This window comes from Rhineura floridana, chromosome 18, assembly GCF_030035675.1.
Source record: "Rhineura floridana isolate rRhiFlo1 chromosome 18, rRhiFlo1.hap2, whole genome shotgun sequence".
Classification (NCBI taxonomy): Eukaryota; Metazoa; Chordata; class Lepidosauria; order Squamata; family Rhineuridae; genus Rhineura; species Rhineura floridana.
Genome location: NC_084497.1, coordinates 4,507,948 through 4,578,497, shown reverse-complemented (window position 1 = coordinate 4,578,497; position 70,550 = coordinate 4,507,948). Strand labels below are relative to the sequence as shown.

General features: G+C 49.4%; 1 protein-coding gene across 2 annotated transcripts; it reads left to right on the top strand.

Moving 5' to 3' along the window:
• The first annotated feature begins 23,563 nt into the window (after positions 1 to 23,563).
• MIDN (midnolin) lies at positions 23,564 to 67,101 on the top strand. 2 transcript variants are annotated; one of them, XM_061601095.1, is made up of 8 exons: positions 23,564 to 23,926; positions 36,158 to 36,383; positions 39,345 to 39,432; positions 40,327 to 40,389; positions 51,080 to 51,487; positions 52,980 to 53,112; positions 54,268 to 54,564; positions 65,557 to 67,101. In XM_061601095.1, the coding sequence occupies exons 2-8, from the start codon at positions 36,166 to 36,168 to the stop codon at positions 65,817 to 65,819; spliced, it is 1,470 nt and encodes a 489-aa protein (XP_061457079.1). In that variant the 5' UTR covers positions 23,564 to 23,926; positions 36,158 to 36,165; the 3' UTR covers positions 65,820 to 67,101. The 2 variants fall into 2 exon arrangements, with proteins under 2 accessions (XP_061457079.1, XP_061457078.1); XM_061601094.1 differs by lacking the exon at positions 23,564 to 23,926 and adding an exon at positions 35,559 to 35,717.
• The last annotated feature ends 3,449 nt before the right edge of the window (positions 67,102 to 70,550 follow it).

The window sequence follows — 70,550 nt, the reverse complement described above, 5'->3', positions numbered from 1 at the left end:
CCCCTCCCAAACGTGTGTGTCCACGCGCACAGAGCCCACCCCGGTGCCATTCTGGGGCTCGCCACATCTCCTAGCCCCCCCTTGCGGCCTCCCCCAGGCCCCTCCCACCTGCCAGGCCAACGGGTTCAGGCGGGTTCCTGTCCTATCCCCAGGCAGAATGCCAAGGCTGTTCCTTCTGCAGCTGGGCCTTTTTCCTTCTGCCCCTTTTTGGTGATCCGTGAAAGGCGACACCGGGGTGGAAAAGAGGGGGGGCAGCTCAGGGAAGTGGAATTTAACCGATTAAAGGAGCAGGGGGCTGGGGGGGAGCTTCCTTGTGCTTCAAAACTCTCCCCTCCCCATTCTGAGCTGGTATAAATAGAGAACCGCAAAGCCTGCAGGGCACTCCATGCTTGACCTTGCCTTTCCCCCACCCTGGGTTCCCCCTCTTGGTGGTGGGGGTCCTTGAAAGGGGTCTTTGTGCGTGCGACGTGAGCCCTTGAGGGTCTGCTCCTTGCCCAGCCCAACTCACCCCACAGCTGCGTTCTCTCGCGCTCTCTTTTGCCGTATTCCCCACCCCCCAAAAATAACCTCTGCTGCGTTCTCTTTAAAGCGCATGCAACCAGACGCTTGTCGCGGCCAATGGCCGTCTTCTCCCTTTGCTCCAAGCGCAGTTTTTTTTCAACAAGTGACAAAGGCAGTTGAGAACCAGGCCCTCTTGGTCTTGGGGTAGGGTGCCATGGGTCATGTGCAGAGTGCCTTCTGTTCATATACCACTGAGTAACTTCACTTCTGCCGTTATTTCACTCTTTCATCTCTACCGTTAGGGGTCAAGACAGCTGGAGCCACAGATATGGGAGCTCAGGTCCCTACTCAGCCCTACTCCCCCCCCCCTGGCCTCTCTTCTAGCCTAGCCTACCTCACAGGGTGGTTGTTTCTTTTCCATGTTTATTTATTTATTGCTATTTATTTACATCCCACCTTTCCTGCAAAAGAGCTCAAGGTAGCACACGTGGCTTTTTCCCCATCCTCATTTTTCTCCTTGCAACTACCCTGCGAATGAGGTTAGGCTGAGAGACGGTGACTGGGCCCCCAAAGGTCACCCAGTGAGCTTCGTAGCGGAGGGGGGTAGGGATCTGAACCCTGATCTTTTGGTACAACACTTGAACCTCTACACCGCAATGAGGTGTATGCAACAGTCACGAAGGCAGTCAGGGGTGGTCTCTCATGCGCTCACTCCCAGCTTGTGCACACATGCTGAGGTTCCAGCACAAATGCCCTCTCTTGCTCATTTCCACACCAAAACCCTTCCCTTGTGCATATATGTGTGTGTGTGTGTGTGTATGCCCATGTCCTGTGTCTGTGCCTTTCCATGCGCGTTGAATCTCATGCGCACAGAACCTGAGACATTCTTGTGCCAATCGCAGGCAATATTCAAATGACACACACACACCCCTTTGGCTAAATTTAAAACCTTGCACAATGCGTGGACACGCTGAGAAACATCAGAAGAGCCCTGCAGTGCTGGATCAGGCCCATCAAGTCCAGCATCCTGTTCTCACAGTAGCCAACCAGATGTCCCAACAGGAAGCCCACAAGCCTGAGCGCAACAACAACAGCAGCTCTCCCCCGCTTGGGATCCCCAGAAACAGGTTCACTGCCTCCGGCTGTGGATGTAGAACTTTAGCCATTGTGGCTAGCGGTCCTTGAGAGCCTTCTCCTCTTCCATGGATCTGTCTGATCTGATCCCCTTTTGTAGCCTTCCATGTTGGTGAGCATCACTGCCTGCAATGGAGCGAACTCCATAGTTGAACTGTGTTATATTGGTACATCACTCTGGTACATAAGTGGAAGCCAATGACAATAATTGTCATCATCATTATCATCAGAACACTGGATCTTTATTGGGAATTGGAGGGGGAGGTACGAGAGCGTTGCTATTTTCATCTGAGCAACATCGGGAGGGTGCAAGGACAGGGGCCGGGAATCCATGTGCACGCACAAACATTTTAACAAAGCAAAACAGTGACATGCTTTGGCCAAGCACAAGAGAATGTATAAATTGAGATGCACACGCGCGTTCTCCCGCTGCCCAGCCCCCGCCCAGTGTTTACTCTAGAGAAGTCCCCTCCAACCAGTTCTTCCTGCCAGGAATCCATGGCGGACCGGCCCAGGAGGAACGCTTTCCGGATAGACGCATCCTGCTCTCCCCCACAGGATGTCCCGCCATTGTTTCTGTCCTCCTGCTCCATTGCCGCTGGCAGATGGACCGGGGAGGGGTGGCGCATCCATGGTGGAGGCATGGCTCAGGGCTAGGAAGCTGTCTCAGGCCACCAGGAGGTCAAGGCACTTCTGCCAGGATGGGAAGAGATGGCTTTGTAAGGCCCGTGACTGTCCCTTTGATTTTGAGGGCGCCTGTGATGCTTCATTTCCAAATGAGCCAGTGCTTCCGATGCAAAGCACAACTGGGCAGCGTGGGTCTCTTCCCTCCCTCTCTCAGCTGCACCTCCCTCACAGGGTTGTTGCGAAGATGAAACCGGAGTGAGAGAGCTCCTCGGAGTTAAGGCAGGTGGGAAGAAAGGGCCGGCACTCTGGACATGCTCAGTGAGACCACATGGGTATTTCAACGGCCGGACTCGTCCAAAACACAATCCCAAGGCTGGGCCTTTTTGCACCTGACCTCAGCGGCCTGCAACACTGGGGTGATGCCCCAGCATGTCAGATTTCAGATAAGGGTTGCAGAGTGTCCCTGAATCTTAACTTCTGTGGGTTTACAAATATTGGCGGATGTGCACGCAAAGGGGAAAGGGCTGTGTGTTGACTTTTGAATTGCCTGCGGAAAATGCTCCCGAGGAGAGAATTTTGCGCAAGTGTGCAAACACACACACCTTTTTTCTGTTCATCTTGCCCAAATGAGCCTTGCATTATTCTTGCTAGCCAGCTGAGTCCCCTCCCTCCCTGTCATCTCCCCACATTTCCCTCCCTCTTGCGCTCTCTTCAAGGGTACATGTTCCAGCAAGTTTTTACATTGTGAAGACCAGCTCCACCTACCCCACTAAGCTCTGGGGTGAGGCTGATTGGAGGGGTGAGGGAGAGAGGTGGATGTTGCAAAATGTTCAGTTTATCCAACACACACACACCTTTTTTGCTTTATAAAGCCTTTTTTGCTAAATAAAGCACGTGTGCTTTATTTTCGAGAAAAAAACCCCAAACCAATCAAAGAACAAATCAAGAGCACAAGGGCTTTGTTATCACATAACAACAATGGAATGCAAAGGCACAATTTTCCACCTTTCCTTCACCCCTCCTTCCCCATGCCTTATTCCCCCCCACCCCATTTTTCACAATCCATGAATCACTGACTTGCGTTCCTCTGCATGGTCAGAGGGAAAGTCCACCACCACCACCCTTTCCCCTTCCAAAAAAATCTCCAGAGGGTTTTCCACCCCTGCGTTCCCAAGTTGAAAGCCTGTTTGTTCATCATGATCATAATTTCTTGGTATGCCGCCTTTCCATCATTAAACCATGCTCCATCGTTAAAACCATAGTTAAACCATGCTGTATGGTTCAACCATGCTCAGTTGTTAAAACCATAGTTAAGGTGCTGGACTACGACCTGGAAGACCAGGGTTTGAATCCCCATGCAGCTATGAAGCTCACTGAGTGACTTTGGGCCAGTCACTGCCTCTCAGCCTCAGAGGAAGGCAATGGTAAACCCCCTCTGAATACCGCTTACCATGAAAACCCCATTCATAGTGTTGCCATAAGTCGGAATTGACTTAAAGGCAGTCCATTTCCATTTTTCATAGCTAAACCATGCTCCGTTGTTAAAACCATAGTTAAACCCTGCTCTATGGTTCAACCATGCTCCATCGCTAAAACCATGGTTAAGCCATGCTCTATGGTTCAACCATGCTCCATCATTAAACGGTGTTCAAAGCAGTTTATGACATCAAAAGCATGTACACAATTCAGTCTAACAGTTCCCACCCAATTTTTTTTAATACTTCCACACCAGCAGACATCAATAGCATTTGTTTGGGGAGATGGGCTGTGTACACACCACAAATTTAAAGCAATGTTTGTTTGATTGATTGATTGACTGATTGATATCCTGCCCTTCCTCCCAGCAGGAGCCCAGTGCAGCGAACAGAAGCACTAAAAACACTTTAAAACATCATAAAAACAGACTTTAAAATACCTTAAAACAAAACATTAAAAACATTTTTAAAGCTTTCGAAACATCTTTTTTTGAACAAAGTTAAGAACATTTTTTTAAAACAGGTTTAAAAACATTAAAAGCAATTCCAACACAGATGCAGACTGGGATGTTTTCCCCCAGATACTCCTGGGAACTGTAGTTTACCCCTCGCAGAGCTAGATTTCCAAGCACCCGTGACATACTACAGGTCCTAGGATCCCTTGTGGGGGGAAGGAATGTGCTTTAAAGGTGCTTTCGGTGTGAGACGTGTGCGCAGCGCAATGGGACATCCTAGCCCAATGAGTCATTCCAGTTGACGGAGCTGCCAGCAGTGACCCGGGGTCTCACAGCCAGGATGAAGAAGAGGAGGGGAGTGGCTGTTGTGCATGCCCTGTCACACCTGCGTTATTCAGCAACAGGGAAAGGCCACAACCCCCAGGTGAGGCCTGACTCTGGGGTGCACCTGGAGCTGCCGTAACTGAGCCAGTCACTAGAACAAAAGGCCGCCAGGAGGGCAAAGAAGGAATGCATGTGGGGCCGTAGTTCGGTGCCGGAGCATTTGCTGTGGATGAAGAAAGTCCCTGGTTCAACCCCTAATGGCGTCTCCAGGCAGGGCTGGGAGAGATTGCCTGCCTGAAACCCTGGACAGCCGCTGCCGGTCAGCTTAGACAGTACTGAGCTAGATGGAACAATGGTCTGACTCCGTATAAGGCAGCTTCCCGTTTAACTCAGCCCTTTGCTTACAGTCATGAGGGCTAGCATCTTGTTTTGTGTTTAGAGAAAGGCCATCGCTCAGTGGTGGAGCCCCTGCCTTGCATGAAGAGTTCAATCCCTGGCATCTTCGCATGGGGCTGGGAGAGGCTCCTGTCTGAATCCTCGGAGAGGCGCTGCCAGTCAGTGCAGACAGTCCTGAGCTTTATGGGCCACTGGTTTGACTTCGGCATAAAGCAAATTCTGGTGTTTTGATTTGAAGAAGCCCTTTATTCAGAGCCATGAGGACTGGAATCTTACTTGATTTTTAGGTGGTTAAACAGCTGAGAATGCCATTTGCCTGGAACCCTAGGGAGCTGCTGCCAGCCTGTGTACAGCTAAAAGGGGCCAACAGTCTGATTCCATGCAAGGCAGATTCCTGTCTCTCTGCTGGCCCCTCGGGTCTCCAGAGAGGAACATGGCCAAACGCTCAAAGCAAACCACTCTCAAGAATGTGAGGACATTGTGTTTTTTCCTGCCAGACACTACTTTAGACGCTCACGGAACAATGGCAACAGCCATCCTGCCTTGCTTTTGTCTCTCATTCCCCACCCATGGTTGTTTCTCCGATAGACTGCCCTTGTACATGCATGTTCCACTGGGTGGATTATCGTAGCTCAGAGCTGCAGCTGCTGCTGCTGCTGCTGATTTGGATCTTGATTATCCTCTGGAAATGCATCTAATAAGCCTTCTTGGGCGAATGTGGCCCATCCATCGCCGCGCTTGTGTGGGCTGAGCATTCCAAGACTAGGCAGGGACGGCGAGTTTAATCGTTCAAGTGAGCAGCACCTTCAGTTTGAACGGGTGCCCGGATGCGCAGGCGGGGGAGTGAGGGTTGCAAAGTTCACCTGGTCCCAGGGCGGACAAACCTTAGCCGCCCTGTATCTTAAGAATCGCTGCCTGGCTGGCTAGTTCCATTAGATCAGCCTTGGCCTCATGCTGCTCCCATCAGCCAAAATGTCTGGAGGGCACCAGGTTGGCAAAGGCTGCATTTGACACATCCACACAGGATAAGGCGCATCGGCAGCTGTCCGGCTCACAGGCCACCACACTGGAGGTCCTCCAAAGACCTCGTGGAAATTCATCAGGTTTCTCCTAATATGCACATTTTGGTATGCAATTTCCCCCCTAATGTACACGGTTTTGCAAAACCGTTTCCCCAAATATCAGGGTTTTGTTGTGTGTGATTTTCAGTGACATTCGCATTTCTTCGTTTATTTATACATTTTATCTCCTGCTGTTCCTCCAAGGAGCTCAAGGGGGAGTACAAACACAGTTCTGCCTTTCCCAATTTCATCCTCATAACAACCCTGTGAAGTAGGCTAGGCTGAGAGCCAGCGGATATGCACACTTTACCCATGGCATACGCCATTTGGGACACACGAGTCTGAGAACTGCGTTGCAAAAATCCGGAGATGTGGGTTTTGACGGCTGGTTGCGTTTCGCATACGGTTAGGCCCGTTCGCCTTTTGTTACGAATGGAATCGGATTTCTCTCCCCCCCCCCCGTAGGCAAAATAGGCTAGATTAGGAATTGCCAATGTGGAGTCCTCCAGATGTTGCTGGACCATGGCTCCTATCATCCTTAGACTGTTGGCCCTGCTGGGATTGAAACCCCGTGCTAGATGGACCAGCAGTCTGAATGAGTGTAAAGCAACATCATACTTTTCTTAAAAAATTAATGGATGGCTGTGAAAGGGAATTAGACAAGTGCATGGAGGTTAAGGCTATCCATGACTACTAGCCACAATGGCTATACTCTGACCTCCATGGTCAGGCCATATACCTCTGAGTGCCAATTGTTGGGAGGCGCGGGAGGGGAGGGTTGCTCTTGCGCTCCAGTCTTGCTTGCGGACTTCCCGTAATGGGCATCTGGTCAGCCACTGTGAGAACAGGATGCTAGCCTAGTTGGGCCACTGGGCTGATCCAGCAGGCTGTTCTGATGTTCATGTCTTATGCAGCAGCACCCATCACTCCGTGGCATAAAGCATATTTATTTGTGAAAAGGCCCCAGTTCAATCCCCAACTCCCCCATTTAAACAACCCTGGAGGGCCGTTGTCAGTCAAAGTACCACACACACCCTTGCCCTCTCCCCCACGCCAGACGCATCTGTGATTCGACTCAGAGTCAGCATAAAGCAGTCTTTGACGCTGATGAGCTCTGCGGCGGTAAGAATATTTTAAAATGCGCCCTCTCACCAGGCCCAGCCAGCGTTCACATTTTCGGCTGCCATAGGAAGCTCTCTCGGGAACACCAAGGCCAAACTTGCCACTCTGCATATGCTCAGAGGCATCTCTCCCACCCAACCCAATTGCCATTAAAGGGAATTCCCTGGCTCTCGTTCAAGGTGCAGTCTATAAAACAACCTCGTCGTGTGGGTCCATGGAGCTCAGTACATGACAGCACCGTTCCAGAGTTTTGGGATATTCCCAGCCCGACCTGAAGATGTCGGGACTTCAACCTGAGGCCTTCTGAACGCAAAGCCAGCACTCTACCACTGAGCTACGGCCCGTCCCCAGAGCACACTGCTTCCTAGCACTGCGTGTGAATTGTGGCGCATCAAAGTTGATAGTAATCTGCATCGCAGGAGGAGGCGCCAGCCTTATCCAATCATCTAATCCTTTGGGAAGGAGGTGGTGAAATCTAGCTACAGGAAATGCCCTGAGGAAGTAAGTTCCAGAGATTAATTGCTCAGTTTTTAAAATATATATATATGGGAGAAGTCGGTTTGTTTTTTCCTTCCTTTGCCACTGGTAGAAACCACCTTATTATGACTCACCCCTACACGTGTCCTCCATTTGGTAAATGTTCTTAATGACAGAAACACAATCCACTTCCTGGTGTTTCATGCACTCTGCCCCTGTCCATCTCCGGCTTTGGGGAGTATATCGGACAGGAAAACAAAGTTGTTGACTCTGAGATTGCTGTGAAGCAAAGTCCTTGCCAGGAGGGAGCAGCTGAGGTTTCGCAATGTGTATGCCTTTGTCCTGAGCTAGCAGCTGATGTTTTGTGAAGCTTTATGTATTTTGTTTTGTTGAGTTTTCACTTTACTGATTACCTCTACCCCGCTTTTCTATTAAAATAATAACCCAAACGGCTTTCAGTGAAAAGCAGATACAGTAAAGCAATACCTGATTAAAAGAGAACGGTTGTAAGACCTCGGTTGTAAAACAGAGACCGCAGAACTTCAGCGGATTATTGGTTAAATTAAGCTAGCGTAATTTTTTTAATGAAATGTTTTGCTGGTCATGGCAAAAAATGGAAGAAAGGGAACTTGATGAATGTGTGCTGGGAGGGAGTTCCACAATCATGGCACCACCCCCAAGAAGGCCCTTGTTCTGCAAAGCTTATACCTTTCTCCTGAGCTAACAGCTGATGTTGTGCAAAGTTTATTTTTTCTTAAAATTGCCATGGAGCCAAAGAGTCTTGAAAAAGGCTCCAGGAACTCATTCCAAGCAGTAACTGCAGCTGCGGCAGCTGGCATGTCTGCCCGTGAGCTTCATACCCAAAAGAATGAATGACCCCTGTGGCCAGCTAACGGACAGGGTGAGCCTCCTTGGTGAGGTGTTATCAATGTGACTAGCTAAGCAGAGCTGCCCAAGCGGGAAGAGGGAGATGTGGAAATAGGTGAGTCTTATGCAGCTGTTGACTGCAGGCTGTACGGCACACTCCGGGACTCATCGCAGCGACCCGGGTGACTCAGACTTCAGCAGCACAGGCAGCTGGGGACAAGAGTCCTGCAAAATGAGGCATGGCGTGACAAACTGTCAAAAATATGACAGTGAATAACCAATCGCAAGTTCATTAATTGCAAAGAGAACTGCTATGGTGTTTTTTGGTTCTTGCTTTTTTGGCGGCATGGAATCTCAGATAGCATCTGTTCATCTGGGCAAGCCCACCAGTACGCGTCTTAAGCTGTCAGGCAAGCAGGGCCTTTGCTTTGGCAGGCCCCCACAACTGCCTCTCCCCAGTTCTCCTGCACTGTTCCCTCCCACCTCCTCCTTCCCTTCCAAATCCAATGCTACACCCTCTTTTTTAAAAAATATTCTCGGTGCATTTAGACCAGGGGTTGCCAATGTGCCTCTGTGGGGCAATGGTTTGTTACCATCTGCTGTGCCCATGGGCTTCTGGGAAAGATGTAATTCCTGTCTTGCCATTTAATCCGCCGCTGCCACTACCTCAATCCTCCTTGCATTCCCCCCGGCATAGAATTGAGCTTTATTTTTGCTATGACAAGGGAAAATTTAACAGCCGGGCAACGCCAACCATAAGAAGAATCTTGCTGGTTCAGAACAAAAGGTCTCTCCAGTCCATCATCTTGATTTCCATAGTGGCCAATCAGATGTCTCTAGGAAGCCCACAGGCAGGGCAGGCGAGCAACCGCCCCTCCTCATTTCCCCCTCCCCCTCAATATTCAGAAATATATAGCCAGCATAGCTGTATCATGAGGGATTTATTTATAAATCTATTTGTATACCGCCGTTTCGTTTGAAAGCTCAAAGTGGCTTGCCACAAGTTAAAAAACGAACGCCACACAATGAAAACATTAAAAATACAATAAAGCAAAAGGTGAGCAATTGCAAAAAGGCGTCGTCTTAATTGCCTGCATCCGCCTGGCGGAACAGAAAGGTTTTCAGCAGGCATTTAAAGGTAAAAACAGAAGGCACTTGCTGGATCCCTGTCAGCAGAGCTTTCCAGAGAACTGGGCCGACGACACTGAAAGCTCGATTTTGTGTCGAATGAGCCTCGCCAACTCGGGGAACGACCAAAGCCGCTCCTGCAGATGATCTCAGTGATTGAGCTGGGGTATAAGGGTTCAGACGGTCCCTATGATCCCCTGGACCTAAGTTGTTCAGGGCTTTGTAGATTAATATGAGGACCTCGAACCTGGCTAGGTAGTGGACAGTTGTGCCGGTTGGGGCTGAATGGGCACTGTGGTCCAAAAACACCCCAAGGGCACCAGGCTGGCAAAAAGACAGGCTACATATTTTTAAATAACCACAAGGCACCAATTTTACCTGCAATGACTCCCAGGCACACACACCTTCCAAAGGAAACCAGACACTAGGTGAACTCCACCACTAGAACATCTCCCCACTTGAACATCAAAAGCATCAGAAGAGCCTGATGGGCCAACGGGGGCCCATCTAGTCCAGCCACCTGTTCTCACAGGGGCCAACCATTAGGCACCAAGCCACAACGTTTCTCCCAGGGATTCGCTGCTTAACTTTAGATGGCTTTTGAATTGCTTCTGTTGCGTGGCCTTCCTAAGCGAACTATGTACTGGTGTTTTTTTTTTTCACTTTTGATAAACTTTTAATCTTTTACTTTACTTTTTATTTTAATTTTTGATGAAACGTAAGTCGCTTTGAGTGCGCGTATGTGTGTAGAAAAGCGACCGAGGCTGCAAGCCAATGCACACTTACTTGGGAGCAAGTCCCATTGAGCCCAGTGGCGCTCACTGAGTGGACATGTGTCGGACTGCAGCCTTACAAATTTAATAAATAAATAAAATCCTCTTTTAAAGCCATCCAAATGGGCATCCATCGCTGCCTCTTGTGGGAGCGCATCACATAGGTTGACTCTGTGCTGTGAAAAGGACTTTCGTTTGTCCTGAATCTTCCAACACTTTGAGAAGTGGGGTGCCCGTAACAGGATTATGATTATGGGGTTTGCAGCTATTGGTCTACTCAGGGCAGACTCATTAAAATTAATGGACATGACGAACGTAGGCTCATTAATTTCAATGGGTCTCCTCTAACTAAAACATTGTTGGATCCAAACCATCATCAACATCATCAAGTAATTTTATGTGGCTGATAAATTGCCACCTTTAATATTTTTACAGAAAGGCAACATAAATAAATCGGACGGCCACCCCTAAGGTCTGACACAGAGTCCCAAATGTCTGGTCTGTTTATTCAGTGGCAGCGCCAGGCGCGTTTAACCCTCGTCATCTATCTATTGAATTTGCTTCTGTATGTTTCTTAATTAAATAAACAAAATCCATAATAATAAAATATTATTTATTGTGTTATATAATAAAATATAAACGAGTAAAAAATTCCTAGAGCGGTTCACAAATCCTACAGTCAAAAACAGAGTGGAACGAAACCAAGCCTGGCAAACATCTTCGGCCTCGCTATTAACTTTTATTTGCAAATTTAACAACAGCAACATTTGAACTGGTGGGGCGGAAGGCAAGGAGCCCAACCACCGGTGGAGTCAATCAGAAGCAGAGCCAATAAAGTATAGTTTTGTCCCCATCCTCCTCCCTGCTGAGTTTTACGAGGGCAGCGCTGAGACAAAGAGGGAGGAGGACTCTGGCAGGCAGGGCCACCCCCTGGATTGGTTGTCAGTATGAAGGCAATAATGCTTGCAAAAACAGAAGGGAGTAGAAAAAGAGGAAGGCCAAAAAAGCGATGGATTGATTCCATAAAGGAGCCACAGACCTGAACTTACAAGATCTGAACAGGGTGGTTCATGACAGATGCTCTTGGAGGTCACTGATTCATAGGTCGCCATAAGTCATAATCGACTTGGAGGCACATAACAACAACAACAATGAAGGCAAGCAGGTGGGGGCTGGCTAGGGGCTGACTGAGCCTGGTGGGGCAATGCCCTGTGTACCCTAAGAGGCCAGCCTCTACTGCTTTTGTTTGTCCCGAATCTTCCAATGTGCAGCTTCACTCGGCTCCTTTGGGAAGGAAGGGCGGGGTGTGACTTTGAATTCATTCATTAATTAAACTTGGATGCCCCCGAGTTCTAGGATTAGAGGTGCGCCCTTCGCCCTATGACGGAACTGGAATAGAGATGGTGGCTGGCAGAGATTCAGAGACCTTCACCCTTGCAAAATAATCTCTCTCACACACACACAGTTGGGCTGCTTATGGGTCCCTGTCTTCCCCCCACCAGGCACCCGCTTTGGAGCCTAAGGCAGCAATCCTGCGCCTCTGTGAGTCAGCCCCATTCAGCGCTGTGGGGCACCCTTCGGAGTAGACCTGCTTGAGGCTTCTGTTACGCAAGGCACACAAGTCTGAATCACTTCCCCGCCCGCCGTCCCCCCAGGTTCCTGGCCTCGTTCCCCTGTTTGTACAATGGGAGCGGCGATGACCCATCCCGCCTCCCCATCGCCGGGCACCCAGGAAGTGTAACCTAGTGGTTAAAGGAATCTCAGCCGCCCGGTTGCTATTCTTGGGCCCAGTGTTGACGCTGACGGGTGCTTTCAGGAATCTTTTCCTGCTTTTCTAATTGAAACTGAGATAATGAGGGCCATTAATTTGGAGAACAGGGGGGTGGGAGGGAAAGATTGTGATGTCTCCAGTCATGGGAAAGATACAGGGGACAGGATGCCGAGGCGTGGGGCATGGTGGGGGGAGAGGAGTGCAGACAGGCAGGCTGCAAAGCAACTCATTGCCAGAAATGTTATGGGAAGGAGAGGCCTCATGCGCTGACGCCCACTCATCCTAAATCAAGGTGCAACTGCACACTCTCATGTTTAAAGTTACTGAGTCTGCAACCCTACCTTTTATGCCCCACCTTGAGATCCTCAGATGCGGCACACTTCTGGCCTTTCCTAAGGGCCGAGCCTCGGACGTGGCAGGCCCTGCGCCGGCGGAACTCCCTGCCAGTAGAAGCTTGGCAGGAATCATCGCTGCCTTCTTGTAGATATCTCCTAACAATGGGGTGGTTTAGACAGGCCTTTGAAATGTGGCTTTCCTTTTACCAACCAGTATCTATTTATTTATTTGTATGATATTGTCAATTGGTATGTTGCAAACCGCCTTGCTGTGTTTTGACGCCAGTGCCGTCTCTCACTATTGAAATAAACAAACGCCCAGCCGGGTTCTGCTGGAGCCCGATCCTTTGCACATTTACTCAGAGGTAAGCCCCGCTGGTTCCAAAAGGACACCAAGGTACCTGTGTGCAAGTTGCGGCATTTAGACCTACTACAAGCCATCCAGTTCGGGATTGGCTGCGCAGACTGCCAGACTCTCCAGGATTTCAGACAGAGGGGATCTCAGCCAGCCGTACACCAGAGATCCTGTGGATTGAACCTGGGGCCTTCTAAGCCAGGGGGTCTACCACTCCACTACAGTCCTTCCCCTAAACATAAACTAAGATGCCAGTCCTCATGATTCTGAATAAAGGGCTGATTTCAGCAGGAGATGCCTTGTACTAAGTCAGACCGACGGTCCACCGAGTTGCAGTGTTGCATCCGTCCAAAGTTACAGATCAGGAATCTTTCCCAGCCCGACCCAGAGACGGCAGGGATTGGGCCTGGGGCCTTGCGCAGATGTTCTGCCATGGCATTCCAAACAGGTGCACAGAATACCACCTTATATGAAGTCACACCGTTGGTCTCTTTTCTCTCAGTGGTGTCAAGCCTGAGTGGCGGTGCTTCTCCAGGGTTTCGGTCGGGTGCGGGGGGGACAGTCCCAAGCCCACCTGAAGATGCCGTTTGTTTTCTGGCTGCTAGCCACGATGTTGCCTGCCTTCTGTGTCCACTGCCGGAAGCAGTGTGCCTCATAAGAGGCATCCGGTTGGCCACTGTGAGAACAGGATTCTGGACTTGATGGGCCCCCTTTGGCCTAATTCTGGATGGAGGCCTGGTGGATTCCTGGAGAGGGGTCTGGGACCGCCGCAGGGTCTCCTGTGGATGCAGACCTTTATGGAGAAGGGGGGAACCCCTGAAGGGTTGGGACAAATCTAGAAGAATGCAAGACTTCCTGTGTTTATTATTTTGCAAAAAGTTACGTCTCAATCGCCTTTCTGCCCCCAAAGATATGCAGTCCTTGAAAATGGGGACGCCAATCAAGGGAGAACAACAAAAGACGGCCGTTATTTGAAACAAGAAAACGGGGATGGAATTTGAACTCCCATCTGAAAAGCCAAGGGGGAAAACAAAACCTTTTCTTTTAATAGTTTGCCTAAAGCGAGGCAAGGCTGGTGCTTTAAGGAAGGGAGCAGGGGGCCATTCACTGCTTCATCCCCCCCAGACACACACACACACACACAAAACAGGAATTCTAAATATGAGCCGGAAAAGCAAGAGGCATGCTTAGAGGTCAAGGGGGCATTTCAGCCAGGCAAGAACACTCAAGGTGGGAAGCAAGGCCAGCGAAGGGGGTGCGACCTGGGAGCATTCGAAAGGCCAGGAAGAGAGGCCTGGAAGGCCACATTTGGCCCCGAGCCTGAGCTAAATTGCCACCCCTGCAATGAGCAAACAGAGCATCCCATGCCCCCAGCGTCAGGGGCTAGGCATGCGAGTGTCTTTCTCAGGCTACGTACACGCCGTACCTTTAAAGCGCTGTAAAAGCACATTTCGCAGCCCTGTCCATCCCAAAGACTCCTCGGAACTGTACTATACACCTTGCAGGGCCGCAGATCCAAGCACCCGTAACAAACTATAGTTTCCTGTACAGTTTTTTTGGGGGGTGGGACAGGGCGTGGGAATGTGCTTGAAAGGTATGGTGTGCGCACAGCCTTAGTTATCTATTAGTATTACCATTAACAACAACAATAATAATAATACTGTTGCACACTATCTGGCAGGTTACAGTCTCTTAGAGATCAGGTCCCAGACCGCAAGGAGCTTACAATCTAAAATTCGACACGAGGGACAAGAGAGGAGATGGGGTGGAGGTTTTTCTAACAGAGCCTTCTCAATTGAATTTGGGCATGTTGCCAGTTAAGCTCTGTGTGTTTGTGTGTGTGTGTGTGTGTGTGTGTGTTCGTTCTTCTGTGCCATCTGGGGAAAATTAAGACAACATCCACACATATGCAGACTCATAAAAAGCTGGGTTCAGGCATGCGCTCTGTGTGTGAGAGAGAAAGATTTTACATTCTTGGCCTGGATCCAAGTAGGACACTGCCGGGCCTTGCCCTGGCGTGGGAATACCGAGGCCATGAGTCTGCCCCGGCGGTTCTTGCGTGGCAATCACGGCAGGGCACTGCTGCTGGGGCCACACCTTTCGGGGGTGGAGCGATGCCCACTAGGACAGCTGACTCAAAGCGATGCCATCCCATCTTAGTTATTCACCTTGTGCTCATCCTGCATCCTGAAATCTTTCCTTCCAATTCCACAGAGAGTCAGAGGGTGTGTGAATGTTGTACGTCTGTCTCATCATGTTCAGCCTCCCCTGCCTTAAAACCAGGAGCCAAGTCCCAGCAGAGGGAGATTTTAAATACTTTGGACTCCCCACCCTGGCTGCGTTTCCATGCACACACACACACCCACAAGCCCTGCTCAAGAAGCAAACAAGTTAGGTCAGGTGGTTTAATGTTTGCTCCTAACTTCCCTGGGGCGTTGGTTAAGAGAAGTCTGTGTGAGGCTGGCAGCAGTTCATCTGCAGTCCTTCTCGCTCTCTGGATATTGGAAACATTTGGCAACTCAGCTCTTGCAAAGGCGGCAGCAGCCCAGTTCATGCAAAGCTTTAAAAAAAAAAAAAAGGCATGAAGACTGCAATCCTATACCCCATGCAGAGATGGACAACATTTTGAGGGCTACATTCCCTTTGCAGTAATCTGTGAGGGGCTGCATGCTGGCAGTAGATGGATGCACAGCTGATGATGGGTGGAGCCAGAGACAAAAGACCAACCTGTTTTGGTTTAAAATCTTTAAAATACTCACATTTTTTAAAAAAAATATTGTAGATGCATTCAGCTTAGGTCTTGCAAAGCTCATATTTTGTGTAAAAAAATAATAGCAAAGGAGCTAATGTCTTAATGAGTTTCCTCAGGTTTGCCAGCTATGAATCGCTAATCATTAAAAAAAAATCTTGTCTAGGCATTCAGCTGAGGTCTTGCAAAGCTCATCTTAATAACAATAATAATAATAATAATAATAATAATATTTTATTTATGAGTCGCCTATCTGGCCGAATTAACGGCCACTCTAGGCGACGTACAGTACACAATAAAATACAATATAAAAGTACCACAATCAATGATTAATCTAAAAAACCCCTTCCAGTTAATAACAGCGTAAAAATTAAAATTATTAGTTGCACTAAGAAGAACCCTGCTTGGATCAGGCCCAAGGAGGCCCACCTAGTCCAGCATCCTGTCCTCACTGTGGCCAACCAGATGCCCATTACGGGAAGCCCACAGGCAGGACGAGAGGGCAAGAGCGCTCTCCCCTCCTGCGGTTTCCAGCAACTGGTATTCAGGAGCCATATTGCCTCTGACCCCCCTTTAGGATGCACACCTTAACGTGGTGAGGGGGTTTGAGTGTGTTGAAGAAGCAGAGAGCAGTGCCGTCAGGAGTCTAGACCAAGAGGCTAGACTCCTAGCAGGGACACCCAAGGAAGAATGGTCAAAGCTGAGACACCAGACTAAGATGCATCCAAACTTAACTTGTAAAGTGGGCCAGGTTCTTTGTAGAGTTCATTAGTTTTGAGTTAGCCGTAGAGATCCATGGTGATGTTCTTCTCTTGCCAAACATCTTCAGGCTTGTGCTAGCGACTCAGGTCTTGCAAAGCAGATCTCGTTGGCTGCAATCAGCACAAACCGCCGTGGCAGTCTAGATTAAAGTGGCTGGCCGGATCTTGTGTTTTTTCTAGTCCTCACTGGAGCAGGGATTGGAGCTGAGATTATTCCGGGGCAGAGGAAGGACTTGTAACCCTTCAGTGTCTCTGGGTGTTTCAATTCCTTGCTGGTTTGGGGAAAGAAAGCTCTGCCAAGGAAGAGCCAGTAGCATCTGCCGTTCCTGATCATACCAGGCCAAACAGGAAGAGCTAGACAGACGGTACCATCTGCCGCGAGTCTAGAAACCCTGGCACACGGCATCGCCGGCTGCGGGGTTTCATGGTGCATTGGGGAAAACCAGACAGGGATTTCTCAAGTGATAGCAAGGCTGCGGGAACCTTTTTCCTGCCCAGGGGCCACATTCCTTTCTGGGCAGCCTTCCGTGGGCCAAAGTGGGTAGAGCTACAAATGCAGGTTCCCTCTCCCTTTATACAGGAGGGTAGTTTCCACATACTCACAACCCCTGCACTCCATCTGAGAGGCATGACAAAGAGTTCAAGGACACATCAGCCCGGCACAGCTACAAGTAAATCAACAAAAAAAATAATGATAATTGACTCATCATCATAATGGAAAGGCGCTCTGCACACGCTCAGAGGCGCTCACGTTTTTCTTAACCGCGTACCGCACACGTTCCAGGAACAACGAGATCCAGGGTAGGGAGAATTCAGTAAGGCCCTCTGCCAAACTGAAGTCAAGCTAAACACACACAAACGGATCGCTTATGTAAATTGCCCTGAGGACCCTTGTGTCAATGTGTGAATTCCCCTAAGTAAATAAATGACCTGCTATCTTTGAAGGGGGGAAATGTAACAAGAGTCCCTTGGATCATGTACAGAGTGCACCATTTGTTCCTATGTTTGGTGTTCAGGTGGGGCCTTCTAGGGGAAAAACCATCAGCCAGTAAATCTCTGAAGGCTCCTCCAGAGGTCCCTTCCACTGTGTTGTCTTCAGACCCATTGAAATGAACGATTCTAAGGGAGAAATGTCTGTTCATTTCAACGGGTGTACTCTGAGTAGGGCTAACACTGAATACCGCCCGCAGAGTTTTATCTACAAGATACGCGGTCTGCTTTTCCTCACTGGTAACCGACTCAGAAAGCTTGAATCGCTCGACTTGCTGAAGTCGAGGCCGAAAAGGGGGCCGAGATGGATGGTCTCAAGGGGTTCCCTTTTTGCCAGCCCCAGGGACGGGGGGGGGACACTTCGGGTTCCAGAAAAAGATCCTTAGGATAGCACCCCACACACACCTTAAAGCTTGCCACCAGGGTGTCTATGTGTCTGAAATTGGGTCATTCAGTTAACACGAGCCAAAGACGGCCTTTGCACCCAAGGCCAGTGAATGGGTGGGGAGGCCCCTGCCCACCCACCCCACCTCCTTCTCCAGGCAGAATTCTTACCAAACAAGAATGTTTGTAGAGAGAGCAAAGGGCAGGAGGAGCAAAGGCAGGCCCAGGAAAAATCTGAGTCCAAGCAGACCCTGTCCGGGAGGGCCCCCGTCATTTCCCATGCTCCTTTCCCAGAGGAGCCGAGAGGCTGTCCCTGTTGCTCTGAGCCCATGCGTGGGAGATGCGTGGCCCAGGAATAGCTGGAGTTTTGATGCAGGGTGTGGTGTGCTGAGAGGCATTTGAGCAAAGTGGCGTGTGGGAGACCTCGGAGCGAGCTGGAGACATTCCTACCTGAGACTGAGAGAGAGACAGTGTGTGGGAGAGCCCGAGATAGGAATTGCTGGGGGTACTATGGGTCAGGCTTGAGGCTGGGCATTAGCTGAGCCTGTGTGAGAGAACAAGGACCAAGGTTGGGGCTAGACTGAGGGGGATGGAGAGGGAATGAGAGCTTGGGAGGATGAGGGTATGCTCACAGCAGGAACACTTTTTCACCAGGAGGAGGAAGAAGCATACACGTTGCCCTGTGCATGCATGCTCAGTCCTCCAAGCACATGGGCCACACATGATGCACATGCATGAATGGCTGCGCATGTTAGACAGGCATGCTCAGTCCTGCAGGTGCATGGGCGTACATATTGCTCACGCATGCTCAAGTCATCCAGGAGCAGGGATGTGCATATCACAATCCATGCTAATCGTCCAGGCGCATGGACAACTTGGGGCCAATTGTGCATTTTAAAAATTTTATTTACTTATCGTATTTATTCGCCACTTGCTGTAAAAAAGCACACAATACCAAATTTAAAGCACATCAAAAGATAAAAGAACTTTATTCGCTAAAAGTGATCATCCTGCAACGACATTAAAAGGGCACATCCTGCACCAGGTGCAAAATGACAGCTTTTGGGGTGCTCACTGGGTAATAGAGACAGAGTGTGGAATGTTGCTGTTCTATATTCTTGTGCTCAAAAATAGATCAGGTCAGCACATGGGCATTTTCCTAGTGGCGAGAGTGTCAGGCAAGGGGGCGGGAGTGCAGAGAGACGCCACTTCCAATTCCCAACTCAGCTGTGAAGGTCACTGGGCGACCGTGGGGCGATCAGTCGCTGTCTCTCAGCCCAGTGTTGGTTGTGAGGATAAAGCATCAGCAGCGGGTTGGTGGGGTTGGACGAGAGGACCCTGAGCATCGCCCTTGCGCTGCGTGGCCTAAAATAAATAAGCGATGTCATAGCGATGCAGTTTTTAATCGTGTGCTAGGAAGAGCTTGGGGTGGCCTGTAGAGTGCAGTGGCAAGAAGGGACGCTTTGCCTGTTGATTGTCTGCCTGTTTTTTTTTTAAGGCCCATGATCTTCCTTGGCTGGGAAACAAAGGGTGAGCCACACTAGGGCGGCGCATCATGCAGCTTGACTGTCGGGAAGGTGACTCAGGGGATGTGGATGGACGGGGGGGAGAGGGGAAGGTCATGCTTGCATGCTTCAGTTGCCACACTGTGATTACTCCACTCCTGCCCCCTCGCTTTCTTACACACACATCTATTTGTGTAATGTGCACGCAGTTCACTCCCATAATCTGCATCTTTACTGGCAATGAAGTGTTCACACACGCATACACTAAGAGAGGAAGCGATAAATATATCCACAGGCTTCACCTACGTCAAGAACCAGGAGGTGGAGAAAAGCAGAGCCTCTTGGGCTGACAAATTGTCATGTGGCCCCGCAGGCAGAGGGGGGAAAGGGTGTCCCGGCCACTGACCGATCAGCTGAAGAGGGATTTTTGAGCCAAAAAGCAGTCGCCTTTGACCGCTGATGCTCGGCCACCGGATCTGTCGACAGCCGCTTGACACGGCCGGTCTTTCGAAGGAGATGCCTTTGAGCCATGCCGGTGGCGGCTCGTCGGGATGGCTGTGTGGAACCTCCACATTTAGAGGCAGTCTATCTGGAAACGCCAGATCCTGGGGTGCCATCTGCTCTGTCCCCTGTGTGCACGCTCAGGCCGCAGTCCTAACCCTGACACCCGTTTACCGGAGGGCAATGTTCAGAGCCACTTTTTCCTGTGTAGACACGCATCAGATTGCATTGTGAATGCATCAGCCCGGCAAGAACCTATGCAATTCCCCAGGCCTCGTCTCCTTTTCCCAGCCCACACCCCTCATCAGCCCTGCTTTGCCCTCCCCTGTCCCTTGAGTGCTTTTTCCCTGGCTGGCATGTGTGTCCTTGAACTCTGATCATGCCTTTCGCTCGCCTGGATGGTGCAAAGGTCATTATACAGTTTGCAGCTGCAGTTGGCATTTATTGTTCTGTCCACTGTTGTCTCTGGCTCTGCTCTCCACTGGCAAACCATCCTTCATAGTCCTATTTAAGATTTCTCTGCGACGGTAACATACCAGAAGCAAAATACCTTTTTGCTGACTAATTGGCTACGGCTTTTAGCTAGCAAATCTGCCCACTCAAGGTTTCACAATGCCACTTTTTTTTCTTCCCCTGAGAGGACTTTCATGCACAGCAGGCAGAAATATAGCAGGGCTTGTGCACTTGGAGAGGGGAGTGACATCGCCTGTTGAATTTCAGCATTTAAGGAGCCCAGCTTGGGAAGGAGTGGGGGCAAGAGTGTCAGCCACAGCGTTATAAACTATTTTACGTAAAACCCTTAGGGAGATTTTCTTTTTCATTAAGCAGTAAATAAATCTTGTTAAATAAATAAATGGTGTGTGGCAGAGAGCGTGGCATTTATTGCAAAATAAATGCGCCCCTTTTGCCCGTGTGTGGGACAGCTTGGACGCACCTACCTTTCTCATTTTGCATGGGTTTATCTTTCTGTCATTCTCTCGCCATCATCACGGGGCCCATCCCTAAAATTAATTGGCCTTGTGGTTCAACTGATTTTCCAGTGTGCGGAAATTGAGACAAGAGTGCCTCTGAGCATGCAGGGACTTTCACTCACTGCTGAATAACCCACAGCCAGGCGTTTGTAGGTAAGAGGGGAGGGCTTTAGGGCCTAAGCCCAGCACCTATACTAAGTCAGACTCTTAAGTGCATATAGCTCCATATTGTCAGCACTGACTGGCAGTAAGTCTCTAAACATTTCAGGCAGGGGAACATTCCCAGCCCTACCTGGAAATGCCAGGGGTTGAACCTGGGACCTTTTTGCACGCAAAGTGGATGCTCTACCACTGAGCCCCGATCTTTCCCTTTAAAATAAATCAAGTGTCTAGTCCTCATCATTCTGAATTTAAATGGGAACATAGGAAGGTGACTTATTCTGAGTCAGACAGTTGAGTCCATCTAGCTCAGTATTGTCTGGGCTGATTGGCAGTGGCTCTTCCGTGATGTCCGGCAGGGAGTCTGTCCCAGCCCTACCCGGAGATGCTGCTAGGGGTTGAACTTGGGGCCTTGTGCATGCAAAGGAGGTGCCCTGCCCGAGCTACTCCTAGGGATGGAGGGGTCCTGGGTCTCCCCTCCCACCCTCTTTACCATTCCCTCCCCCTTCCTTGTCATTCTGTTTTCTGCTACGTCCTTGAGGTCCGGTGACTCAGCTGGCAAAACGCAACGCCCTTGCCATCTCCAGTTTGACACTGATTCACCCGGCAACAGGGGCAGGGCTTTCAAACATCAGCAGAGTTCCCTCAGCACTGGGGAAGGGGAGGAAGGCTCGGCAGAGTAAACAGGGGGGGAAAGCTGTACCTGTTGGCTTTCTGTCTGCCTTGCTGCTGGCAGGGCTATAAAAATCTTTAAAAGGGCAGGTCTCGGGACTCTCCTTCGTCCCCGGGCGCCTTGGCCTTATGCGATCAAGAAACCCGACCGGCTTTAAGGTGAACCTGACTCCCTCTTGTGCAAGGGCCCTCTGCCCATGGTCAGAGGGCCCTCTCCTGTTTGGCCTCTGTTTGCACCTGCTGGATTTACTGTTTATTTTAGTTGATCTTTTATATATAATCCCGGCTGTGCATCTTTAAAGACGAGTTTATTTCCTTATTTGCTATGTTGGACACAGTCCTTGACCTCGGATCAGGCAACGGCATGTTTGCTTTTTGCAATGGCATTTTATTTGTTTTCGTGTGAGCTTGCCCCCAGCACACACACACATTAAACCCAAGGGACCCCTAGCGACGTGGGGGTTCACCACCTTCCAAGGCAGCCTCCTGCCACAGCCAACCACCTCTTACTGCTAGCCCTAATGTTTCACCGAAATCTACTTCCCTGCAGTTTCCACCAACAACTAAACATCTGCTGTCTAATTCAAAGAGCAAGACTATGTTGTCCATCATCAGGAAGGCTTGAATATTTCATTTGGTTTCTTTCCCCCCTCCCCACCCCAATAGAGAGATTTCATAAAGGAAGTCCACCTGGTAGATCTCTCCCTGCTTGGATATGTTGGAGGACTGAACCTGGGGCCTTTTGCATGCAAAGCAGAGGCTCTGCCGCTGAGCTACGGTCCTTCCCTTCAAAATAAAGTAAGCTTCTAGTCCTCATGGCTCTAAATAAAGGACCAGTTTAAATAGGAAGCTGGTTTAGGCTGAGTCAGGCCTTGGGTCCATCTGGCTTAATACTGTCTGCATTCCCAGCCTAACCTGGAGATGCCAGGTATCGAATCTGGGACCTTCTGCAAGCCAGACAGATGCTCTGCCACTGAGCTACAGCCCTTCCCTTTTGGCAACGAGTTCCAATGCTCTACATGCTTTCCTGCTGACAACGCAACCGCACAGAGGAAAGGGCGTGAGACCCAGGGTCAGGGACCGCTACTGCAAAGGCACTGCTTGGCCTTCAGCGAGATCGTCCTTCAGTCACTCCGGCCTGTAAAATGGGAAGAACGGTGGCTTTGTCGAGCAGATGATGCCACGATCTGGGCAGCACAGCCAGTGCTCGCTGGAACCTGTGCAATCGTATTGGCGCATCAGAAGAGCGCTGCGGCAGCGGCATCAGGCCAAAGGGAGCCCATCTAGTCCATCCTTCTCACAGTGGCCAACCAGGTGCTGGAATGGGAAGCCCTCGAGGAGGACCGGAGCGCCACGGCGACTTTCCCCACTTGCGATCCCCAGCAACTGGCGTTCGGCGATAGACTCCCTCTGGGCGTGGAGGTTCCATGCTCCGCTATCATGGTTAAGAAGAGCCGTGCAGGATCAGAGCAAAGGCCCATTGAGCCCAGCGCCCTCGTCTCACAGTGGCCAACCAGGTGCCCCAACGGGAAGCCCCCCTGAGCAGGCAGCAACTCTCCCTGCTGGTGACCCCCCAAGCAGCTGGCATTCAGAGGCATGCCGCCTCCAAAGTCAGGGGGAGAGCCATAGCCATCGTGGCTAGTAGCCTTCTCCTCCTCCTTGCATGCAACTAATCCTCTTTCGAAGCCACCCAGGTTGGTCAGGAAGGGGCCTTGAGAGACTTGAGGTTGGAGGGAAGAGAGTCAAATGCACCCTCGTGTGTCCTGCGTCCAGGAGCTACCACAGTCTGTTCCCGGTGACAGGCAGCTGGCACAGTGCCACCTTGAAAGAGAGAGAGATGGCGCTGTTCAAGTGTGCGGGCGATGCGTTGCGTCACCGTGCAAATCCCACTGCTGAGTCTGCAGGCTCCCTGGGCTGTTTCCCCCCCCCGTCCCCTCCCATCTCTTCTCTGAGCTCATTTTTTTTCTTTTCTTCATCATCATCATCATCTCTGACCTCCTCCCTCTCCCAAGCCCCACCCAGCATAATGTGACTGTGAGCCTTGTGTGTGCATGTGGGATTAAAAAAAAAAAACTTTTCGCGCACCTCCCAAACATTAGAAAACCCACAGGGCTGGCAGTGAGAGAGCCTTTGGCGAACACGACAGGCAAGGCGGCCGACGCCTCTGGAGAAGGATTAATCCTATTTTTCCTCTCTTTTTTGTTCCCACACTCACCCCCTCCAAGGATCTGTGTGGGGAGAGAGGGGGGGGACGAGATTGCCTTGTTTTCCTGCCACGTCTAGAGAGAGGCTCCGCTCCCTTGAAGGATTTCCCTGCACGTGAAAAGCGTCTGGAGCGAGGGATACAATTTTCTCCGGGGGAGAAATTTCGTGTGGATTTTTGTTTTTTGTCTTTCGGGAACGATTCCGTGGAACAGGCATTGGGCAGTTTCGGTAAGTCCCTTTCAAATTTCTTCCTCTTTGGTTTTCCAAAAAATAACAACCTTCCATCGGTGCCTGGTTCTGTGTGAGTCTCTGTTCAGGAGTTAATTCTTCTGAGTCCAACCAGGCACGAACTCCAGCGACATGATGGCAGTTCCCCCCCACACCATGGAATGTAAATTTGGGGGGGTCCTTGTGATGTGCCAGGGAAGGACGCGTGACAGTCTTCCTGAAATCCAGCAGACAAAGATCCCAAATGTCACAGGGCATTCAATGGCATGGAAAATCCCCTCTTGGGTAGATTATGTTTCAGGAGCTTTGACATTTTCCATATCATCGCTGGAGCCTGTTTGGAGACGGGCGACAACACAAATCCAAGTCAATTATTTTGGCCACAACATTCCTAACCCCTTGAGTCCTCAGTCTGCTGTCTCCTGGGCTATTCCTGCCGCCCCCCCAAACCCAATTTCTTTCCAATGGGACTGACTCCAGAGAGGATCGAGCATTCGTAAGGCACCAGAGATTTGACAGCCTGATCCTTGTAGGCACCTTGGCCCAGAGAGGCAGGCTCAGTGGGGCTTCCTCCGAAGCAAGGGTGCAAGGGCATCGGATTGTGGCCTGACGTCCCAGGGACTAGCAGCAAAATGGAGCTTTGCATTCTCTCCCTCTCAATCTCTCTTCACCCCCCCCCAAGGAATGACACCCATTGGGAAAAATATAATCCCCTGATTATGGGGAGACTCCAAAGAATGTCATATTATTTTGGGATGTGGGGCTTTTGCAGGATTGCAGAGGGCAGGGGGGGACACCATTAATCAAAACCTAATTTACTCTCAGATTCCACAGCAGGGGTGATATTTCTCCCCCCCCCAAAAAAAGTAGGTCTTTCCTAACCAGGCCTTGCCCTTTTAGAGAAAAGGGTTACTGAGAGAGTGCTTAAGAATAATCTTCTATTCTTTGCAGGGAAAGTATCAGCCAAACTCTGGGGGTAGCCTGCTCAATCTTACCGAGATCCTCCCACCAATATCATTGCTGCCTCTCTCTCCCCCTGCCTTAAGAGCATGGGCACAGCGCCGTTCCTGGGTGACCGAAACCTTTTGGGGTTTGGAGAGACGGAAAGCAAGAAGGGGGGAAACATATCCTCATGTGAAGCCTCTGTCTCTGCCTTCAGAACCTCACCGTTCTAAAATAATGATTTTTAAAAAAAAGCCTGTTTAGCTTTTTTGAAGCATAGCCCTAACCCTCTTCCCCATTCCCTGAGGACTAGAGACTTTTAAAGGGGGGGATATTTCTCAGGTGGCTAAAACCATTACATTCTTAAAACAATTGGAAGAAGCAGCATAATCTCTCTCATACATGCATTCTTATCTATCTATCTATCTATCTATCTATCTATCTATCTATCTATCTATCTATCTATCTATCTATCTATCTCCTCCAAAAGAAACTGAAGGCAAATCTGTGTCTTAAAATCTGTCAGACTGCAAACACACAAACACTTCCCCTTGGTTTTAGTTTTTTTTTTTTGACACTTAGATCTGGAGACTCTAGTCCGCATGAATCTAACTGCCAGAGTTTTCCACACAGAAGGGGATCTTCCAGGACTTGGCCATTTGTATTGTCAAAAAAAACCTCCCGCGGGGAGATAGAGGAGTTCTGCCTGCCCCCTGTGAGCCCCTCCCTCTCTCCCCATCCCCCTTACACACACACTGGCCGCCCACTCCAGGCAATATATTCTGCCCACGTAAGCCGGGCAGGGTCCGTTCCAGTCCGTGTCTCCCACCCCCTCCCTCCCTCCCTTTGTCCATTCATCTGCTTCGTGCCATCACCCCTGGCGCTTTGAGAGAGAGAGAGAGAGAGAGAGAGAGCGTTCTGCTCTGGCAAATCCGTTTCCACATCTGCTCCCCTCCATTTCCAAAAATGGCCCAGGTTGCTCTGGAGATGCCTTAGACTGGCTCAGACCATTGCTCTATCTAGCTCAGTATTGCCTGCACTGACTGGCAGCGTTTCAGGCCGGGGGGGCCCTCTCCCATCCCTGCCTGGAGATGCCCTTGGGGATTGAACCTGGGGACCTTCTGCATTCAAAGCAGGCGCTCTGCCCACTGAGCTATGGGTGAGCTCAACCGCATCAAAGAGGGCACATTCGTCTTCAAAGATGCAAACACCCCTTTACGGGTCAAAGGCGTCCCTTCCGGAGAGGTGCCTGGGTTTGCCTGTTGCCGCAAAACCAGCGCAGAGCCTTGTGGCACCTTAAAATGAACCATTTGGGTTTTTCTTGTAAAAAAAGGCAGCATCTTCCAATCAAGGCCAAGGTTCAACCTCCAGCGCCACCTTTATCCCCCCCCTGTGTGAGAACCACCACAGCACTTTGCGCATTCTCAGAGGCACCTTTGTTCATCTCGTTTTACTAACCTGGCCTGAAAAACAGGGCTCCATTTGCAGAGAGTGTGCTTTGCGCATTCTCAGAGGCACCTTTGTTCATCTCGTTTTACCATCCTGGCCTGAAAAACGGGGCTCTGTTTGCAGAGAGGGGAGAAGAGGTGGATTTCCCCAGAGATTGTTTTCTTTTTTTGTTCCAGAAAACCATTTGCGACGGCCTCTTTTGTGAAGAGTCCGAATGTGCCAAGCGCTGGCCCTGCCTCACATGCCCCACTGGGGCCTGGTTCCTTTCCCTGCTGAATTTGTGGGGGAGAGACGCCAGAGAATCCGTGTCTAATAACCTTTTGTGGGCGAAAGGGGCGAGGCTGGAAGGCGGCTGCTCAGGCCACCCTCCGCTCCGAGGCTTTTGAAGGTGGGAGAATCCGTGGGTACACATCAGAGAAGCGTTTCTTGTGCCTCTGGTAAGAAAGGATGTGGAAGAGGCAAAGAGGCGAGCCAAGGAATGTGTCATTGAGGCATTTTTAAAAAAAAATAAATACATTTTTTTTAAAAAACGCCCTATACATTTGGCAGAAGTGGTGTGGAGGACATCACAGCCTCCCCCACCCCTAACCTCCAAATCGCCCACGCCTGCATCACTTTCACAAATGCACATCTGAATGTTGCTTTGGCTTCCACAGTGCCACAACTGCGAGATCCCTGTGGTTTGTTACCGGCCTGCTGACATTAACAGACAGGACGAACTTAGGCTTTTTAATTTCAATGCTCAGTAGGACTTAGCTGACTAGGACTTGGGTCAGTCACTTTCTCTCCGCCTAACCTATCTCATAGGGTTGTTGTAAGGATAAAATGGAGAACTGTGTAGACCCCCTTGAGCTCCTTGAGGGGATGTGATGATGATCCCATCCTGACTCCCTTACCTTTGCCATCTCCTGGGCCAAACTACAACACTAATTGTAGCAGTAATATTATGTGTAAGGAAGCGGCTCAGACCAAGAAAATTTGGGCCAGGCGATGGCATGGGTGGAGGTGTCAGGATACAAAAGGCGAGCCTCGGTTGCCGGAAAAGGGATGTTGTAGACTTTCAGGCCCACGGGACTCTTCATCAAAGGACAACGAAGAGCCCAGTGGAACCCAGAGGCTTGCTTGCTCTTTCTTTTGCCAAAGAGGTGCCGATCTGTCAAGGGAGCCCAGGGGAGGGGTGGTCCACTCAGGGCTCACCCAGTCATAGCTGTGGACTCTGTTGGCAATGCCAAGGCTCAGAGGAGACTCTAGGCATGGGCAGAGGGCATTTCTTCCCTGGTAACCTCTCTCTAGTCATCTGTGCTTGCAAGGCAGGGCTGTGCACCCGAGTCCCTGGGGGTGTGTTTGACACTCTCAGACATCTGTACTTAAATCTTCCACGTGCCTTCCACCACCATCACTGAGTGTCTGCCTTGCATGCACAAGGCCCCAGGCTCAATCCCCACTAGCATATCCAGGTAGAGTTTAGAGAGATCCCTGCCTGAAGCAGCTGCCAGTCAGTGTAGACAATACTGAGCTACACAGATCCAAGGGTCTGTCTTGGCATAAAGAAACTTCCTATATTCCTAAACAGCAGAGCCCTTCAGTTAGGAGATCTGTTGTGAAGTAGGCCTGCCTGCTTTTGCTAAGGCTCTGCAGTTCAGTGCTTTGCACAAGCTTGCACACCTCGGCGGGGCAGCGATCTTTGAAACGGTGGGACCAGTTCCAATTTCTCTTATCAGCTGGAGGAAGGAAGGAAGATCCTAGTCCTCAGAGAGGTTAGCAGTGTTCTGGTGAGGTGAGGGGCTTTGCAAAAGAGGCAAAGTGATTGATTCCCCACCACCACCCCTGCTCTCAGCATCCAGTATATCTAAAGAGCTCTGCGTGGGAGGTTAGTCTCAGAGATCGAGGCCAGGCAGCTAGCTTGTTGGCTGCCCACTCTATTCCCTGCCTGTTCTCTATTTTAACTGGGCTAGCTCCTGTTGACTGCCAGGTTTGGAGGGCCACAGAATGCTTGGACAGTAGCCAGGCTTCCACTGTATCCCCAGAGCAAAGGGAGGCCAAAGCCTTGCTCAGTCGTTCATGTAACACCTGCCATGTGCAGCCAAATGTGATTTCGGACTTCCAAGGCAAGTGACGTCTCCTTTCGTCCTGTCTAAAGAGTCCTGTGGGGCCCAAAACCTTGCCGCTTCCTCCCGCAGCGACAGTCGGCGAAAGGAGACTAAGGGCTGGATCCATCTAAGTTATTGAAATTAATGGACCTACATTAGGCATTAATGGGTAAATAGGACTAACATTGAATATATTGAATTATATCTAACTTGGATATTTTGAGGTTGGTTTTATTAAAAAACAAATATATCCCCAAAGAAGCAGATCAGAAGGGGTATGTAGAACTCCATCCTCCACCAAAAAAAAGGAAAAAGAGGAGCCTTCAGGGACCTATATTACTGATGAAGCTCTATGCAAGCAACATGTCTACTGACAGAGCTGCATAAATATATATCCTGTTTACATCCGCTTCAGCTCCACATGTTTATAAGGCATACAAGGTGGGGTTACCCTCCTTTTTGTCCCCACAACAGCCCTGGCAGGTAGGTCAGAGCTGCAAGACGGGGACAGAGCAAAGATCGCCCAAGGAGGGATTTGAACCCAGGTCTCGGCCTTTGTCCAATCACACCACATTAATTCACACAACCTTCTCTTCCCACCTGCTCACACACCTCTAGTTCCTTTGCATTCAAATTTTTACCTTTCCCCAGCAGAGAGCGCCCTTGCTTTGCTGACTCATTCCAGAGTCAAATCCCTATTCAACAACAACATTATCCTTACCGTCATTGTCAGCCAAATCATGTTATTGTCATGAAAAGCACCTTCAGTACCCAAAGGGCTTCTGGAATGCTAAAAGGCCTGGGCTTCTCTTAGCTCTGACCCAGCCCCTTCATAACCTTTAAGGGGGGGTGGACAGAACCCCCCCCCCCAATTTCTCCATGTCTATCACGACCTCAAAGGACCCTAGGTTGCCGACTGAGATGGGGAATTGAATTTCATTGCATCGGTAATAGGATTAGCTGCCCTCTCCACCATCAAACCCACATGGTGTCAGGTTGGGAAACAGCAGAGGAAAAATAATGATGTCCGTTCCTGACAAGATCACTCCAGGTAACCTTAGATCACTCTGTCGGCGGCCCCGTCTGCACTAAACATTTTAAACACTACCATACCACTTTAAGCAGTGAGGGCTTCCCCCTCCGAAAGAATCCTGGGAACTGTAGTTTACAGAGGGTGCTGCTGGGAGACCCCGGATTCCCTACGAGAGCACCGATTCCCAGAGAGGTTTAACAGGCAATCCTTCTTCCCCAGGGAACACTGGGAATTATAGCCTTGGAGAGGAATGGGTGTGTGTGTGTCTCCTAACAGCACCCTTCACAAACTACAGTTCCCAGGGTTCTTTGGGGGAAGCCATGACTTTTTAAAGGGGGATGATACCGCTTTGAGTGTATAGTGCGGAGGGGGCCTTAGAAGTGTGTCGGAGGGGGGGAATGACTGGAATCTCCTAGATCACTCCCAACTTTTCCTTGGAGGTGGGGGGGTGTTGGCAGACTTTGCAGCCTCCCTTCTTACTGAGCGAATCTGTCTTGGGGCAAGGCTAGGCTTTTGTCCTCAGTTGCAAGGTCCTTTCCCGCACCCTTCCTGCGCCGTTCAGTGAAGTCACCCCCCTCTCCAGGGAAGGCTGAATGAGATCATGGATCCAGGAAGCAGTCAAGAAAATGCTGCATCCCTGCATTGCGCAGGGGGTTGGACCTGATGGCCTCATAGGCCCCTTCCAACTCTACTATTCTATGATTCTATGCCCTTGCAAATGCCTAAAGTTGTATGCCCCTCCCAGAGTTCGGATGGTAGTAGAATTTTATCTAAGAGGCCACCGCTTTTCGGCTTCAGAGGGGAAGGGGTGGTGAGTCACTCAGTAGCAGAGAACGTGTTGCAGAGCCACTGCCAATCAGTGTTGACAATACTGAACTAGATGGGCCAAGGGCCTAACTCTATAAGGCAGCATCCTCTGTTCCTCTTTAAACCAGGAGGACTGGAACCTTGCTTTATTTTTAGGGAAAGGGTTCTAGCTTTAGGAGCCTGGGGCGGCAAACAAAACACTAGAAACCATATAAAACAGCCTTTGAAATATGTTGAAACAAAACATCTTTAAGAACGGCTTTGCATACGGAAGGGCCAAGGATGTCCCGGAAGGGCCAAGGATGTCCCGTGCCTGAAACCCCAGAGAGCTGCTGCCCGTCCGTGTAGACAGTATTGAGCTTGAGGGACTGTCGATCTGACTTGGCATAAGGCAACTGTCTATGCTGCTAAACAGGAGACCTCTTCGATCAAGGGCTGCGGCCGCACCATACATTGAAAGCACACTCTGAGCACATTATTTCCCCCAAAGAATCCTGGAAACTGTCGTTTACCCCGCACAGAGCTACAATTTCAGCGCCCTTAAAAAAACTACAGTTCCCAGATTCTCTGGGGGAAGTTGCATGGCTCTGAATGTGCTTTAAATGTATCAGAGGGGTTTTGATGTAAATGCAAGCCTGCGGGTGTCACAGATCCTCTCTAGAGGTGAAGAGTGCGCTGAAGCTTGTCTGTTCCCAAGACCATTTGGTCCCAGCAAATTCCTGACCTTCCCCCATCCCCTACAACAGCGTGCATCAGGAGAGAGTGCCTCTGAGGATGTGCAGTGTGGTTTCTCCCACCCCCTAAGTCCTAACCCCTAAAAGTGGAAATGGTTCACAAAAGGGCAACCGAAACGATCAAGGGCATGGAGTGACTCCTCTGTGAGGAACGGTTGCAGCATTTGGGGCTTTTTAGTTGCTGTTGCGCTCAGGTCTGGCTTGCGGGACTCCCACAGTGGCCACTGTTGTTGGAGAATTTTGTATTTCTCCTGTGGGTTCTTTTGCAAAGCAAGATGCTCGACCGCTGAGCTAAGATCCAAGTCCTCGTGAACCTGGACCCTTCTGCATGCAAGGGACGCAGGAAGGTGTCGTATATCATGGACTTCAGGCAGGGCTCTCTGCCAGCTCTACCTGGAGATGCCATTGGGGGACTGAGCAAGGCAAATGCCCTCCCACTACGGGATAAGGCCCTTCCCTTGAGTAATTTTGGAGCAGAGCTCTTCTTTAGATAGCAAAGGGTGTGATTTCACCTAAGGAAGTCCCCCTTTTTAGATGGTAAAGTATATTATTTCACTTCCTTCAAAATGTGGTTGCCAACCATTTTGCTGGTTTTTTTCAGTGGGGAGGGGTATTCCATCACATTCTGCTGAAGGGGTCCCCCTCGACTTCTACCTTAAAGTTTTGCCCTGGTGGGTACCGCTGGATATCTAGAGCTGTTGGCTCATTAGGAGTGATCTCTGCTGGCACAAGGGGATTGACAAAGGGACTCCTGTTGGATCAACCTACCTCTGGTTGGTGGGTCAGACTGGATGACCTCTTGATTCCTTGCACAATTCTGTAAGGTGGCCTCTTTGAAGGACTGAGGGTACTGTTTCGAATCACAAGGGTGAGGGCAAAGACAACACCTCTCTCAGTTTCAGGGAATAACAACACTGACTCCTTGCTCAGAAAACCTCTTCTCCATCCGGCCTCTGCAGCAAAACAGTATGGTATAGTAGTCAGAGAGCTGTGTTCAGATCTCTGTGTAGCTGCAAAGCTCACTGGCTGACTTTGAGCCAGTCCTCTCTCTGTCTCTCTCTCACTCTCTCTCTCTCTCACACACCCCCCTCTGTTCTTAACTTAGTTTATAGGGTTGTTGTGCAGATAAGAGGTTGGTTGGAGAGCCGCATTTGCTGCCTTGAATTTCTTGGGGGGGAAGTGGGGTGTAATTGTAAGCAGTAATAAAAGGACACCAGGATGTGTGCGTAGGCCTGCAGTCATAATTTCCCAGTCTGATGAAAATTCTAAGTAGCTCTGTTCTGCAGAACTGAACACATAGATTTTCCTACACCGACATAAAAGGTTAATAAGAGGGCAATAAATCAATGATAATCTCCTTTTCATACCACATGCCAGGTTCAATTCCCAATGGCATCTCTAGGTAGCGTTGGGAATATCCCCTGCTTGAAACCCTGGAGCGCTTCTGCCAGCCAGTGTGGGCAATACTGAGCTAGATGGACCAAGGGCCTGTCTCATGGGCTCCTGTGTAAATCAGAGCCATGAGGGCCAGAACCTTGCTTTGTTTTTAGGGAAAGGTCCATTGCTCCGAGCACTGCTGCGCCTGCAACAGGCTCTAGGTCCCAACCCCAACATCTCCTGGTAGATTTGGGAACATTCCCACAGTCAGCTGTGCAAAGAGGCTGGCTGAGCTCCCCAGTGAGGCCTGAGGCACGCTGCACATGCTCCAAGGCATGCGGTTCTTTATTCTTTCTCATTCTTGTAGGGCAGGCAGTTCTTTATCACATTGTTTTGCAGCCATTGAGAAAATCAAGAGTAAACCCAAAGATTTACTCTTGGGTGTGACTGATGTTGAACACAACCTCTAAACGTTTTGGCTCTGAGACGCCTACTCTATGCAAGCAGATCTGTAGGGCACATTCCTATGGATCTGTGGGGCTCTGGGAAAGACGTGTTTTATTTCTGATTGTCTCAGCAGCAAGGGGGGTTGGGAGGCCTGCTCTACACGGCTGGCGTATTATTTTATTACATAAGAACATAAGAAGAGCCTGCTGGATCAGGCCAGTGGCCCATCTAGTCCAGCATCCTGTTCTCACAGTGGCCAACCAGGTGCCTGGGGGAAGCCCGCAAGCAGGACCCGAGTGCAAGAACACTCTCCCCTCCTGAGGCTTCCAGCAACTGGTTTTCAGAAGCATGCTGCCTCTGACTAGGGTGGCAGAGCACAGCCATCACAGCTAGTAGCCATCGATAGCCCTGTCCTCCATGAATTTGTCTAATCTTCTCTTATTGGGGAGGGGGAGTCTCTTGTGGTGACTTTATGAGTGGGAATTGCTCCTATCTGCTTCCCCTTCAGAATTCTGTGTGTGGATTCATACATTTATTTATTTATTTATTAGATTTATATCCTGCCCTTTCTCCCTGTAGGAGCCCAGGGCGGCAAACAGAAGCACTAAAAACACTTTAAAATATCATAAAAGAGACTTCAAAACACAATAACCGTTAAAAACATATTAAAACAAAACATCTTTAAAACCATTTTTTAAAAGCTTTAAAAACATTTTTTTAAAAAGAAGATTTAAAAATATATTAAAAAGCCGTTCCAACACAGATGCAGACTGGGATAAGGTCTCTGCTTAAAAGGCTTGTTGAAAGAGGAAGGTCACATCACATCACATTTATATGAGAGGTCACATATATTGATATGAGAGGTCACATTATATGAGAGGTCACATCACATTTATATGAGAGGTGCTGTGGAATGAACTCTGTGCATGCTCACAGACACCGTCAGTTAGCACGGGCTCAGGAGGAGCCCACACATTTGGAACAGGCATGGGGGCTAAAGGGGTGATTGCCAGATGTCTGCTGAAAGAAACATAATTATAAATACCCCTTGTTCAGGACTGTTACCTTGAGGGTACGTGTAAGATATGTGAAGAATTTCTAGCTACCCTCTGAAAGGGATGTACAAACTCATTTTCTCCCCCTCTCCTTATATAATAAGGGGAATGCATTTTCAAATAACTCATTTAAATCACCAAGATCTAAATAAATGAAGACAATATCTATTTACAATAAATAATAATAATCGCGAACAATATTTCTAGCCTCATTTTTTTTGGTAAGTTTCCAGTCCCTCCTGTTTTTAGGCAGGTTGTTGCCAGTTGCTCTCCTTCTGATAAAATCCCACTGACCAGCCAAAATTAGAGTGGCTCCTGATCAATTTTTTTTGGGGGGGGGGAGCTGGTGTCAAGTGACCATGCCTGTAGGATGGATTTTGTAGCAATTTTGTGTAGTTTACCTGTGAGTTAGCCCTACTGAGCACAGTCAAACTTTCTTTGCTGACCGTTTTGAGCGACTATTTGCATTTGCACATTTAAGACTGTGTGTGTGTGTTTTAAAAGTGTTTTGTATCTTAATATGTGGTTGCCTCCCTTGGAGGGGCCCTTCACGGCAAAAAATGGAAATGGACTGCCTTCAAGTGGATTCCGACTCATGGCGACCCTACGAAGAGGGTTTCCATGGTAAGCGGTATTCAGAGGTGGTTTCTCATTGCCTTCCTCTGAGGCTGAGAGGCAGAGACTGGCCAAGGTCACCCAGTGGGCTTCATGGCTGTGTGGGGATGCAAACCCTGGTCTCCCAGGTTGTAGTCCAACATTCTAACCACTATGCCACACTGGCAAAATGATACTTATTATCATCACTGCATGTAAAAATACATCTAGATGGTGATTTTAACAACAATAAATGTGTAGGATCTCATTACATAAGAAATGCTATCCTAAATTTTTCTAATCTTAAAAAGCTTGATCCTGGCAAAACTACTGTTGTTGTATGTGTATAATATACATACATACATATACACATTATATATACATACATACCTATACCTATACCTACATACATATATACATATATTTATATATATATTAATTCCAGTGTTAAAACTAAAATTGAAAACATTATTTGTATCAGAAGATCAACCCTCCTGCCTCTTCTAATTACATCCTCCCCCCATTCTACAAATAAAGCATTAATGGGTTGCCTTCAGCTAAGCCCTGTTTAGAGTAGACCCCTTGAAACAGTCGTGCCCGTGAACTTCCGTTGGGTCTACTCTGAGTAGGAAGAGCGTTGAATCTAAAAATCCATGTCTATTACGCACGCACGCACGCACCATCGAATCGATCACACACGCACAGCCTCGTTCTTTTATACAGCCCTTTGTTGCAGAAATAATATATTATGAATGGCCCTTTTAAAAAAAGGGGGTGGGCTGGGGGAGGAAACACGGGGGCTGGCTCTGCAAAAAAAAAAAGCGTGTAGGCGGAGAAAGAAAAAAAAAACCTCCATCCTGGCACCCAAAGGCCCCTCCTACTATGGTTTGATGGCGCTGGGGTGCGGGGGGGGGAGAGACTCCACGTATCCGGTCTCTTTTCCACGTGGGGTGGCGAGCGGCGAGCCGCCTGCCATTGGCCCAGCGCGCTGGCGTCTCGGCGTTCGGAGGGCTCGGATTGGCTGCGGCGGGGCTGGGAGAGGAGAGAAAAGAATGAATGGGGAGGGGAGAGAAGCTCCGCCCCCGGTTTCGAACGTTGATACATTGTAACTTCCCCTTCCCCCCCCCCCCGGCTCCCTTTCATCTCCCCCTCCTTTTCGCTCTGCCTTCCCGACGCTGGTTAGTTTCACGCCAGACTCCGGGAGCGGCGGCGGCGCCGGCTGCTTCGGGGCTGTGTCTCTCTGGCCACGGGTTCGAGGCTCAGGTGGGGGGCAGACGGAAAATACATATATATAAATTTAATCTACTTTTCCTTTTTAACCCCTGCATTTCAACCCGGAGGCAGCTTTCTGTTTTAAGGACTCTCCCCTCTGGCTTCCCATTGTCTTTAAGAAAAGAGGGAAATTGAGGGGAGGGGTGGATTTTTTTGGGGGGTGGCGCAAAAGAGAAAAGGACAAAGGACTTCCTTCCACCCCAACTCCCTTTCCGCGATCTTTGCGCGCACACAAAAGGACCCTCTTTGAAAGCCCGAAGCGATTGCATCTGGATTTCACTCCAGTACAAGGGCATCCGCTCCGGCGTGTTGAACCGTGAAGGGGACTCGCTCCGGGCTCTGTCGTGTGAACGTGGGGGTGGGGAAAAGGCGCTGCTTTGTCTGCCTGCCTGATCTGTGTCTCATCTCCCCCCCCTCAAAAAAAACCCTAGGTAATCGGATGGACCACCAACCCACCCCTAGGAGCTGCAGCCGGGGGCCCCCAGCCTGCGACGCCGTCCAGAGCGACCCGTCCATGAACGTTTTCATTCACACGACCACCGGGGCCCGGTATGAGCTATCTGTGCCCGTGGAAGAGACGGTGGAAGGTCTGAAGCGGCGGCTCTCTCAGAGGCTGAAGGTCCCGAAGGAGAGGTTGGCTCTCTTGCACAAAGAAAGGCAAGTATATGTAGATATATAGAGAGAGAGAGTCAGAGATCCTTATTTTTCAAGGCTGCTAATCTCACCCCACCCACCCCCAATCCAAAATAAAGACGTGGGGGAGATCTAAGCTGCAAGTCATGAAGTTAGGGTTCAGTTTCCTCGGAGGAGACCCACTGGAATGGATGCACCCAAGAGGATCGTGGCCTCTTCACCTCGGGGAAGCTGTGGCCCACTCAATTCTGCTCGGAGCAGACCCGCTGGGATGAATGGACTAAGAGGGCTAGACATTTGGTTGGCCCCAGATCAGTTTACTCCGAGGAGACCCACTGGAATGAATATACCGCAGCGAATCGTGTCCTTTAATTTCACTGGGTCTACTCTTGAGTAGACTATGAAGCTAGCTCTTTTGACTTGCAGCCCAATCCTTTAGGCATGCTCTATTCAGAAGTAAACCTCCCTGAGTGCAAGGGGGGTTCATTCTAGCTAAGCATGCCTGGCGGCATTGTAGCAGTCTACTCAGGAGTAAGTTAGAGGCTTGGCTCCCCTAGCAAGGGTCTGGGGTTTTGTATTCAACTCAGAGAAGACCCCCCTGAACTTAATGACCCTAAGTTAGAAATGCCCACTGGGTTTACTCTGAGTAGGTGTAGCACTTAACCCCACGCCATGCATGGAACAGGTCAAAACTTTTTAAGAAGTGCATGAAAAAGCGAGGGAAGGGCACTCGACACCTCTTTCGCCCTGCTCAAGAGTAGACCCATTGAAACGAGCTGGCGGAAGTTAGCCGTGCCCGTTGGCTTCAGTGGGCCTACTCTGAGTAAGGCTGGCATTGAACGCCACCTATGGCAATGGAGGGGCGGGACTCGCTTGGATCCATTCATTCCACTGGGAGCAGGAATTGATTGAATTGGGTGGGGGGTGGAATTGGGACTGATCCCTTTTCCTGTGGCAGGGTGTGTGTGATGGTGTTCGTATATAATGCGCGCACACAGTCCATTGAGATCCCAGCTTATGAACTTGTCTTGGAGAGGTAATAATTTGCTGAAAATTGCCCCTTACGCATCTGTGGAAGGCTTTTCTGACGTCCAGGCACCTAACTAACTAGGATGCGTTGAGGGGGGAAAGGAGAGAGGCAGAGGAAGGAAAGGATTCAGGTTGGATCTGCTTCCCAAATAGCCCCCTCCCCCCCAAAAATCTATCCTGGCTTTTTCTTTTTTAAATGGGGGTGGTGGACGCTGGGAGCACGTCCCACAAAAAAAGGCTTTTTGGGAGCATAGCTGGCAATCCTCTGTGGAGCCCCTTCCCCCCTCCCCCTCCCGGCCTTGCCGTTCTTGAAGGTGTCCTTTGTTCGGAAGGTTGGATTTGGTTAGCGTGCAAGTGCAGAGGAGAGATGCATGCCTACGCGCACACATGAGCGAGCGCGCGCCATCTCTGTGCAAAGCTTACCTGCTTTAATATATATAGATATAGATTTATGGGGATCCCTTAGGCAGTGTGCTGCAGGGAACCCCAGATCTTGTATTCTCTTTGCAGAGTATTATTATTTTGCAAGGGGGGGAGTGGAAGTCCTATTGCAATAGTGGGCTTATAAGGGTCAGGGTGGCTTCTCCTCCCCCCCCCCAAATCTCCCTTTGTTTAACTAAATCCCCTTAGCTTTGTTAGAGAATGTAAAGCAGATTAGTCCTTAAAAAGCAGAAGGCTGCCCTTGTATGATTAAACCCCGGATAACCCGTCTCTGCACCTCACCCAAAATTGGTATCCCTTCCCACCCATACCTCCCTCTCTCTGATGTGCCTAAATATGACTCAAAACACTCACACACCAGAAATTGCTCTTATAAAAAAAAAATCAAAGTTTTATTTTTTAAAAAACCTCTTATATTCCAGCCCTTTTCCCAATGATTTGACAATGCAAGGGAATAATGCAAACTTAGAAAGGCATGCACCCCCCCCCCACAAATTGGAATAGTTACTAATTTTTGAGTAATTTTATTTATTTTTCCATTTAAGGGTTGGGCCTTGAAATCTAGCGTGTGTATGTATATATGCGTGTGTGTGTGTATGTATGTGTATATATATATATATATATATATATATATGTATATATATGTATATGTGTGTGTGTGTGTGTGTGTGTGTGTGTGTGTGTGTGTGTGTGTGTGTGTGTGTGTGTGTGTGTGAAATATATTCTCCTTCAGGTATTCCTTTCCATTCTCCTCCCCCCCCAAGCTGCCCCAATGATCACAGATGCTCTTGTGATTTTTCTTTTTAAAATGTGGGTTTTTTAAAAAAATAAATAAATAACAGCCCCTATCTGGTCTCTCCAGATCTGTCATTAAAAGTGTCTTGAATAGCTTGGGGGGGGGGGTTTGGAAAGAAATAGTTGGTTGACGGATGACTGCAGGATAAGAGCCATTCTGTCTGGGGGCGGGAGAGAGAGACTTATGATATTGTGTTTACGTAAGGGCAGAAAAGGAAGAGATGGGGTGAAACCTTTTCCGGGAAGCCCCCCCCCCATAAAATACTGAAAAGATGAATAATCAGAGGAACGCTGCTGATTTTGTGCTATGAAAGCCCTTTAATAGCAATCTTTATTATTTTTTTAAGAACACTCCTGTAATAATTCTTAATCCCCTAATAGTTTTTCTTCGGTCATATGGAATGTTAGTCCTACTCAGAGCAGATCCATTAAAAATAATAAATTGGACTACCCGTTCCTGGCCTCAGTTGTCCATGCACTGGTGACTTCTTGTCTGGACTACCGCTAGGTGTTGTATATGGGGCTCCCCCTTGAAGGTGGTCCGGAGGCTGCAGCTGGTGCAGAATGTCCATTGATTTCAGTGGGTCTACTCTGAGGAGAATTAAGTTGGATACATTGCCAATTTGCATAAGCAAGTTTTTAAAAAAAATTAAATTCTTGAAAGTAACAATACTTTCCTCTTCTCTCTCTCTTTCCCCCCACCCCATTGAAACTTTTTAGTCGACTTAGTTCAGGCAAACTGCAAGATCTTGGAGTTGGAGACGGAAGCAAATTGACTCTGGTGCCTACGGTGGAAACTGGCTTAATGGTAAATGGTTTTCTTTCTTAATCTGTTTTCCCCCTTGCACCAGAGGCTGCTAACATGGGGTGCCCTCCCGGTCCTTTGGACTACAACTCCCATCAGCTCCAGTCGGCATGGTGAAATGTTGGAGATTATGGGAGTTGTGGTCCACAGTGACTGGAGGGTACTTCTTTGGTTATGCTCTGTTGTGATTTTAAGTTGCTTTTGATTGTTGTTAATGATGTAACCAGCCTGGGTCCTCAGGGTGAAGGGCTATTATTATTAGTATTAGTATTACTAAAAATGCTGTCCTTTCTTGGAAGTAAATACTTCTTGGGACTGACTCATCAAGACAGCAAACACATCTTTGCAGCCTTAAGCTACTCTTAAGGGGGGGAATGCCACAAACAGGCTTGGTATGTTGTTGTTCAACACTCGATCACATGTGCTTGCCCTCTGCTTTGTCGGCCCATTGCGCCACTGACAGAGCCTTTTTGATGGGACCAGCTTGTTTGTGCATCAAGAAATTGAGCATAAGTTTCCCCCCCCTTTTTTTTTAGTAGTCCTCACAACAACCCTGTGAGGTAGGTTGAGTCAATGACGTGGCCCAAGGTCTCCACTTCCCACTTTTGCCTTTGGGTTTGAGGTCCCCGAAAGATTGCCCAGGGGCAAATGCGGCCCCCATCCACTGGCATACACATTAGGTTTCTTTTTGAACATCTCTGCAAGCTAACAGAGATCGCTCACGGGCAGCTAGGAAAAGATAAAGGGTGAGGGGATTCCTGTACAGCTCTTTTCCTTCCTGCTCACCTAGGGGTGATTCTGAATGCTCTACAGGTGGCCAGGCAAAGTGGTGATTTTGGAAGAGCCTCGTTTTCTCATTGTTGCCTTTTTCTTTCCCACCCCTGCCCCACTTGACAGTCGCAAGCATCCAGACCAGAACAGTCCGTAATGCAAGCGTTGGAAAGTTTAACAGAAACTCAGGTAAGGCACAGAAAGAGGCATCGCCCTTTGGTGGGGAGGGAAGTGTGCGTGTAATAGCCAACATTCCTTCTGGGAACTTTTCTGGGCCTTGTTTCCACCATCCCTGAGAGATCTCTGCCCAGAACTTGGATGAAATGACTACGGCTACAGGGCTAGGTCAGTGGCAGAAGTGGGGTCTAGGGTAGCCTTCCTTGGCCGAGTGCCCTCCAGAGTTTTTTGGACTACAACGTCCATCCTGGCCTCAGCAGTAGTCAAAAAAACCCTGGCGGAGTGCACCAGGCTGAGGGAAGCTTGCTCTGAAAGACTAGCTTTCCTAGATGTTTGACCAACAAGCACAGCTTGCCGCTGTGTCAAGGTTCTAGTCCCTAAGGAAGTTGAAGTACCACTTCTGCCTGAAGAAACAGCACCTTTCTGTCCTGCCCTTTGGGTGCCTTCCCATGTGAACTTGTAGGATTTGTAGCTTTTTCTCTTGCTGTGTATTTCACGCTGGGCAGGCAGGGATGAGTCTCCTGGATGTTGCTGGACTCTTATCACCCTGCAACATTGGCCGCCAGCATGCCCAGTGGTCAGGGTTTCATTCATTCCTCACTGCTTTTAAACCCCACCTTTGCTGAAAGGAGCTCAAGGTGGTCTACTTGGCCCTCTCCATCTTCTCCTCACAACAACCTTGTGGGGTAGACTAGGCTGAGGAGTTGGCATCTAGCTCGGGGCCACCCAGTGAACTTCATGGCTGAGTGGGGATTTGAAAACTGGTCTTCCAGGTCCTAATCCGACACTTAAACCACTACACCACCCTGGGAGTCCAACAATAGCTAGAAGGCACCATATTGCCTTATCTGGGTCCCATTTGCCATTACTTAAGCATTTTTTTAAAAAAATAAAGAACATCTCTGTCTCATCAGGTGGGAGAAGCAAGGGGTGTGTGAATGAGACTACTTGATCTCAGGGGTTCCCAAAGTGGTACCTGAGGGCATCATTGTGCCCTTAAGGTCTTCCCCTGGTGGCCCAGTAATCCTCTGACCCTGTCCTCTGCTCACTGCCCTTCTAGTGGTGATAATGGCTCCCTTTAGTCTTCCATAGAGCTGAAGGAGGAGTTGGAAAGAGTGGCACTCTTTCCCACTTCCTTTTCTAGCTCTATGTGCTTTTCAAGGCTCAGATTAGTTCTAGTGGATCTGACCTTTTTTTTTTAAGCACTTCCTTTGAAATGGAGTGCAGGTGTGGATGTGCTTTCTCTCAGGATGGGGTGCCTGTAATCAGGGTGGGGTGAGAGCAGTGACCAGAGGAAGGGGTCCCACAGGCTTGCCCCCCTCATCACTGGGGAAAAATTTCCCCTTTGACAATGGTGGTCTGTCTAAGCTGGAGGGTGCAGGACCCTTAGTGAACATCTATAGCCTCCTCTTAGGCTTTATGACTTCCCCTCTCCTGTGAGCAACCACAAAAGTTAGCTTAATCCGCCAGCTTCCTCATTTCTCCAAATGTACCCAGCCTTAGCGATACTCACCGCTGACATTCCTGATCAAAGTGAGCCAGCTTTTAAAAAAACACATCACGAAAGGAAAGATGGTTGAGGAGGGTAGAGGAATCCAAGCAGGCTCAAGAAGCTGTGTTTTTTTTTGGTAACTGTTGTAGACTCCTTAAAATTAATGCAGAAAGCTAACTTGGCGGGGGATCCATTAATTTTCAAGGGGTCTACTCTGAGTAGAACTTAATTGGCGAGAACCCTGTGGCTATCGCTCTTGCGCTGTCGAATCCCTCCTTCCGTTAATGTTATGTTTTTAAGAAATCAGGGTGTGAACCCCTCCCTAATTTGCCAGCCACCTCCTTTACACTTTAAAAAGCAAAAGCAAAAGCAAAGGAGGAGCAAGATCGCTACCCTTGCTTAAAATGGCAGCTTAAAAAATCTGGGTCCCTTTCTGCTGCCTTCTTGCCTGTTGGCCAGGGAGGGGAAGAGGGGGAGCAGAGTCAGCAGCTGGGGATGGCCTGCTTTCTCCTCCTCCACCCACTGCTCACCACAGCCTGATTTTTATATGGGGAGAAAAGGGGGAGGAGGTTTCATGTATACTGTGCGCTCTCTCCTGGCCTGTGGAAAACGAAGGTGCAGCAATAGAAAAGGTGGGGGGGGTTGGCCTATTGACAGAAAGGGGTGCGCAAAGTGCCAGCCAGCCATCTGTCTCTGGTGGGCCTGGCTCGAGTCTGCTGTTTCTGGCGTTGCTGCATTTTCCCCTTCCTCTTTTCTTTGCTTCCTTGTAGGGCCTCTGCAACACTCTTGCAGCGAAAGTGTGTTGTGGTGGTGTGTCGTTCTGCGGGGAGGGCACTTGGGCGCTGGGCTTCAGAGACCCCCTGGTTCGCTGGAATGCTGTTTGTGGTGTTGGCAATTGCATGGAATTCTCTGAGTAGACTCAGTGGAATGAATGGGCCCAAACAAATCATGTCCTTACATTTCAGGGGGCTCTTCTGGGCATGCAGTGTCCATTTAAGGGTGCACTTGTGGTTCAGTGATAATTATTCAATATCATCCTCGAGTAATATTTTTATTGTATATAAAGCCCCTAGAACCAGCTATGGGTGTGCACGGTTTAAAAAAATAAGGCAGGCCCCGCCCACAGACTTACATTTTTTTAAAAAAGCAGATCATAAAATGAAAACAAGTTGTGGGCGCTGGTGTTTTTCAGAAGTGTGTGTGCAAAATTTCAGCACCCTTGTGTTTTCAGGCATGCTCCTGCCCGGGGGATTGAGGGTGGGCGCATATGGCGCAGGGAGATTCACTCAAGAGCCGTTGGCTTCCTCCTAGGTCTGGATAGGAAAATGGCTGGCAGTTTGTGCGTGCGTCTGTCTGTCCTCACCCACCCCCCACGCAATTATTGTGGCTCAGCTGACATGCACACTCTTTACTGTCTGTGGGGCATTTACAACGGCGAGGGGGGGCAGAGAGAGAACACCAGGAAGCCACATCTACATTCTGTGGCGGATCTCTTGCGTAAATGCCTGCCTGCCTGTCTTCCTCTGCTAACAGCAGCAAAATCCACTTCCTCTAATGTCTGGTGTGGGAACAGCCTGAAATCTTTCCTCTTTTGAGATGGGGGGGGGGAGGACACGTCCTCAATGTCCCAGAATTTTTGCGGGGTGGGGAGTCAGATTAAACTCCCACCATAAACCAGTGTCATCTCATTGCAGTTTTACCCTACTGAGCTTGTGAATGGGGTGTGTGTCAAGTTTGCCTTGAGGCTGTTGTTGTCTAGAAACACAGGGATCCAGCCCCCCGGGCATTGCAGAAGGGAATGCTCTTCAAGAGGAGGTGGGTTGGAGGGGATGACCGCCCCAGGTGTGTTAAAAACTGGGCAACTTTTAAATGGTTACTGGCTTGATTTTGGGAGTCTCCTTTGGGGGTTGAACAAGTGGGGGGTAAAAACCACAAATGTGCGTTTGTCTAGTCAGGCGTAAGGCCTTCTGTATTTCCGGTCACGCCTGTGTCTGGATGCGGCTGCGGCACTCCAGAGAATCTACCCCCCCCCGGGACACAGAGAGGTGTGGATTCTCTGGTGCACAGCCGAAAGAGCAACCCTGTCCCGAGCAGCGGGTCTTTGGGTTTTTCAAACAGGGATGGGCAGCATTTTTTTCTTTAGAGGAAGGGTGGGGTGTCGCCCGCCCACCCGCCTGCCTCTTTCTTTGCTTAGTTCGCTTGTTTAAAGTAAGACCTTGGTAAACTTCCGGCAGCTCGCTGGTGTATTTCCTGTGTGTGTTTCAAGGGCAGGCGTAGGTGCCCCTGCGTGACCCTTGATGGAGACAGAGGGGAAGGTGGTGGTGGGGAAATTGGGTCCCTCCCCCCCAAAAAAATATATGATGTGTGCACCCTCCACTACCCAGCTGCGCTAGAGGTGCCACCCACCCGGAGCGACAGAGGGAGGGTTAGGGTTACCTCGGGCCAAGAGAGTTGTCGAACGCAGCGGAGAAAGAATTCAGTGTACTCTGAGTCATCTCTGGATTCTGGGAACTGGGTTCTGCTCTTGAGTTCGATTCAGAGGCAATCAATTTAAATTTCTTCCTTTGCACTCGCTCTCTCTAGCCCCCCCGCCCCCCCCCCCAACCTGTCCCCTCTATCCTTGATTCCCTGGGGAGGGGGGAGGAGACGCTGTCTGAATCTGAGCCGGGGAAGAATGTTTTTTTTTTCCCCAGACAGCAACGTCTCTCCCTGTAGCCCTGTCTCCAGAACGCCTGGAGGTGGGTTTTTGTGGGTCTCTCTCTCTCTCTCTCCCCCCCCCAACCACCCACCCAGTTCACTCCCAGAAGAGGGTGCAATTGTGAAACCACTTCCTTCAGAGCAGATAACATGCCCTCCTCCCTCGGAGGCCGCTTTGTAATCCCAACCAAGGGCTCAGTGGTGGTGCGAGTGCTTGGCATGCAAGAGGTCCCCGGGTTCAATTCCTGGCATCTCCCGTTTTAAAGGGTCAGGGATCTGGCCATAGATAGAGACCCTTTGAAACCCTGGAGAGCCGCTGCCGGTCTGTAGACAACAGTGGGCTCTAGAGAGGCAGATAATTAGGCAGTGTTCTATGTTCCTACCCTCTTTTTTGGGGGGGGGGGCTTCGAATCAGGAAGAGATAACAATTCCTTAGTGCATGCGTAGAGTGCCAGGTAACTGGAACCAGCCTTCAAATGTGGGGGATTTAGGCATTCCCACACTGGAAGGTATGGCTTCATGACATCTTTCTCTCTTTTCTCCCCCCCCACCCATTCCTTAAACATAAATAAATAAAATACCCTTTACCAGACTAGTGCCCTCCTGGGACATTTTGGACTACATTCCCCATCAGCCCCAGCTTCAAACACAGCTGTGCCTGCTAGGGCTGATGGCCATTGTACCCTGAAACCTCTGGATGGCGCCAGGCCAGCGTGGGCGATGGGGGTGGCTGTTTCCGTGGTCTCTGTCTCTGATGCCAGCCTGGCAGATCGTCCCTTTGGCTGGCGCCTGTGTGCGGGTGTGAAGATAATAGCGTTCTTCCTCCTCTTGTCTTTTTTTTTTTTTAAAAAATTAAAAATGCAAGTGCCAAGGGAAGCCTTATTTTTAGTTTTGCCAGGAGCCTGTGGTGCTGAGGCGCGGGCCTGGAGGTGCTCAGGGCGGCCTCTGGTTAATGACGGCCATAGGGTGGCACTCAGGGCAGGTGTGAGTCAGCCCCAGCCTGGGACATCGCCAACTGCAGGTTGGCCTCTGATGTCAAGAGAATCTGGAGGAGAGGGGAAGGGAAGAGGGGAGGGAGGAAGAGGGAGAGGCGTAGCCTGGTCAAACGTCTCCTGCAGCAGGGGCAGAGTGGGCTAGTGGTTAGAGAGCTGAGCAAAATGGGTTTGGAGAGCTTGAGGTGTGCTTGACCCTTTTGGGGACTGAAATCTATGAGTCGTGGATTTAGGTTCTGGTTGTTGTTTTTTCAGTTCTTTTGCTTAAGAGGCTTGGAGAGCCCATGACATGAGCCTAACAGGGAAAGAGGGCAATTATAACTTGTTTGTTTGTTTTCTATAAGAAAACATTGTTGGGACATGGGTTGACCTGGGAGGAACCTGCCCTCCCACCTCTCTGTCTCTGCTAGCCTCAGTCACAAGAGTCTAAAATGGGTGCGCAAGGTCATTGGCACTTTTGTGCAGCCAGTTCTGGGTTTGGTGTTTTTGCATCATCATCATCAGTATTATTAGTATTAGTATTAGTATTAATTTATGTTATTGTGATATGTTAGTCATCAGATGCAGGGCTCTGTCTAGGCAACTTATAATCACATTTGTTGCCCCTTTGGATCTTTTTCTGACCTGGTTTTTGTTGCTTTTTTTTTTTTAATGAATTGCCTTCCCAACTGCCCTGTGAGGTGGGCCACTGGGCTTTATGCCTTACTTGGTGCCTGGTCTCTGGTCTCCAAAACCAGAAGAGGAGGGGAACGCATCATTCTCCTCTTTTCTGGTTAAGTGAAATCTCAGCAGAGGGTTGTTGAGTTTTTTTGGGGGGGGGTTATGAGGGGGGATGTGTTGGTGTCTTGGGGAGACAAAAGGTTTCTGAGATAGCTTTTTTCTGCATATGGTAATCGGCATGCCATCTGTGCCGGCTTGGTGCTTTGAGAACAAAGGAGTCAGCCAGCTTCCATTCAGCTACGGAGAAAAGGGAATTCCAGGGAGGGGGGATGTCGAGGAGATGTTGGGGGGGATACCAAAACTGAATTGGGGGGGATACAGAGAGAGACTATTCCAGCTGCAGGTTTCCACCCCCTTTTGCTCTCTTCCTTGGAAACATTGCCCCTCTCTTAAAAAAATTAATAATAATAGTATTGCTTGCTGGATCCACCTTCATTTTCGGTTGTTTTTTTAATTGGCGGGTGCCCGGTGATCTTTTGTTCAGCCAGCAGGGGCAGACCCCTGCTGAGAGAAGCTTTTTGAGGGCCCTTTGTGGCTGGGATGGTTTGGAATTTCGTGAAGGCAGCCGTCCTGTGATCCTGATGCCCCCGATCTCTCTCTTTTGTTTTCTGCCTTGGGGTAGTTGGGAGGCCAGGTTACTAGTCCTGTGCAGCTGCCGAGGGCGGCTTGAGCCTGGGTGGAGGATGGAGATATTTGCCTTGCTGGCTCAGGGTTATAAAGGCAGACATTCCCAGCCAGATGTTTGGGGCTGCAATTCCCACCAGCGCCGCTGTGCCGGTTGGTGGGAGTTGCGGTCCAAAACGTACGGAGGGTGCCAGGTTGAGGAAGGCTGCAGTAAAGATGACAGGCCACCCCTGGTTCTCCCCCCTTCCCAAGCACATAGAACTTGGAGGTAGGCTGCTCTTTTCCATGACAGTTCCATCTACTGGTGGTGGTTGGTTGACCTTTGTACCCCACTCTTGTTCAGGCTGGCGGTTGTGGGTCACCTCCCCTCCCTCCTGCATTATCCTCACAACAACCCTGCAAAGTAGGTTAGGTGGTGAGAAAGAGCCTGACTCTGGCTGAGGTGGGGGTCCGAGTTCTGTTTCCCCCACCCCTGCAAAAGTAGTTTTTATCCGATTCGCAAAGGGGTCTGTGATGCCCCCCAAAAAAGTGAAGAGCCTCTGGTTTAGATAGACCCGCCCTCCAGGACAGCCCTGCTCAAATCAAGCCAATTCGGATAATCCCAAAGTGAGTCCGAGGATTCAGGGATGGACTGTATATGGAGATTTTGCTTCTGGCTGCCACAGCAAAGGCATCCTTGCGTGCCTTCTGCATCAGCCGCCCTGGCATCACCTAGTCATCCTGGATTTTCACGCTGCAGATCAGCTAGCTGCTGCCGCCGCCTCCGCAACATTGTGTCGCAGTGAGTTCCATAGGTTAACCTACCTGAACAAGTATGATTGTTTGCGGCCAGTGTCACTGCTGTGCCAGTACCCAAGAAAAAGTCTCTGCCCTCAAGGCTGTTCCAATCTTAAATTTCAGGTTGGAACACGGGGGGGGGGCGGAGAGTAAAGCTATGAGGAAGAACTGACAACCCCCCCCATTGGATGCGCTTTGGGAGTTGATTCATGCGCTCATTCATTGGGAGTTGGTGCGGAATGAGAAGTGTACTCTGTGGCAAATGGGATTGCACTCTGCACATGCTCAGGAGCCCCTTGAGACCATTGTCCCTGGGTATCCAGTTCATACTCCCTGCATGCTGGTGAAGTGGTAGCTGGGAAGGAGAGGGGAGGAAAAGAATAAGCCTTGAATTTTTTGATATTTTGATATTGGGTCTTAATATTGTGGAACTCTGGCTTTATTTCATTTAAAGCATTCGTGTTTTAATGAATTCGTTTTACGTACGACTTTTTAAATTGAATTTCTTAATATTTTGGGACCCTGGCTTTATTTCATTTAAAGCGTGCGTCTGTTTTAATGAATGTATTTTATGTGTGACTTTTTAAAATGGTTTTTTTTTTTATATTGGATCTTAATATATTGAAACTCTGGATTTGCTTCATTTAAGGTGTGGTTTTTACACAGAGTGCCCTTCGTAATGATCAAAAAAGAGCAGAGTAGATTACTGCACTCCTTTTTTTTTTTAAAGAAAAGATGCTTTCTCACCGTTAAAAGAAAAGAGGTTTCTTGCAAAGATCAGCCCCCACTGGCTCTGACTTCAATTCTTCTCTCTCATCTTCCCCATCCCCATGAGCCTGGGTGTCCGAAACTCAGAGACGTCGCCACCTCGCCCACCTCTTCCTCTCCTTGCATCCTGCGAGCACGCTTCTGGACCACCTGTTCCCACGAGTTTCTCAGAAACTTTGAAAGAGGGGGGGAGGCTTACTTTTTTGTGCGTGTGAAAACGGGACACGAGCAGTTACGCCTGGGGGGGAGGATTTTGGCAGGTGCTGGGGTGTCGAGCTGGGTTGTGGATGACTTATAAAAGCTTTCTTTAAAAAGATAAGAGCAAATCTTTTTTCCTCTTTTTCTCGTTTGCTGGCGTTTCTGCAGAGGTGAAAAAGGAGGGGAGGTGGTGAGATGATGCATGCATTACGAGGCCGTGTTTTCGTGAGCTGTGGTTGACTTTGCAGAAGTCTCTAAGCAGCCACACACACGTGCGCATGCACAGATACATTTGGAGACGAAATGATGGCAAGAACGCCTTGGAACCGTCTCTAACTTGTCGATGGATAGGCTTTACCTCTTCAACCATGAGGTCCAGCAACTTGCTAAGTTTTTGTTTTGTCCGTTTTCTTTTATTCATAAGCGTACGTGCATACTGCCATTTCATTTTTTTAAAAAAAAGCATCCAAGCAGGTTCAAAACTGTACGGTAAAAACCATTTTTTAAAAATACAGTAAAGACAAAGATGGTTGGCGACTGGGGGGGGGTATTCAATGCTTGTCCTAATCGGAGTACCCCCACTGAAGTGAACAGGCCAACCTGGGTTCATTCATTTCAGTGGGTCTACTCTGAGTTGTTGAATACAACCTTGGCGCTGTGTGTGTGGTTTTTAAAGAACCAGCCACCTGCCGTTGTTCCATCCAGCTCAGTCATGTCAGCGCTGACTGACAGTGGCTCTCTGGGCAGGGAGACTGTTCCAGCCCTCTGTGGCGATGCCAGGGATTGAAGGGGCTCCTGCTGGGAGGAAGGGCGGGATATAAATCAAATGATAAATAAATCTGGGGCCTTCTGCATGCAAAGACAGGAGCTGCGTCCCTGGGAATAAAGCAAGATTACCCCCCTTGTGGTTCTGAATGCAGCACCGAGTTCAACAGGGACATAGGACCTTAGACCGACTCAGGTGGCATCTAGCTCATTATTGTCTACATGGACTGGCAGCGGCTCCTTGGGGTTTCAGGGCAAGGGATAATTCCCAGCCCTACCTGGGAGATGCCATTGGGGACTGAACCTTCTGCATGCAAGACAGATGCGCTGCCACTGAGCCCCTCCTTTTCAGTGGCTGGGCTGGTTTCAGAACCACCGTCTCCTTGCAGACCCGTATCTTGCTGTGGGGGCAAGCTGTGGGGGCAGTTTCCTCCTTTCCCCACCCCCCACAACAGCACCACCCTTCCTTGTTCAGTTGGCAAGAAGGAAATTTCCAATTACGTCTTTCGCCCTGTCCTTCTTTTAAAAAAATAAATGGTTCCACCCTAGAACAGCAGAACCCCACCTGTTTAGGCAAATATTTATGGCTGTCTTTCCTCACCGACCTGCCCCCGCCCCTTCCCAGGACCCATGTTCACTCTAGAGCTCCCTCGCCCGAATCCTGGCAGATCACGCAGGTGTGGAGGGGGTTATGGGCTGTCCAAAGCGATCCTCCCAGGGAGGAGGGTGTGAGAGGTTATGTCGGCTGCAGCTGAACTGTTTGTGTTGCACCTCGGTGGTGATTTTTTTTAAAAAGCTGACCGTGGTATTGTCTCCCACTGATGGGCAGAAACCCCACAGGTGTGGCTCTTCCTGACACACAGAACTGCACCTGTTGAATGCTCTGCCTGCCACGGGACCCAGCCTTGAACCCTGGGAGGTGCGGTGTCAGTGTGAGGACTTTCCTCTTGAACTGACTAGTTAGCGTGGGCACCTGTTAACAAGGCGTAACGATCTTCGCCTGGAAGCCTGTGCCAAGCCCACGTTTTGTTTTTAGGTGACAACCATGCCATGTTTATAATGAGCTGAGGAGGACAAAGAAGACCCGCCCACCCCTGAGCTGCGACCTGCCTCTGAAGCCAGGCTTCTCTGTAACCACTCATCTGTGGCGAGCTGAGCTTTGGCTGCAGGCGACTAGACATGAAAGCTTTTTATTTCCTTCCTTCCCTATTTTTTTCTTCTGAACTGTTCCTCTCAAGTTGGCACAAGTGTTCTGTGCGCAAAGTCCGTTTGAGGCTGGGGAAAGATCAGGGAAACAACAAAAGCTAACTCAGATCCTGAACCTTCCCCTCTTGGCCACTAGAAATCTCCCAGAGCCCAGTGAAGTTGTTGAATAAGCCCCATGCGTGATTCCAAGCATGGTATTGCAGCCATAAGAGCTAGCAACATGATGAATGCATTTTTGTTGTGTGGGAAACTGGGCAATACATACGCCAGATACGTTGCTGGGATACGTTTGGGTGCCGTTTTAAATCAAGAAGGCAGACCGAACGTTTCAAAGTCACACTGCTTTTAAACACTGCTTTATGTTGTGTGTTTCTTCGAATTCCTGGGTATGAAGCTGCTCCCTTTTTCTGAGTCTTGCTGCCTTAATCTTGGCTTCTCAGTTCTTGTCCTTTTCCCTCCCCAGGTAAACGACTTCCTGTCGGGCAGATCTCCTCTCACCCTCGCCCTGCGCGTCGGAGATCACATGATGTTCGTACAGCTGCAGCTCGCAGCCCAGCAGAGCAGTGGGCAGCTGCAGCACCGCCACGTGATCGCCAGCCGCGGCGAGGCATCCGGAGGAGCCCCCGCGATGCCAGCCCCGGGCCCCGATTGCCACGCGCTCCATGGGGGCAGCCCCGCCTCCAGCTTTGCCCGGGTCCCTGCAGTGCCTGTCTGCCAGCAAAGCCCTGCAGCCTCTCCCTCACAGGCCACACCCATGTACTGTAGCACCGCCCACCCCACGCCCGTCACGGCAGGCATGTTCCGGTCGCACGGGGCTGATGCCCAAGCGGCGAGTGGCGGCGGCGGCGGCAGCACCTCTCTGTGTTCAGAGGTGAGTTGCCGTCTCGTTCGGGGCCGGCTCAGCTATTGGGCAAAGCCAGGGAAGCGGCTCAGAGGGCAGAGGATGTTAGGAAATCAGGGCGGCTGGCTTCGCCTCCCTTGCCTCCTGCTCTGTGAATTCACTGGCTCTTCTTCCAAACTGCCAAAAATCTCTCTCCTCCCCCTCCCGTTGCCATCTCTAGAGGATGACTCCCCTTCCGCGCAAGAGTGGATTGTGCAAAACCACAGCAGATCCTCCCCAAAAGGCAGAATTAGGTAACCGTGCAACCTGTCGGTTGAAACGGGCCAGGAGGAAGTCTGGCATTTGTTCAGAATGTTTAGAATTGCTGTTGTTGTTTTTAAAGGCTCTAGTCCCTAAGGGTGGCAAAAGGGAGGAGGAGGCTGCTGTGGAGAGGACCCAGGAGCCTTTCAGCCAATGGGGAAGGGTCCCTCTTAACCTACCTTTTCTTTACTTCTCCTCCATAGGTTACTCTTAGGACAAACCCTTAACCCCCAAAAGCATGCTGTATTTTTTTTCCCTAACCCGAAAGCTTAATTTTGAACCAAGGGCTAATCCCCGAGAGTCTGTTCTGCCCCCCCCCCAAGATCCCAAGCGAAGCACAACCCCCTCTCTTAAGAAGTCCGAAGTACATACAGGAAGCTGTCTTATTCTGGCTCAGGCTGCTTGTCTGCTCTGACTGGCAGCAGCTGTCCAGGGCCTTGGGCAGAGAAGGGTCTTTTCGTTCGCGTCCTCCTTAATCGCTTTTCCTTGGAGATGCTGTTAGGGATTGAACCCATGGCCTTCTGCATGCAGAACAGGTGCTCTGCCATTGAGCTTCGATAGCCTTTTGCCTTATGGTGAATCAGACCATGTAGCTCAGTGCGGTCTACACTGACTGGCAGCGGCTGACCAGGGTTTCAGGCCTTCGAGGACTGGAGACCTTCTGCATGCGAGACAGGTGCTCCACCTGACTCCTCGCGTCTTGCCCCCAGAAAGCCAAATCTGAGAATCCCAATTCTGGCTGTTAAAGAAGCCAGCCTTCAGACGAGTCACTTGGGAGGGCCGATTTGAAACTCTCTCGATAGTGGCTTGGTTTTAAAAGAAGAGCGTAATGTGTGTATTTCGTATTAAAATTTTATTCCTCGTAGGAAGCCAGAGTGGCAAACATAAAGAAAACCCACCATCTAACAGCTACAAAAAGGAAAGCTTTGTAAACAGTTTAGAAAGCACAGTTGCAGCTTAAAAACGTTTCTAAAAGCAGAGCTGCGGATTGAAAATATTTCCAAAAGCGCTGTTACATTTTCAACAACATTTCTAAAGCACGGTTACATTTGAAAAAACATTTCTAGCTCACAGTTACCTTTTTAAAAGTTAGTTCTCCAGGCCGTCTTCTTCAGCCCTCAAACGCCAAGATGATTTGGAGAGGGGTGGGGTTTGCTGGCCAGGTGAGGCGGTACCTCTCTGCACAGGCTTCACCCGTCTGCCCTTTTGCTTTGTTCCTCAGGTGGATTGCTCTGCGCGGAGTAAATCGTCGCCCAGTCCCAGCCCAGGCCAGCCTTCCCGTCCCCGCAAACCCGGTGCTGTGATCGAAAGTTTCGTTAACCACGCCCCCGGCGTCTTCTCCGGAACGTTTTCTGGTATGCCCTTGTTGGCTCTCTCTGCCCCTTGCCACTGGCTTCCAATTGTGCCAAATACGGGTTGGTGTTTGTGTATGCAAGCTTCAGAGTATCATGGGGTGCTTCGGAGCATGTAAGCTTCGGAGTGTCGCGGGACGCTTTGCCAGGCAAGGTAAAGGGCCCTGTGAAACCCTGAAAGCTTGCAGGAGGGTGTGCACTCAAACGCATCCCAAATAAACTGGAGAAGCTCCAGACTGAATATAGCGTGGCTTGAGCTAAGTGGGTATACTCCTGATCCGTACTTGATTCCAGGCTACGTGGATTTGCCACTCTGAACCCCAAAACATGCATCTGGTTTTAAAATGTGGTTTGTCGTCTTGTTAGTAGCTACGTGCAGTTTTGGGTGCTGCTGCAACCCCTGCTTTACCAGAGATGGGGGACCTGTGACTCCCCACTCAAAGATGAGGTTGGACTTCAGCCCCATCAGCAAGTAGTTGTAGTCCAACATCATCTGCGGGGCCCACGATTGGTTTAAGTCTGGATTACAACTCCCATCGTCCTTGACCACTGGCTGATGAGGGGGATGGGCTTGGAGTCCAAAAACATCTTGGGACCCAAGGCTGAGGGACTCTCTTGTAGTCCCAACATCATCTAAGAGGGACGCAGCTAGAGGGAGACTCCCAGAAAAGTACAAGTGACTTAGAAGGATTGCTACCTGGCCCAGAATGCCTCTTCTGATTTTCATGAGGACTAGAAATCTGCCTTAATGTTCATCTTCAGCAGAAAGTTCTCTCTGTAAGCATAAGCGAAAAGCTTCAAACTCTGCACATCACAGAATGTGTTGTTTTTAAAAGTTGCATCATGATGATGATGATGATGTGTATCCTGCCCTTCCTCCCGAATGAGCCCAGGGCAGCAAACATAACAGTTTAACAGCAACAAAAAGAAAAGCACTCTAAAACCCAGTTACAGTTGGAAAGCATTCTTCCATCCGGTGATCTCCAGGTTACCAGGAACAGTCCCCTTCAGCCATCAAATGCCTGAGTAAACAAGAATGTTTCCAATTTCCTCTTGAAAGTCAATAGTAATGACAAAGTTTAGCAACTTGACTTCTTTCTCTAGCGGCCGTTAACTGCCTTCATGACCCACCTTTTTCCCCCTGATGCTTTTTGACAGGCACTTTGCACCCAAATTGCCAAGACAGCAGTGGCCGGCCGCGACGGGACATCGGCACCATCCTCCAGATCCTCAATGATCTCTTGAGTGCCACGCGGCATTACCAGGGCATGCCCCAGTCGCTGACACAACTGCGGTGCCAGACACAATGCTCCCTGTCCTCGGCAGCAGCATCGCCGCCTCCCTCTCCAGATCTCTCCAACAACACTACCTCAGAGAAAATCGCAACCGCTGCTAGCCAATCCTTGCATTTGGGCGCCCAGTGCACCAGCCAAGGAACAACCTCTAAACCTTCTGGTGAGTCCTCCAGGGCCGCCTCAATCCTTGTCTCTCCATGTTTGTGCTAAAGGGCTTGCTTGCTTATGTTTTCCCACTGCTGTTTTTCTGCAATACATATAGTTCAAGATCCCCACCTTCCTCTACAAGGGCAAAATATTTTAAGCCAGCCCTTGTCAACCTGTTACATGTTTTGGGTTGCAACATCCATCGGCCTCCGCTGGTCCATGAGGGCTAGCGACTTGACTTCTTTCTTTAACTGCCTTGCAGTCCAAAGTATCTGGAGTGCCCCAGGTTGACATAAGGTGGCTTTAAATATTTCCAAGTAAAGCGCCAAATTTGTTTGAATAGAACATTTCTAACCATGTGATTCTGTGCATATCTAGTCAAAAGTAAGGCCTGCTATGTTCAGCTACTTTTGGGGCAGGGGAGTTTTGAGATAATTGCACATGCTGAAGAAATAAAACACAGCATATTTGGTCTGCTGTAAGTACAAGTCAAATATGCTATATTGTTTCTTGGGGAATTTGGAGCAGTGAAGAAAACTCTGGAAAGTTCCCTCCTTGATCTTAAAGTTTTCCAGAAGTCTTACATCACTGGGTGGAACGGTCGGTGACACTCCAATCAGTTTACAAAGGGTTCAAGGGCTGATTTGACTTGTGTTTATTCAGAGAGACTCAATTTCTTAAGTGGAAATGTTTGGTGTCCTCCTTTTGAAAAGGCCCTTCTAGGATCTGACAGCTACTCTATGATCAGGTGGTCTGTGCAGGGCGGGGATAGACACTGAAGATGTGCCAAGCCCTGCCCCTTACTCCTGATTGGTTCCCAAGTGCCAGGGCACAGTGGTAAAGTATGGAGCTCCACCCTCTATACTATATGGCTTGAGTTCTGGCAGGAAGATGGATTGTGCTGCAATGGTGGTTGTTTTAAGGCACTATGGCAATGACTTTTTTGTTAGAATCATGAGGACTGGAATCTTGCTTTCTTTTGTTTTTTTAAGGGCATAGCTCAGGGGCAGAGCATTGGCGTGAAGGGGCTCAGGTTTCATCCCCGGCGTCTTTAGGTAGCGCGGGGAAAGATTATTATTTTGTTTATATATCTGTGTATTTAATATCCCGCCCTTCCTCCCAGAAGGAGCCCCCAAAATGTAAATGTACTGCCCTCAATTCTGACTTATGGAGACCCTATGAATAGGTTTTTCACGAGGCTGAGAGGCAGTGACTGGCCCAAGGTCACCCAGGGAGCTTCATGGCTATGTGGGCACTTGAACCCTGGTCTCCCAGGTTATAGTGCAACACCTTAACCACTACGCCACGCTGGCTCTTGAAGGAGCCCAGGGCAGCAATTAAAAGTCTAAAATCCTGGAGAGCTGCTGCCAGTCAGGGTGGACAATACTGAGCTCGATGGACTGATGACCTGACTCTGAATAAGGAAGCTTCTTAGCTAAGCCCATCTAGGCAGCTTTGTTGTTGAGTTGGGGATTTGAACCTGGGCCCCCGGCCACTTCCGGGTATCAAAATCCTTTATCTCCTTGCTAATCAAGCAGGCCGGCCCCCAGTTTTCTAAAGGCTCTCTGTCTCTTTCCCAATTCCTGACCCCGGTCACCTGTGTGTCGATGTTGCAATTCACACAACCGCTCCCAGAAATTGTTCCTGAGTTTGTCCAAGGTGGGCTAGGCTTGGTTTGCCCTCAAGAATTTAACCTGGGCTCGCTTCATGTTTGCTCTTCCTGGGGTGCCTATTCGAATCCCACCGGTGGGGTTTTCTGAAAGAATCAGACATGCTCACTGCATAGAAAGCTAGCATGTCTGGAGGCAGAGAGGGGAGAAAGCTACATTCCTAACTCCCAGTTTTTGGCTCAGTTATTCTGGGTCAGGGTGACCTTTGATGAAGTGAATAGCTTATCTCTTTGAATGTTTCATAAGTGGTTTCAACCCATTCCTGTCCCAAGGACATTTTCCCCATAGCTGCTTCTCGAGGATTGCCCGTTAGGCTCTTTTGTTTGTTTATCATAGTGAAAATTTGCATATGCAGATGACCTGCCAGTCTCCTTCCGAAATCATCATCATGCAAATAGCTCTTCTTGTGTGGGGTCCCCCCCCCAATTCCCTCTTTCCATTCACACCCCATTCTTGGCGGGGGGTGTTGCATGAATCTTTCTGTTTCCGTTGGCAAATCTACATGTGCCAAGTGGTTAACATGGATTTCTTTTGTGTTTCTGGACAAAGGGAAAATTGCAGTGCCCTGAGGCTGTGTCCTTTGTTTTAATTTTTGGGGTGGTGGTGCTGCCAATGAGTATTTTGCAATAACTGTTTGCAAACGGAGATCTCTGCCCTTGGGACCTTACAATGTAAACCAGCCTTCCCTAACCTGGCGCCCTCCAGATATTTTGGACTGCTGTGCCTGGCTGGGGCTGATGGGAATTGTAGTTCAAACCTTTCTGAAGGCGCCACGTTACGGAAGGCATCGTTTAAATGGGGTGCGAGAAGTGTATAAAGGCTGAAGCGCTTGCAGCCTTTTCCTGGATGCTCTTAGGAACCTAGGAGGCTGCCTTTATGCTGAATCAGACTCATTGCTCTAGCTCAGTATTGGCTACCCGGACTGGCAGCACCTTTTCCGGGTTTCAGGCAGGGAGACTCTGCCAGCCCTGCCTGGAGATCCCAGGGATTGGATCTGTGTACAAACTCTGCGTGCAAGACAAATACTCTACCCACTGAGCGATGGCCTTTCCTGCTGAGGTTCGGGCCAAAGGGAGCCCCTGTAGGCCAGCATTCTCACGGTGGCCAACCAGGTGCCCATTACAGGAAGCCCCCAAGCAGGACCTGAGTGCAATGCTGGTCTCTCCCCCCCCAAGTCCTTCCCCCTGGGAGTAAATCCTGTTGAACTCAGCGCATCTTATTTCTGCCTGAACCGCACGTAAGATTGCAGTGTAAGGACATCTAGATGCATTTTGCTGGAGCTGGGAGTCAAAGATCCGCAGAGCCGTTGCTGATAAGGTTATTTTGGGATGGTGTTACAAAGGGCGCTTTTCTTGGGGTGGGGAGGGGACTACGCAGCCTTTCCCAGCCCCAGACGTTGCGGACTACAGCTCCCATCAGCCCCAGCCAGTGGGGCCAATAGTCAGAAATGATGGGGAATGTAGTCCAGCCGCATCTAGGGACCCAAAGGTTGGGAAAGGCTGGAACAGAGGAAGCTGTCTTATGCTGGTCTGCCTAGCTCAGCAACGCTGTCTCCCTGCCCCCCGCAGTTCATTCGGTGATGTCCAGTCTTCATCCTGCTCAGAGCAGACCCACTGAAACTAATGTCTCACGTAGGTCCATCCATTTCAATGGGCCTACTCTGAATAGCTGGATGCAAGCTTTTGTGTTGAACTGGGGTTTTTTAACTCCGACCCCATGCAATGGGATTTTTCTCCTTATTTATGTATTTATTTATTGCATTTACTGAGCCCTCTTTTTCTCCAAGGAGCTCAAGGTGGCGTATAAACATGGCTCTGACCCCTCGTTGTTTAATCCCCACAGCAACCCTGTGAGGTGGGTTAGGCTGAGGGGCAGTGACAGGCTCCCAAGGTCATGTGGCGGGCTTCGGAGCTCAGTGGGGGGTTCGAAACGGGGTCTCCCAGGCCCTAGTCCAAAACTCTAACCACTATACGAAGGGCCGCATTATGACTTTCGTGGGCCCTAGGCACTTTTGCCTTCGTGGGCCCCTTCCTCCATATCAATATTAAAAATTATTTTGATATAACTTCAAATCAACATATTTTTCTGTTTTAGGCAAAATTTAATAGATTTTCGTGGGCCCTAAAAGTTTAATTTTTTTTCTGATGTGAGAAGAAAATTATAAGATTTTCTTTGACCCTAAAAGTTCATTCTTCTTCTTCTGATTTTAAAAGAAATTAAAACATTTTCGTGGGCCCCTAGAAGTATCATGGGCCCTAGGCACTGTGTCTAATGAATACGTCAGCCCTGACTATACCACCGCTGCCTCTTTGAGGGGCCAAACTGGGAGGCGCCAAAGCGGTGACGTCCTCTCTCGCACTTGCGCACTTCATGCCTCTCTCTCTCTCCCTCCCCCCTCAGCTCCTTTGCTGCTTCAAGGAAGCCGTAGGCTGTGGCGAAGGCCGCGGTCCCAAAAATAGCAAGGCGAGTTGGTGGGGGCGAGGGAGGGAGGGGCGGCCGCAGCACAAAACAACATGGATCCTGTTGTTTCTCCCCCTCCGTGCCACCTTTCCTGACACCAAGGGGACGCTGGAATATCTCCGCTCCAAATCGACATTGCAGGGAGGAGGAGGGGGTGGCCGGCTCTCTGGCTGCCCGGTTTCTGCAAAGCTGGCGTCCCAGACCCTGACCTCAAAGACAAGGACATGTCCCCAGTTTGGCCACAAGCCCGTCCACCCACCCACCCACCCACCCCCCGTTGTTGTTGTTTTTAATTTATTACAGTTGGATTTGCACAGTCTTTGTTTAAGCATTTTCTTGCAACGCCGAACCTTCCTTTCCGGCACCCATTGTGCTCTGCTCTGTCCATCTCTCCCGCCCACCCACACTCTGTGCTCAGAGCGGACCCTCCGAGATTAAAAGACTTTGCTAAACTTGGCTCCGTTGATGCCCGTGGGTCTACTCCGAGTAGGGTTTTATCAGAGACAGCTTGGTTGCGTTGCACCCTGACAACTGCTTTCCCCCCACAAAGCCCATATAATTTATACCATAAGGTTGGGGTGTTTTGGTGGGGTGGGGGTGTCTCTGCACAGCGTGGCACCCCTTGAGCGAGGGCCTGGGATTCACTGAGAGTTGTTGGCTGGAAATATCTGGAGGGCCTCCAGGAATTCAATGAAAATTCCTTTCTGGTGACTGTGCTTGAGATGGTCTGTGCTCGAGACTGTGTTTTTTTAATTGGCCTGGTTTTGAACCCATGGCCGGCCGGCAGCAATTTAAAGCTGTCCAGTGAGTTTGTGTCCGATAGTTGACCTCTGCCCCTCCCTCCCCCTCTTTCCTTCGGACTAGAGAGCACTGGATTCTAACCTCACTCCTGCCTGGGGGGCACGAGGACTGCCTCGTTGCGCAAAGACAAGGTCCTAGCTCTCATTGAGAATGGAGGTGGGGAAGGTTCTCGTGATGGAATGTGCTTCTATGCCTTTGAGCCTAGTGGGCTAGGCTCTGTATACCTTGAGCAGGACCCACGGTTTCATTATGACATTTATATCCATCTTTTCCTCCCAAGAGCTCAAGGTGGGGTATGTGGTTCTGTTGTTCTCACAACAACCCTTTGAGGTTGGTTTCACAGAGTTAGCGACTGGCCTGAGGTCACCCAGTCAGATTCATGGCAGAGTGGGGAGGGGAATTTACGATCTATGTTACATTGGGAGAGGGTGAATTTGCACAGGGGGCATATGAAATGCTTGCACCGTAAATGGCAAGGACTGGTGCAGAGTTAGTGGCGAGCTGTGGAACGCCCCTGGTTCAAATCTCAGGTTGCCCTTGAGGTATGAAGAAGATGTCCTTTTGCAAGAGCTGAACTTTGTTTTTATTGCGTTTTTAATGTTTCCATCGTGTGATGCTTGTGGGTCTTTGTTTTTTCAACTTGTGGCAACCGCTTTGATGTGTCTAACGAAAGAGCAGTGTGCAAATATATTTATAAATAAATAATAAATGTATTTGTTTATTTAACGAAATTTATATACCACTTTGCTTTTTTAAAAAATCACTTTAAAATTACCAATGAAACAGTCAAAAATGCAGGGGATGGGGTGAGAAACAATGAGTGCCCTACCTCGCAGAGCTGGTGTGTGTGTGTGTGTAACTAATTTCAAAGTGTCTGATGAGCTCTGGGCAAGGTTTGTTGAAGGAGTGACCTCTCTTCTAAGGGAGTTATTCACTGGTGTTGGAAATATTGCTAGATCCTGTTTCTTAAGTCAGATCCATGATGTATATTTAAAGCATATTTAACATACTTCTAAAGCATATTGCTTCCTACCTCCCCCCCGGGAAGAATCCTGGAAACGTTAGTTTGCCCCTTGCAGAGCTATAATTCCCAACACCCTTAACAAACAACAGGGGAAGCCATATGTGTTAAACGTGCTTTAAATGTATGCTGTGGTTGTGACCTCATCCTCTGCGCAAGAGAGAGGGGGTGGTCCTTGTGGCAGAGGAAGCCCCCACCCGACCAACGCCGTGCAAGAGTCATGCCCTTCCACACCCGGTTGGCAGCAAACATCCACCCGCCCCACACACTCTATGGGAATCTTTCATCCCTCCTTCTCACGTCCTCCCCGCCTTCTCTTGCCCTGCGCCAAAGCAGGTCGGCACCTTCCCCTGTGCCCGCGTTGGCCTAGATACGTCACGCGGCCGCCTCTGAAGGTGGCCACCGCCAACGCTTCCTTGGCACGTAACAGAGAGAGAGAGAGATGTCGAGCCACCTGCTTGAGCAGCAAGGGGGGAGGCAAATGGCACTGTCTTATTAGCGTTGCGCGGAGAAGGGAATGTGGGCATGAATCCTCCGTGTGTGTGCGCGCGTGTTGTGCACTTCCTGTGCATAGTTGGAATGCCATCCTCCAATCCTACTCCCTGCCTGTGAAGCATTTATCTTGCCCCCCTCCCGCGCTGCCTTTTCTGGGTGCCCCCCCCATGCACCTCCAGTTCTCTACAGCCGCAAACGCTTATGCTGTCTGCTTCCAAAGGCACGCACCTGGGGTCCCAGGGACGGAGGAGTGGACTGAATCGGGAAAGGGTGGAAGCAGGCTTTTTTGGGGGGGAGGGGAATCACAGCGGGGAAATCTTCCATTTTTCACCACCATCCAACCCCCGGATGCCACTTTACTCACTCCAGCTGAGGGAGGGGGGGTCTGTCAAATTGTTGAGCATTTGCTGTTGTTGGGGGGGGAAGGGGAATTGCAATCATCAAGGGGACCAGGGAGGGGGCGAGCCTTTCCCCCCACTTCCTGGACTTGTGTTTTCTTCTGTCTTTTTATTTTTTTTAGCGGTCTAGTAGTCCCTGGTGGTTGCATGCTAAATCACCCTCCATTTTGCCACTGTTTCTGTACCAAAAGGGTTTAATGGCTGCTGTGTACCTCTGGGTGGTGGGTGGTGGGGTGCCATGCCTGTGGGGGAGGGGCAGACAAAGAGCAGCGATGTGGCTTGTCTGGAAAATGTCCATTTTGAATGAGGCTGATTTGCATAGGCTGATGGTTTGTTTTTTAAACTTGGAAAATTTTCCAATGCTCTCGAGAGTCCTCTCTAATTTAGCGTGTTTGTTTGGGGGGGGGGGCTGCTTGCATTTAGCGAGTAAACAAAGCTGGGAAAAGGGCTGAAGCGGCCAAATTTGCCTACGAAGCATTGTCTTTGCAGTTGGCCAGCCTGAGCAATTTCAGAAAGAGAATTTTCCACTGAAAAAGAACTGGAATTTTGCCCCACGTCACTGGGGGAGAAGGGGGGGTGGGGGAAGAGTGTGGTGCCTCTGGCCATAGACAGAAAGCAGTTATTTTGCTGCTGAGCCAGCCATGCAGCCCACCTCAAAGAATTTGAAGGATATTTTACTGAATTTTGCAGGGTGGGGGTATGTATTCTTTGCAAAAGCCGCTGCCGTAAAGAAGGTTCTATGGCTCTAAGACTTTCTCAAAGGCAGGATAAGCAAAGGTTTGCTGAAATGAGATGTTGGGGGGGGGAGGGACACCATTCTGCCCTGGGTAGGGTTAATTTTCCCCAGGGTAAGTATTGTAAAAACATGGAAGCTTAGAACATGATGCCAATGGAGATGTCCGCCTTCCCTCTGTATCTGCTTGGGAGTGCATATATAGAGCACCCCAAAATTCTAGTCCTCCAACTCCAACCCATGCAACTTTAACGGATCAGTGTTGTGGGGGGCTAGGAGAAGCATGAGCTGGAGAAGGAAATCCAGGTCAGCGTGTAGGGGGGTCGAGCAAGCCTCTGCTGAAAGTATAAGGGGCCTAGCTCCGTGCTGGAGAACTTGCTTTGCATGCAAAAGGTCACTCACACACGCACTCCTGTATCTCTAGGTAGGGCTGGGAAAGACTCCTGTCTGAAGCTCAGGTGTTGAGAACATGGACCAGCGGTCTGATTCCGTGTACAGATATGTTCCTGTTGGAATTGGCCTTTTATTCAGAATCTTGAGGACTAGCGTCTTGCTTTGTTTTACAGGCAAAGCTCCTAACTCAGTGGTAGAGCAAATGCTTTGCATGCGGAAGGTGCCAGGGGTTCAAACCCCGGCTTCTCCAGTTAGGGCTGGAGCCCTGGACAGGCACTGCCAGGCAGGGTACTGAGCTAGATGGATAACTTCTTCTGTCCCTAAAGTCTCGGTCTCTGTGTGACCATGAATTAGACATTCGACCCGTTACGCACACGCTCTCCGCCTAACCTGCCTCGCAGGAGCCTTCAGCTCCTTGGAGGACGGGCAGGATATAAAATCGGGTGAGGAAACCTTTTTTCGACCCAAAGGCCACATTCCATTGCTGGGGGCCATGTGCTGGGCAGAGGCAAAAGTGGGCTAAGCGACAGATCTGATGCTTAACTTAAAAAAAAAGAAAGAAAGAGGTTTTTACACACACACCCCAACCCGGCTCTCCGTCATCAAGATGAGCAAAAGAGAATGATCCCAGTTCAAGGGTGCCAAAGCAAAAAATACCCCTTCCCAGGCCTGAGGTTCCCCGCCCTTATAAAAATACAGGAAGAGTTGAGGCAGCACTGGGTGGTTGAAGAGATCTCCCCATTATGAAACTGGGAGGAGGGGGAGGGGTTGCCTTCCTCGGCCTGTCCGCAGAATCCGTCTCTCTGGAGGCGTCCGTACCATCGTGGTCTCCTTGGATGAATTCCTCTAGAATAAATACCGCCCCCAGTTTCGGTCCTGCCTGTCATCAGTGTGGCGCAGACTTCCGCCTCCTGCTTCCTTGGCTGTTATTAGTGCACATCCCTCAAATCACCTTCCCCCCCCTCCTTCCTTTCTTGTGACGCATGGAAACTGAGGCTCAGGCTGCACCCGGCGACGTGGCTATGTTGGCAGCATTCAGGTTCTTGCCCTGCTGGGAACAGGGTGGGGGTGGGTCCCTCTTCCCGTTCCGATTCCTTTTCTGCCGAAACAGTCGCCGACAGTGTGGGGTAGTGGTTAGATCCCCAAGCAACCGGGCTTTAAATCCCCTCCGCTTGACCATGAAGCTCCCTGGGGAGGCCTTGAGGAACCTCCCTCTCTCTCCTTCCCTCCGTCGCATGTATTGCCCTGCCTAGCCTACCTCACAGGGTTGTTGCGAGGCTTAAAATGAGGAAGCAGGAGAAAATCTTGTGGAAAAGGTGAGAATCTAAATAGAATCAGTGTCTATGTTCTTCTGCCCTTGTCCTCCACCGCCACGGGCCACGGTGCCGTTGGAGAGGCAAAGCACACTCTTTGCGGCCAAGTTTTTGTTCCTGATCAGGTTCCTTCCCCTCTGTTTTGCACCCTTCTCCGGCGCTCCTTTCCTATCTCTTGTAAACGTTCAATTGTTCGCCCGCCCACGGGCTGCTATGGGGGGGAGAGAAAAGTGCACCCTTTTGCTGCCTTTTGCTGGGGGAGAGTGGGAGGCGCGGTTTCTGTTCTCCGGAGAGGGGAAGCGATCGAAACCTGGAGGGAGGGCGGTTGGTTGCTGGGGATTGTGTCTGTGTGTGTGGAGGGGGTTGGAATGAGAAGAAAGGAATGGCAAGAATAAGAAGACAAAAGTGTGCCAGAGGAGCCATTGTCTTGCGTGCGCCATGCGCTTCCTGTCTCCGTTGCCATGGAGACTGAGGCCTCATTCTCCCTGCCGATGCTCCCATGCTGAGGAATTGGTGGGGGGGCTGGGGAGAGAGAAAGTCAGAGGGGGGAGTCCTCCGTTTCATGCATGGCGTATCTGGCAGTCGCACAGCCCCCTTTTTTTTGGTGGGGTTAGCTCCAGGGGGCTCAGCGGCCATCTTGGATTCGCTGCCACCTTTGGCCAAACGCCGCAGCCGTGGAACTGGATGGAGCCCCCATTGGCCTGATTCGGCAGGGCTCCTAGGTTGGTCCGAGGGGGGCTGTCACAGTGATGGCGGGGCTGGGCTGGGAAGAAGCCATAACATCAGTCCCACACCCAGCATGCCACAGTGGCTAGCCAGATGTCTCCAGGCAATCATTTTCTGCTGATGTCCTTACTCCCCCCTCCCCCAAAAAGCATGTGGTTTTGAGGTAGACTGCTTCCAATAATGGAGGCTCTATTCCGCTGTAAAAAAACAAACAAACCCAGAGCCATCCTTTGTTAATTTGTTGAATCCCTTTTATTTAAACCCAGTGGCCATCCATCCCGCATCTTGGGGGGGAGGTGTGTGAGAAGTTCCACGCCTTAATTTCTCATTTTGTGTGCGAGTGTTGTTTCTTGCCTGTCCCAATTCTGGCGTCGATGTTGAGTATTTATTTATTTATTTATTTCCATTTTTATACCGCCAAGCTCTCTGGGCGGTGTACATCAAATAAAAACACAACAAATACAATTTACAAAAATAATGACTATATATTATCTGATTAGGAGGAGTGGCCTGTGCTCTCCCCATGCTCATCCTGGATGTGGAGGATGACATTCTACAGAGGGGCAGGAGAGGCTTGCGATGAGCATCCAAGGACAACATTTCTGACTTCCTGAAAGTGATGTGTGGTTGCCCAAAGTGAGGTGTGTTATAGCAGCCACGGAGAATCTATGGCCCTCTCGATGTTTCTGACCTACAACTCCCATCATCTGCTCATTGGCCATGCTTGATGGGGCTGATGGGAGTTGTAGTTCAGCAACATCTGGAGGGCCAAAGATTCCCCATGCCTGCTTCATATAGCAAAGCAGAGCGATGGGATTGATGCTCTGGTGTCACCTGATTGCCAAGGCCAGGAGGATTCTGGGATGGTGCATTTACCAGCACCGGAGAGCTGATTTTTTTAAAAAAAATCTGTATCGCCAATTCTTTTAAAAGCAAATTCTCTTAACCTGTTTTTGGCGCATCTCCTAATCTCCTTGCGTTTTCTTCCTTTCCAGGGGACCGGTTGCGACAGACGGAGAACCGGGCCACCCGTTGCAAGGTGGAGCGCCTCCAGCTTTTAATGCAGCAGAAGCGGCTGCGCCGGAAAGCGCGCCGAGACGCCCGCGCGCCCTATCACTGGCTTCCGAACCGCAAGTCCAGCCGTACCAACAGCAACAGTAGCGTTTCAAGTGAAGGTAGCCTCGATCTGGACTTCGAAGACTCTGTGTGGAAACCAGAAGTCAAAGCGGACATGAAATCTGAATTTGTCGTAGCATAAAAATATAAATAGCAAGACCTTGGGGCCAGGGGGGAGAGCGAAGTTTTTTCCGGGGGGAGGAAGGGGATATTGAGAAGAATAATAAAAAAAGACCATTTAGTAATAATGTTTTTTTTTGGTCAGTGCGAGCAAAGTTCTTGGGTGCTTGATCATTTAAAAACAAAACACCTTGGTTGCTGTGGATTTCGTTGGATGGACATTTGGATATCTTTTTAGACAGATGAGATGTCTCCCTCTGCCTCCTTTGGAACAGTATTTCGTATTGTTTTTGAAACTCTGTTCTGGTTTTATTTTTTAAGAACTGAAAACGACCGAGCGAAAAAGACGCTCCTTCCCAGGAAGCGAACTTGAGAGGACGATTGACAAAACACTTCTTTATTTTTAAATTTTCCTGTTTCATTCTTTTTCTTTTTTGCGGTTTCAAAGAAGAAGGATCCTTCAAACAGCTGCCTTAGATGACATGTGGAAGAGAAAATGGACCCAGGATTAAACAGCAAGGGAGTTGGAGTTTGAGATGTACAGAGCTGGGAGGGGCAAGGACTTAAAAAAAAAAATCTCCTGGATTTCCTGGTTTTATTATTTTCAGGGAAAGGAGGAGAAAAGCCCAGGGCGGGTGGGTTGGGGATGGAAATGGAGGAAGAACCTTTTTTGGTGCATTGAATGCCACTTCCTTCCTTGTGAAATTGGCGAGGATGTAAGTTTCAAAAAAAAAATGGAGGTGTTTTTTTTAATCATTCAAAGCTTCCTCTTATTTTTATTTTAAAATTTATTCCTCTCTTTTTTAAAAAAGAAATTATTTGGTGATTTCTGTGTAACGGGAAGCGCTGTGCATTCTTCAGGCTGAGGGGAGGGCCCAGATTTTTTTGGGGGGTGGGGGGGTCAAAAAAAATGGATTTGAGGGCGTGTGCATGTCTGTCTGTTTCCCTTTAATATGTAGCATATCTCTGCTAATCTTGATCTGTCAAATCTTAAGCCCTTTTCCCACCCATCCCCAAATCCTTGCTACCGTGTATGTCTGCATTGCGAGAACCGGCTGTGCACTTTAGAGGTATAAATTGTGAAGTGATACAAGCCCATTTAATTTCCCCCCTCCCCCCAAAAAATAACCCTTGGGGGCTGGGAGGAGTGCTGTTTTGGACCTCATCCGAAATCTTCTCTTTCCCTCTTAAGGTATCCTGTCTTTTTTTCTTTTGTTTTGCATTGTATATCTTTGATACCAATATATTGACAATAGTTCTCTCTCCTTTTTTAAATTATTGTGTGCATTAAAAATTAGAGGCTACTGGTTTTTTGCTTTCTTTAAAAAAAAAAAATCTATGGAAGATAGTGTGAGATTTCCTAAGCTGAGAAAATAAGGTTGGCCACCTTGTTGGCGTTCAAAGTGGCCACAGCCCTGTGCCAGTCTCTGGATAGGGCAGGGAGGGAGGGTCTGTGACCTTCCAGGTGCTGTTGGACTCTATCCTTCAGGGAAGGGCCGTAGCTCACCAGGAGCAGAGACTTTGGTGGTCCTAGCTCAGCATTGTCGACACTGACTGGCAGTTTCAGACAGGGGAGTCTCCCAGCCTGAGCTGGAGATGCCAGCAATTGAACCTGGGACCTTTCTGCATGCAAATCTGCCACGGAGCTACAGCCTTTCCCTGTTGGGCCAAGAGTATGAGTTGGTGTGAGCCAGCTTCCTGTGTTTTGTCAGCCCATCAATGTCCAGTGAGCCACAGGTCTCCTGTCCCTTGCGTAGGAGAATTGGAGACCTGTTTAGATCTGCCCGTCCTCCATCCTGGCTCTCTTTCCATGCCAACCTCAGCTCCGCTTGGCTGCTCCTCTTATGGGACAGCCCTCCATCTTGTTTAAAAACTAAAAGGAAAACTTTGACATCACATGCATCCTTTACTATTTTAGGGTACCTTGGCTGTTGACCGTACAATGCCCAGTACCATTACCACTGTTCCCTTTGCAGGCCTGCCCATTCATAGCAGCCAGAAAGTGCCAGCCCCCTCCCCTCAAATCCTCCATTCATCGCCTCAATGGTGAGGTAGAAGCACCTCTGCCTGTCCACAGATCTCGCTGCAATTCCGCACATCTCTTTGCAGGAATCTGAAATGTAACCCTGCATTGTAGAGACCAAGATTTCTTCCTCTTTGAGGTTTTTATGTCTTCAGATTTGTGCAAGTGCGTGCTTGCAGGTTTTTTAAAAAAAAAAACATAAAAAATTAAGTGACACAAAACAGTATCTAGTAATACTTGTTTAGATACTTAGGGTTTTTTAAATTATTATTTATAGACTTAACAATAATGATCTGAGCCAGTAATTTTTCATAGGCTGTAATTTTTTTTCTTGTTCTGTGAATCTAGTAGCCACAAGTGTGTGTGTTCAGAAAGAGGGCCCCAACATAAAGCGAGTGTGCGTGTGTGAAAATATACGTAGGATAATTTTGGATCTAGGCCTTAAAAGCTTTTCAGCCATGGGGACGCAAAATGAAATGTTCATCCCCAAACCCTGGTCTTGTGTCTGGTGTTAGCCCTACTTGGAGTGGACCCACTGAGGTCACCAGCGTGGGCCCAGTAATTTCAGTGTGGCATGCCTCTGTTGTGGCACCAGTAGTGTAGTGGCAAATTCAGAAGTGCAGGATCCCTTCATGATATTCACAGCCATGCCCCTCTCTCTCTTTTTTTTCCTGCTGGGTTGAGAATGAGATCCCTGTTAATGCCTTCTCCCACAACAACAGACGTCCCTAAGAGCCAATAAGCACAAAAGATGAGTATTAGCTGCTGAAAAGAGTCTTCTTAGTGGCCGACTCTCCTCCTTTCACTCTGATTAGCTCCAATCAGCAGGAAAGGACAAGGAAGTATGTTAGAAGACTCTTCTCAGTGGCTAACACACTCCCCTTTCACGCTGATTGGCTCGTAGGATGCTGGAGACATAGGGACGCTGTTGGGACCCTGCTCCCAAAAAAAGTAAGGGGTCTTAGACCCCCTGCAACCCTGGACGACTACACCACTGTGTGGCACCGACATAACAAAGCAGTTTAAGGCAGTCACAGCTTTAATAATGGCTACCGAGGGGGGCACAGCTGGAAATCATTTTTCCTTCCTTCCATCCTCTGGGAAAAAAAGATCTCTAGCATCAGGGCACTTAGGGACAGGCTTCCTCCCTCCCTTGTGACTGTGTCTTTTTTTTAACTGTTTCTGAAATATGGGTATGTATGTGTGTTTCATGCATTAATGCGTGCAAGAACCCTCCCAAAGCTGGCGTGGTAGGCAGAGAGACACATGCAGAGCGTCCCCACCTTCTCCAACTCATTTCCCCTCCTGTTCAACCATTCCCATGTCCTTGGATCTAGATATGTGTGTGTTTGTTTGTTCGTACATTGTCTATTGAGGTTTTGCAGAAACAGCTGGATTAGGCCTTAATCCAGAGATCTTAGAATAAACTTTTGAAGCAAGTGCCTCATTCTGGAATTGTTTGCACATTGGTTTCTTTCCATTTCTCTTTTCTTTTTGCCTTATGCTGTATTCATATCCTCCTTTCAAGATTAAATCCCCCCATTATTGTTTCCATTTGCATCCTTTTAAAGGTGTCTCATGAGCCTCGCCCACCATTTCCAAACAGCCCAACAAGAGACATTCTAGGAAAGAAAAACGCAGGGAAGGAACTCTATGCCCCAGGAGGGCCTCTGGCACTTGCCTATTACACTGGCGCTTATGTTTATTTGGTATATTTTTATTCGAAAGCTCAGTTCCATAGATTTCCTCAGAGCGCCTTGACATGACTAGTTGATATAATTTCCCCCACTCGAAAAAAGAAGGTAAAGCTTTTGCACGTTAACTTGGTGTGCAAAACTCAGATTGTGAAAACTTCTCATCTGTTGGATTGCCCATTTAAAGAATGCATTTGTTATAGAAATATAGTGGGGGGTTGCAGAAGAGAAGAGCTGTGTACACGCTGGTTTTGCAACATTTCATGGTGGCTAATTTGCATTTTGAAGGGGCACTGAAACTGGCACCCTAGAAAAATATGGAATACTGATTAGAATTGCTGTTGATCTCTGAAAAGTCCTTCCCCTCCTTGCAAATCCACATGAATAATTCATATGTCCAGCATCCCTTAAAAATGAAGAATGGCATATCTTCCTAAAGAATCTGAAGCAGCCTTCCCCAAGCTGATGCAACTGGAATCATCTCCCAACCAGCCCTGCTGATCCTAAAGAGTTAGTCCCAAAATAGCTTTGCAACGTCTCTGGATGACTTGCCTGGTGAGCTCAGGTTCCCTTTCTTTGACATGAGCTATTCCACTTGTGCATCTCCGTGTCTTCTTCCCAACCCTAGGTAGCAAGGATCCCCTCACCTATTGCATTTCATGTTCTCAAAAAGTCACACAGCCACCCCCCAACCCCATCCGGCTGCCATTGTCAGTCCCTCCTGTCCGTTGTCTTTTCATGGACCATCTGGTGGTAGCTCCTTGCTGGAGGATATGGAAACTGCTCCCCCTCTGGTAAAATAGTGTCATTACACTTTCTATTTCTTTCCCCTACATGTGAAATTCCTTTTTTGTATGTGATTCTGTAGCGGGTTTTTGATTTTTTTAAAAAATATTTTAATTATATTTAAATGTACTACTTTTTTGTATGGTGTGAGTGTGTGTGTATGTGTATATTCCCATCCTCCTCATTCATTTCCCCCCTCCCTTTCATCTTGTGGTGTTTTTTTTTGCAGGGGGAGGGGTTGGTTCAGGAT

Coding starts and splice junctions, on each gene's coding strand:
- MIDN (XM_061601095.1), top strand. CDS start 36,166: ATGGACCACCAACCCACCCCTAGGAGCTGCAGCCGGGGGCCCCCAGCC. Junction 53,113..54,267: donor CTTCTCCGGAACGTTTTCTG/GTATGCCCTTGT, acceptor GCTTTTTGACAG/GCACTTTGCACCCAAATTGC. Junction 54,565..65,556: donor AACAACCTCTAAACCTTCTG/GTGAGTCCTCCA, acceptor CTTCCTTTCCAG/GGGACCGGTTGCGACAGACG.